Raw genomic sequence first — 60,948 nt, 5'->3', positions numbered from 1 at the left:
TGCTCTTTCCCAGTTATACAGCCATGCCATTTACACAAAGGATTAGATATGAGGGAAGAAAGGGAAAAGTAGTTTTGTCCCGTGATGAAGTAGGCAGGAAAGGCTCAACACCTCTGCCCATGAAGTCATGGTGGAGCTTTCACTCAGAAAACTACTGCTCAGCCCCCATATATCCCGCTCTCAGTCAGACAGTATTTTCCTAAATGAAGAACCGGATGGGAATCTACAGCCTTTATAGTGTTCAAAATCAGTTTAATAGTAACGGAGAAAGCAGGAGTTTGTTATGTAGATTCTCAAATCTATTCTCCCACACAAGGCATCAGTTTTTCTCAGAAACAAATACTCTGTGCTTTGGCGCAATCTATTTTATCAACCTATTTCATTTTGTTACAGTAATTTTAAGTCAGCATTTAAGAGTATGTAGCAGTATTAAGAGATGCTAAACTATGCATTTCTAATACATAAAAGTGGATAGTACCATTGTTAAATGACTAGTATTTATTAAAAATTAGGCTAATTTTATATAGTGTTCTGAAGAACAGCCAGAGGAAAAAACTGTTTTTGAATAAAGTGCAAGGCAATGAAACCATCTTATAATAAAGAGTAAGGCCTGGTTCAATAGGTAGTGAATCTGACCTGAGTGTTTTTCAAAACGGCTGTTTTACAAAGATAAACCATATCCATGCCAGTATTACATCAAAAATTACATCACAGTTGGTATAATTTAAACAGAACATAAACAAAACTGCATATTCAAGATAGTTTAATATGTATTTTCTGAATTAGAAATATCACTTTCCTAAATGAAAATTACTAGTGTAATGACTCATTTCCCCCATCACCGAATTACATTATTTACATATATAATACAGACTGATTGTAGCTCAAAACATTATTAAAATAAAATGTTTGATACAAAGGATCCTTTTCTCCATATCATAGCTTTAGAGGGTGTCCAAACCCCCAATGAAAAGTAATTTTCTACTAGCATTAAGCTATCTAAGTGCAAACAATCTTTTTATATAAAACCCTCTATGATTGCAGCATCCATCTTCCTGAATTACATTTGTGAAGCCAGAAAGTAATGACTTTAATTTCCCATGAGGCATTCTTGGTTAACCATTGCTGGTTAAAAAAAAATCAGTGCAAAAAACCCAACAGTGAAGTTCTAATTTATATAACAATTAAACTTACTTGGATTTAAGAAACATTTTATTTTACAGCTATCTATATGGATATAGACACATAATTAAATTACACTGAGAAGTATAAAGAAACTGGAAAAAAGTTGTACTATTTTTAATTGCAACACCAAAAGAAGTATTTTTAAGCAAAATTCTTCTTTGGGCAAACAGCCTAAAATATTAGCTGTAAAAAGAAGTCATTACATTATTATTTTTGTAAAACACTATGTGATTCACATAACTCCAAGTTTACACTCTGACTTTAAGAATTTGTGGTGCTCCCTGGCTGAACAGCAGCTCCTGGTTCCATTGTCATTACTTCTTGTTCAGTGTTCAAAGATTTGCTAGCAGGAGTGTGATGGCTATACTACAGTTCCACTTGGAGAATTGGCCTGGTTTTGGGATGGCATTAAACCCTGCAAACAAAGCAATTTATATTAATCCAGCAAGAGAACCCAGAATTTCTAAACAGTTATATATCTGTAGACTTTCAGTGAACTGTGGCATTTGCATATTCTGACTTCTGACTGGTAGATCACATTGTTTGGAAATCTTACATGAATAATTCCACTGTTTATTTGATAGCTTAGTTCAAAGCAATTTACAAGACACAGCACATAATTAGAGTTCCAGGTGTAGCAGCTGTAGTTTCTTGTAGCAAACCAAGGAATACTGTTGCAGCTTAAAAACAAAGTATCCTCCTATAGCATGATGAAGTAGGCTCTACTAGTCCATAAAAGCTTATGCCACAGGAAGTCTTTGTTTTTAAGATGGCCCAGGATTCTTAATCATGCTATCAGGATCAGATTTTAGAGTACGTCTTACAAAATTTATAAACTGTTTCTGAAGCGATTCTATTAAAAAAGCAAAAGGTATGTGAGCTAAAGTGCACATTTGCACCAGGAGTCCTTTACCAGGTCATTAGTCATACACAACAATTCCTTCCGGATTAGTGATGCTCTTTGCACCACAGAGTTCGCAAACACCAGGCACAAATATTCATGATCATCCCAGACAGATGCTTAATCATGACAGGCACCTGATGCTCCAAACACCCAAGTTGAAGTATCTTTTAGCCACCTATCTATTCCAATAAGAGGAGAAGATGCTCCAGACTTCTTTTTTGATGCAGAACTGCTGGCTGGGAAAGATCCTGCCCAGTTTTTTCAAATGACATAGTGGACCCTTCCCAACTCGCTGATCTACCCAGCCAACAGTTCCAGTGTTCCTATGTCATTCAGACATAGTCACTGCAGGGAAGCAACTCTTTAATAGGAAATTATTTCTCCTTTATTGAAACCAACAAATGAAGCACTAACAAGTAGCTCCACCCAAAGTGGATACAAAGTGCACTCAGTCACACATTTCCAATTAGAATTTTTAAACCGAGTTTTAAACAGAGGAAAATATGAAATCTCAATCCATCATCTCATTGTGTCTTCGTTTTACAGCTCACTAACAGTTTGTCACATCAGAAACTGATTACCAAAACTGACTTTAGAGATCCTGAGCAAAAGTCTGATTTTTGTATTATACTTTCACAGATCCACTTACAGCCACACCTAACTCAGGAATTATTAATTAAAAAAAAACCATTTTCCATCTTATGTATGAATAGGGGGAAATCCTTAATTGCCAATACTTAATTTGCAGACTTTTTTTGTACCTTAGTATTGATGAAGATTCAAGTTCAATTGTAATGTAGAATTTCGTCTTCAGAGTCTATAGGAGCTCTTTTGGGCTCTGGCCCAAATACAGAGAAAGTGCTAGGAAAGAAAATAATACTGCTAGCTCTTGAAACCAGGAGGTTATACAAGACCCCCTGCTTTGGAGAGGTCATTCCACCAGACCAGAACCTGCTCTGATATTTTCATCCCTTGTAGACTTCTAAACCAATTTTAGCGAAGTTGACATTTCTGCTATAGGCACTAAGATTTGCTCCACCAATGTCCCCACAGCTAACCACTGTTTTGGTAGACATTCACTTTTCAGAATATATTATACAGGGTTATGTGTGGCACAGTCTAGTGTACCAAGCACAGATCTTAAACTCCAGAGAGAAATGTGTAAAACTGCTGAACTCAAAATGGCAAAAAGAGTTAAGAAAACACCAACTCTGAAACAAAGGTACAGCATTAATTAGACAGAAAGGAAAAAGTAGGAAACAAATGTGAAGTCAGATCTGAGCCATGTGTAAACGTGATATGTCATGGCAGTAGCTTCCAGGAGTGGCCACCCCTATGTCAGATTGCATAGACAAAACAAATGCTAATGGTTATCCATTACCCAGCAGTGAAAAAACATGGGCTGTTATATAATTGATATCCATAAAGTCTCCATGTTCCTTGCATTCTATCATTCATGCCAATAATAAAAAAATCAACGTGGTTAGGCCACAGGTCCAGATGACCATTATCATCCAACATAATTTAACTGTTAACCAGATGCTCATAAGCAGAATCTGACAGCAGGATTCAACTTTACAGTATACAGAGGTAGGTAGTACTGCTGTGAACTGAATTGGTGAGGTTCACTTTTTGAGCACAGTTTCCATGGTTCATACCTCCACTTTTCATTTCTGTGCATTATCAAACTTCTTCACAGCCACCATTTATTCTAAATCTGTCACTGCTGGATGTGAGGGAGGAGAGAAATGGGAACTCGACCGCATTCCCAAGGCAGCTAGGCCTATGATCTCATATGACAGGACTGCATCTACATCCCATTGAAAAAATGCAGCACAAAGACACTGATATTTGGATATGAATGTGTGTTCAAACATACATACCCAATGCAAGACTGTGTTGGGGTGGGAGAATAGATGCTCTGTTGCACACAGTTCCTTGCAAAGTCATGAAAACTTGCCAGAGGGAAGGCTCATTTCACAAGAGGACAAATGCTGTGTAACGTCTCCACCATTTTGTTTCAGCACTAGTATACAGCCTCTGAAAAGCAAGCTCTGATAGGTACTCGTAGCCGGTCAAAGCTCTGCACCAATAGAAACTGAATTCTGTGACCGGTATAATTATATAAATTTATGTATGTTTGATGAATTTGCATAGGATGTTCTGCTTCTGCCAGCCACGAGAAACAGCAAGGAGCTTGAGGACACTGAAATCTGACCCATTAAAATGTTATTTACCCACTACTCTGGCTTCTTAAAACTTCTATGCCATGGACCCATTCAAAATCTTTGAAGCTATAAATACTAGAAGTGTGTTCTTTTAAAATAAAGCAATGAAAATGGAGACCAGCATATTCTAAACTTTGTATAAGGTAGGTATATATGTTCACATTAGCACAGAAAAAATTACAAACTTTGATACATAGACTCATACTGAAGTCCATTTGTCCAAGTACTCTGACTAACAGCAGCTTTTCTCAACTCTACTAGTTGAAATCCTTTAACTGGAGGTGCTTGTCTAGGATCTTCCAGGGCTGGCCCAAACACTAAGTAGAGTAAAACATCTGTCTTAAGTACCCGATTTTGAGTTTCATTAAAGGGCAGCAAGTTTTTTATTTCAATCTCTTTCTACTGCCAGGGAGAGGTGGCTTGAAGGGTTTTCTGCCTCAAGTGCCAAAATAACTTGGCTAGTATTATGTACTTTAAAAGGGGGAATTTGATGCTCCATTAAGGCAACAAAGTATCTCGAGTCAGCCCAATTTGCAACTGGGCTCTGGACTTTCGCTTGCAGAATACACACAGGCAGAATCATACATAACATTGCTAGGTCTATCTTTCGTGATGATTACTTTGTGTCTGTAGCCAGTGATACACCATTAGCCACAGTAATGAAGAATTATATATATATATATATATATATATATATATATATATATATATATATATATATATATATATATATACACACACACTTTAAAGGCAATATAACACTGCTTAATTCAGCAAGAGACAACAAATTTTAATGACGTTCTAATTGTCTTGCTTTTATCACTTGCCTGAAGGCTTTGGGATGGAGCTATCCACTTGATTCTTATGAACCTTACTTATATCAAATTGAAGCTAGGTTGAATAATTTTTACAGGCTTATCCAAACAGCATTTAGCTATAAATGCTAAATTCAAGCCACTCAGCCAAGTAGCGCAAATACTGTGTGCAGACTCATTTTTCCTTGACTATAGCAATTTAAGCTGTAGAACTCTTAAAAGACAGGGCTTTAAAATACTACTGTAGATCCAGTATTAGATAATTACCTAACACTGTTAAAGCTACAGGTCAGACGTTCTAGCTCTAAAGGACTAAAGAGTCTGAAAAAGATCACTGCTTGTAGGCCAGACATCCCCTGGGGGTGTGTGTGTAAAAGAGTTTGTTTTAAACCCACATAAGAATTACCAAAGTGGTGCCCTCCAGATGATGTTGGACTACAGCTCCCATCATCCCTAACCATTGGCTATGCTGGCTTGTGCTTATAGGAGTTGGAGTCCCAACAATATTTGGAGGACACCACACTGACTACCCCTGGATATATCATGAAGTAGCAATTCCCTTCACATGTTCAAGGTATATATTCTCCAAGTAGAATGTCACAGCAAGGTATGCTTCAGATCGCTAATTCAGCACAAACTGCTGCACCCACAACCACAATATTTACAGAGAGGAGCTGTTCTCAACTATGAAAGATCTCCAGCTTGCCCATTGGCTGAAATTAGGGATGCTCCATTTAAGAACTAATTGAAGCCAGAGTAGAAAATCTTCATATGCTGTTCCTGGGGAAAATCTATACAATGAAAGTTAAGTTAGATGCCAGGCTGGAAATGAAAATGATTTTGCTGTGACAAAGATTCCATCTAAAGTCAATAGCCATAAAACTCTTCAGGAGGGAGAACTTCAATTCCACCCTCCTTCATTCTGTGTGTTTTAATATGCACTTAACTCTGGTGAGCAACCCTAAAGAGCTTAATTAAGCATTAATGCAAGGCGTTGATAAATGAAAGAGCTCCTGTAGAATCCAAAAGGCATCAATTCTCCATTCCAATGGCTCTTTAATGGATTTATATAATCATCTTGCCCCCAAATTCCCTGTTATTTAAGCCAGAAAAAAACAATTTTACCAAACCTAAGTATATTCTCTCATTTGTACAGTTTAACAATCCAGAATGGTATCTATGACAATTTAAATGGACATGAATAATGAGAGATCAATATAACTAAAAACTCCAAGCTAACACTTGAAATTTGTATGAAATACTCAAGAGGTTGTACATCAGTCATTCAGGATCATTTATAAAAATGGCAGTTACAGAGGCAGCAGTTTCACAGTGGATATTTGTCCAGGAAGATGCTTCTTCCTGCATAGGAGAAGTCTCTGCTGTTGCAAATCAACATTATAACTTCAGGCATGAGAAGCACTATTGACAGTTATCTACATTTTACAGTTCAGTCACACTTTTTATTTAATGTCAGTATACAGAGGACAACCCCAGTAAATTATTCTGTAATGTCAAGTATTTAGTAGGGTTCTTCAGCTGAAACAGTGACATAAAATGCTAAAAAATAAGCAGTATGAAACAAACATGATTTTTTTAAAATTATAAATATAACAATACTTATTAAAGCTTCATTATTATTGCAACAATCAATTTATTTTAACAATTTGTTATGTTAGAAAGGCTCTTATGAAATTTATTCAAGTTGTCAAGAAATTAGATGGATGTTTATAAAGAAAATACATATGAACTTTACTGTTGATTTTTCACTATATCATTACAGTTTTGTACAGTCTCACCTAACGTGTCAATCTTAACAAATTCATGTGTACAGATTTCATAAATGCAGGAAAAAAGTCTTGCTTTTGAACTTTACACGTTAGCTGGTTTTCTTTAGGAACACAAGCAGGCCAGCAGTTATTCTAAATGCAAATTTAGTAGCTTTAACGTGGTAGGAGACAGACATATACAGTCCTTTCAAGTACATAACTGAGTTCCAAAAGATCAAGCATTTCTGAAAAGTCTTTAGTAAGATTCTTTCCCTCCTAATCCAGACACCCACAAAATGAGGCAACTCTTTCCTGGCTTCACAGAAGTAACTGGCCCATTCCTGACTAGGCACCTTCTTATCCTGATGTATAAGCCAACACCAATCCCGATAATTTTGCACAGCAATATTTCAAGGAATCCAACTCCCGTTTGCAGTGTGTCAACATGTTTCATTTTATACCATGGCAACCTCAAAATAAAAACTGATTTAGCGCTTCCCAGCCATCCCCAAATTCAAAATTATGTCAAATGATATAGAATAATACTTCCCAACAGCACTTTATACTTCAATTGTTACAAATGAAATGCCCTTTGCCAATGAGGATTTAGTAGTAAGAGTAACCTCTTCGCAAGCCCAAATAGTAGCACAAAGTGTCTGTTAAACAGCAATGACAGAACTCATTTAAAGATGGTGCTGTACTATAGCTCCTGTTTATTGTAAAACGGAAGGTTGTTCTATAATTTAAATTAAGATTTTTCCTGTACAATATAGTTCAAATAAATATTCTAAATTTCATGTGCATTTTGTTGTAAAGAGTGGTAACACATTTACTCTGCCAGGGTATATGCTGCCATTTCACTCAACTATTGTTTTGCAGTTGTCCGCTCCCTCTTACCATGAGTTTTCAGCATAAGTAGTGGCATGTTTCCCTGAAATAACCAGTAGTTGTAGATCAGGGATGGAGAAGCTGTGGCCCTCCATATGCTGCTGGACTGCAATTCCCTTCATCCCTGACCACTGACTATGCTGGGTGGGGCTGATGGGAGCTGTAGTTCAGTAACATCTGGAGGGCTGCAGGTTAGCCATTTGGGCTTGGCCTGCCACTGAAGCCAACACCTCTGACAGAAATCTGTGTGTGACAGTAGCCTTGCAAAAGAAATGCCAAAGCCTTCCTGCCATCTCTACCATACCATGTAATTGGGAAGGAAACGCCAAAGAGATAGATAAGCAGTTTAACTTTCCCAGTAGTACAACATATATATTTTTACAAAGTCATTACTGAGACATTTTGTTCCCTGTAAAGTAGGCAGCTGCCCCACAAAATAGTGCAGTTCTAAAATTTTGCTGTAGTATGCAGTGTGGGCTTGTCCCATATTTTGCACTGAACACTGTACTTTACATTTGAACTTGTGTTTAAGTAGTAGTATTTTAAAAGAGAAAGGATATGGGGAAGCTCAAGACATGTGTGAATGCTAAATAGAAGTCCTAATGCTTGTAGTGTATACCTTCTTGCTCCAACTTGGCAGTGTACCTATCTGTCCTATGGCAAGGGTTGCCAGTGTGGTGCCCTCCAAATGCTGGATGCCAGTTCCCATCAGCCCCACCCACCAAGACGAATGATGAAGGAGTTGTTCTCCAATGACATCTGCAAGGCACTACATTGGCTGCCTGACCTACGAGTTCCTGATACTCCAGTCAAGCCAAGTATCAGCCAGATCAAAGCTGCTTGCTCTGTTCTAAGGAGTGACTGTCTATTTCTGAGGCAGGCACCTTGTGGCCTTCTAGGTGTTGTTGGACTGCAACTCCCATCAATGCTAACCATGCTGGCTGAGGCTGATGGGAGTTGCAAGTCCAACAACACTTGGCAATGCCACAGATCGCCCACTCCTGGATATTCTAACTCTGTTCTTATGTAGAAAATACAATTTGCTACCCTGACTACACCAGCCTGGCAAAGACAAGTGGGAAAAGGTAAAAGATAGGATTGGCTCAGTAGCAGTGAAGTTTCAGGTTGAGTCTTCTGGCCCATTCTTTCCTCAAGTTGGAATTTTGTGACCCTTCTCTCCAACTGAGATCCTCTGCCAAAGGGTGGAAAACAAATTTAGCAGAGGAAAAAGGGCAATGGAAGTTGTATGTGAGGAGTCGCAAGGAAGATCAACACAGGAAGGTAGCAGCTTTAAACTCTTTAAAAGCTACAGAACTAAACTGCAGATAAGACAAAAAATAGGCAGTGCATAACCCAAGGGAAAGAAATATGTTACCATGAGTGTTTCTGAAGAGTTATTAAATAGGTATAAAGTTTGGTAAGTGCTTGCCTATAAACAAAAGGGATGCTTATTAACACCTTTCTGGAACAAAGACTTTCCTGGCCAGAGCCTTGTAAACATATCACCTAACTTGCTATTTAGGCCAGCTGAGTGAGCTCACTGACTGCAAAAATAAAGCATAATAATAATTTGAAACCCATTCTAAACAAACATATCCTAAACAATATGGCATTTACATCAGTGTGCGATATTAGTTTTCAAAGACCTAGTGAATAACATCAGCATGAAACTTACCTTTAATTAAAGATTTCCACATTGGCCAAATATAGAAATCCTAGCTTTTGGTACTGCATACTTATCTCTGAAATATTTGAAATGTGTTCCAAATCAAACTGTCACTGCATGCAACTTATGACCTGTACCTGTTAAACACAACTCCTTTACAGGACTTCAACTTAACAGAAATGCAAGCAGCCCAAATGCCAAAGTTAAATTACTTTGGAATTCATTAAATAGAGGGACATGGATAGCTACCAAGGACAGCACAGCAATGCGCATCTATAAAATTACCTTCAAAACTGTTTTGGCCCCTGCACAGAAATATAAACGTTTTCATGATTAGCATGGGAACAAGTATAGTTTTGTCTTTTATCCTTACAATCTGCCGCCCCCAAAAGCAATGCCATCTGTTTCCAGATTGCCTGTCCAAGATAAGGCATACAGGCAACATCACGTACCAGAATTTGTTTGATGAGATTTCACTTAAATGTTGTATTACATATTTTAGAGAAGCTGTGAAGCCTTACAGTCACAATAGGCTTTAATGTCTATTAAACGATCTCCTGCATTAAGTTTGTCAAAGTGATGCATTTCAGAAACTCTCAGCAACATCTTTCAAGCTGTTTAGGGCTCTCTTTCAAAGAGTTATCAAAAAAGCACCCAACAATAAACCTCCAAAAGACAACCAGCAACCATTTAGGGTCCCCTCGCTAGTTTATCATTGGCAAGGATCATGAGAACCCACATATGTGCTTAAAGCATTCCCATGCACACATTCCGACTTTGCTAGTTTTTGCTTCCAGCTCCAACCCCTCACTCTGTGTTGGATTCTGCACAGAAGAATTCTCAAACTGTTATGGGTACTTTTGGGGATGCAAGTCAACCAACTGCATGCACAAAAGCCATCTCCAGATTTTTTGGATCTTGGCAAATTGCTAATGAGTATTTGAAAGCAAACTAATTCTTATCAGCATAAGGTGCTAAAAATTAAATGGCCAATTTCAGTTTCTCAGCATGAAAGAAAACATAACTAGTGCCACATTTAAGCCTGGGGATTTAATGAAAAATGCATGAGTTCAAAATACCTTTCACATGAAACTACTGTAAAGTGACAAGGGGAAAAATGAGCATGGGATACATTCCACTAGGGATCTTTTTTTTTTAATGTGACCTTACACATATAAATATTTTGAGAAGATTGATATTAAACATCAGAATATTACAATGCATATTTAATACCAGTTTATTCAAATCTTAAATGGAAACACTACAAATTGTTCTTGAGATGATCACTGAAGGAGAATTAAAAGTTCAATACTATGTCTAGTTTTTGAAAAAAGTGAGAAAAGACCCTGCTTTATGGATTCCTATCAGAATAAGTATTTTAAATTCAATTGCCCAAAATGCATTTCATACTATACGAACCTACAGCTTACCCAAGCTGTGACCATGCTGAATTCCTGAATGCCCTTACAATTTTACCCTCACTAATTGATTTTTAGATTTGTCTGAATCATGTTGTACAAAAATAGCTTTTGAAAATATAGGGAAATTATCACTGACACTTTGGATACACAACACATCTCCAGCTGGAAGGCAACTGCATTTCAAAAGAACTTTACCTGGGCCAGACACTTCAAATCATTCAGAAATATGGCATGCAGTATCCAAAAGTATGGCTCTGAGGAAATAATCTTTTTTACATTAAGCATAAAGAAATTTTATATTCAACATTCAGTTATGTTTTGAGAAAAAGCTACCTATTCAAGTTCTACTTCTTTGATGCAGCATTAAGGATTAAAACTTACCACTTTACCAGGCCTTGCCCATGTGCAAATAAATCCCTCCTGACAAGCAGTGACTATACAGTCTTCAAGAAAAATTAACACAGTCAGTCTTTCGTGTGCTGTCTTTTTACAGATAAGAGGCTCTAACAAAGGAACATCTTCCATTCTGGGACACAGAGGTGTTCCCAAAGTTTTTGCTGGGTCTGTTTTGGTTTTAGTAACTAGGTTCAGTTTGTCACTGCTCTTACTAGATATATGTCCCATACTATGGTTTCTTTTGTGATCTTTTTCATGGTGTCTTTCCTTCCGGTCATGTAGTGATAAGGTTGCAAACTTACTAACACCAGAGGCAATGGCACCATCCATGACACTGCTTTTACTACCAGAATTGGAGACTGCAGAATGTGGAAGGCTATTTGACCGTGGAAGAGGAGGGGGCACAGAGTTCCCAGGTGTTGTGATGCTGTTTCCATTACTGCCTGGGTTAGTTCCTCCACTTCCTGCAGGTGGACTTGTGGCATTCATTACATTTGTGTGTGTCCTTGCTCTTGAGAGGGGTTGGTGTGGGAAGAGGATGTCTTCTGTTAGGTCCCATAAACATAGCTGTGTGTCCTGGCCCACTGAACCAAACCTATATGTTACACTTACTGGGCGACTGTCAGTAGAGTTCCTTTTTGATAACCTAGATTGCGTGCTATTTGCTCGATCTCTTCCAAAATGAAGAAGGTCTTGGAAATCCTCATCACTGCCACTAAATTCCATTGGATCACTTTCTTCTACACTAGTGGTATATGGATCAAAGGCCACAACACTGACCCAGGATTTGTGTCCGTGGCCTCTAGCTATCACTCGACAGTCCACAAAAGACCAGACAGTCACCAAGTCATCCTCTCCACCAGTTACAATGTATTTTCCATCTGGGCTCCAACAGGCACATAGCAGTCCTCCAAAGTAGCTTTTCATTGTACCGTGCAACTCCACTGAATCAAAGTTAAAAACACGAAGAAAGCCATCCTGGCTTACGCATGCCAAGAATTTCCCATCTGGGGAAAAGGCAAATTCATTTAGGGCACCCTCACCTACTGTCCATTTAAGCAAAGGGTTTCGTGTAGATTTGCTCTTGCATGTATGGACTGCAAAACTTTCTCCTTGTTTAAGTAGCTGATAGTGTGGGGTTGTGGTACCACAATTGTGTTCCACATTATACAAGTACATATTACCACTGGAATGAGCTACTAGGAAGAGACTTTCTGAACCGGGCACCCATTTTACACAAGTAACTCTGGACTTGTCTATTAGTCTCTGAAAAAAAGGAAAAAAGGTACACATCAGAGTCATCTCAGTCTTGATTTTTCATTTAATGAACTTATTAATTTTCTGCCACTTAGCATTTAAATACATGAAGTTACTCTACTTGCAGAAAATAAGCTTATGACTACTTCATTATTAAGCTACTGTTAAAAAGTGTGCTTTTCTTACCCCATATACAGTAAAAATACAATAGTCAACATGATTTGTGGTAAGCCTCCCTTAACAAAGTTCAACAAAACGAGAAAGTCAGGGTCAGGAAGCTCTGCATTCTGTGAAGAACTACTCACCTATTAAAAATCTGGCATGGAAAATTAAAATCAAGAACTTAAGACTCAATCACTGAATTCATCCTTGGAAAAGTAATCTAGCTTTAAGGATCCAGCAGAGAACTGGCAATATGGTGGAATAATAGGACCTCTTTAGGTATTATAGTTCTACTGTACTGAAGTCAAAATAGGAAGAAAACAGATGTTATTTAATTTAATGTTAATTTTAAATTTAATTTTATTGTATTTTTTATTTTTAGTTGTATTTTAATTTTGTTTTTAATATGTTTTATAATCTACACTTGCTTGTATTTTAATTGTGGTTTTATCTTGTTGTACACCGCCCTGAGAGCTTATTGCTATAGGGCGGTTTAGAAATGTAATTAATTAAATAAATAAATAAATATTTCAACAGAAAAAATGGTGAAAGTATGCTGAAATTTTAAAAGAAAATTACTTTGACAGATTGGATCTAGGATAGGGAAGAGAGATCCAGTATCTGGGCAAGTTAAAAGCTTTGAGCCATTTAACGAATACTGCATTGCTTTTGTCTAGAAGAAAATGTCTAGACATTCAAAGAGTTACAATTTATAGAAGAGATTTTGGAGTTGCTGATTCTACCTTCCATTTACTTCTGCTGAGCTTTTGTGAACAACCAATGTAATTTGGCCTGTGGGTTCATTATCCTTAAATGACAGTAAAAGGACTTCAGTGGATTTTATCATTCTGCTGCCCCATGCCAATCAAGCTTCACAGCAAAGAGGGGAGGAAAGAAATGACAGCTTATACCAGTTTCTTGTAACCAGCTATAGAACCAACTTCCCTCTCTGGAATACTATCAGTGGTGGCTTCAACTGGGACACAATGATACTTGTTTCACTAACAGAGTGATGTAAAGGCTTCACTGAGGGAAGACATGATCCCTGAGGACTATAAAAAAACTACACAGAATTGTGAAATGTGAAAATCCTATCCTAGAGTTCTTATCCTGTCTTATTTGATTTAGGACATCCCAACACAACAAATTGTAGCTAGAACATGCTGGATTCTATCCAGAGAAGAGCCCACAAAAGGAGGCTGGCAAGTGCTGATTCCCCTACCGTCAACAGCCCCAGAAAATCCTCTCCTGGGGTTTTGGGGTGGGGTCCTGCTGACTAGGGTGACATGGGGTGGCTAAAGGATCCATGAAAATCACGTGGAATCACTTTCCACAAGCAAGAAGGTTCCCCATCTCCCGCCTTTGGGGGGGGGGAGTGAGAGAAGGGAACCAGAAACTAACTTTATGTGATCTTCCTTACATTAGCATATTTTAAGATCCAAGCGTAATTTGGGGCAATTACTCCACCCTCAGAAGTCCCTCCCCCATATTTCCCATGCCGCATCAGTTCAAGACAATCCCCACAACCCTCTGGAGAGGCTTTCCTGATGGGCAGGTGGTGGCAAGGGGATGGGAAACTTTCCTTACATGAGCATCCTTAAGTTAACTTATTGTAGGACCCAAGTAGTAAATTCATAGTTAGAGACAGAGCGCTTTACAATTCTTATCTTGGTAAACTTTCATGAAAAAACCTTGCCTGGCCAAGGTCCATTCTATTCAACTGTACTATGATGGCAACCTTTTCAGGGATATGTTCCCCCATTCCCTCCCCCTCAAAGGCAACATTTTTCAGCCAGTGCCACTCAGGAAGGTTAACAGGTTTAGCTCATGAGGACAGTACAAACCACCACCACCACTGTATACTCAGAGATCCAATACTCAAGGATTCACCTTCTAGAATAATTCCATTGGGTTATAACTAAATTTAGACTTCCAGTTAATGTTTTTCTGCCATGGGCAGATGCTACAAATATACAAATTCTCATTTGCAACTGCTTGAATTTTTATAGCAAATGTCTGAAATATTTATGTGTGGAAAGAAGAAGAGTCCTTCTAGCGTCAGATTTTAGAGACTCACTTTGCAGTAGAATTTGTATTCATCAAAATTGCATCTTTTTCTAGAATTGCAACTACTTTAAGAATGACAAATTTCACACAATCAGATGCTATACTCAGCAAGTCAGAACTGAAAATGCTTCTTTCAAGTAGCACTAGATTTTCTGCTCCCAGGAACAAGGTGTTAAACTAAGTATAGCATATTCTGGAATAAAGCTTGTGCCTTTTAACTGCTCTCCTTTAAATAACACAGCATAGAGTTTATTTTCTTTTTACCAACCACTGCAATGAATGATACAATATACTTAAAACACGTTGCAGCACATTTTTGTCCATCTGTGAGTAGCTGATGATCCTGCCATTGATCCAGGAGAGCAGGGGAAGGAGTTTGGGCATAGTAGCTTTACATTTCTAATTACCACCCTTTTAGAATGGTTAATCAGCAATCCAAAAATCTTTTTCATAGTTCTAGGATCCCAAAACTGCCTTGGGCATACAAAGGCTATGTGTTTATTTTAGTCTCACTGCATTGTAAAAGACTTTAGAAATTGAAGGAATTTGCAAAGATGGCACAGGAATAAGCTGGTTTAACCCAAGAATCCACTGAGTTTAAGACCATGTGCTTGCCCAAACGAGCTCTTCTGGTTCTGGTCTCTGAGAACTTAAGATAACCGGTTGTATTCCACTAAGAAAATTATGCTCTGCAAATATGCAAGCTTCTAAGTGTGTCACAGTTAAGTGAAACAACTGTACAGTATATCAAATACACATTTTTGCCCCTTCACTTAACCACAGCATTCCTTTCAATAGTTAACAGAATATTTTTCTCTGCTTCTTTAGGAATTCCTTCGAACAGTCTCAGTGCAGATGAAGCACCTAATCCTATAAGAACAAGCTACTCCTCCCCTCTCATGCAGACATCCCCCACTCCCTTTCAGTTTTAGCTAGCTAAGATTAGTGCTGGATCTGCACCAACATTTTCACTAACTATAGTTTGCAAACCCCTCACTAACCATGGCTGCAAAACTGTGGTTTGGCAATGGGTTAAAAAAACTGATACAGATGGAATGCTAATATTATAATTATATATAATAAAATATTATCTATAACAATAGCATTTATATCCTGTCCTTACTTCCAAAGGAGCCCAGCCCTTTAGTCAGCCTTGGAAGTTGGAGGGAGGGGAACAGAGGAAAACACACAAATAAGAGCAGAGGAACATGTGAGTTCATGGGATAAGGATGGGGATAGTTAAACTTTTTTGGCCAACTTTTCAGGGGGCTGCATGCCAGCAATGCGTGTGCCTACCCCACATTCTCGCATGCATACCCTCTCTCAGCTTACCACTGCAGATCAGCTGAAAAGGGGGTTATCACCTCCTCTCTGCCCAAATTATCAGTCTGGTCATTGATCCAGGGGGGAAAAGAGGGCTCCACCTATCCCACCACTATATCTGCTTTAATTTTTTTCTTCATTTTTCATAACCACCAGTAAAATTCGTAGGGTCTAGGGAGCCAGATCAGCTCCCCAAACTGAAGATTAACCACCTCCGGATTAGCAGATGGCACAGATGTAATGCTACCCAAAGCTGTACTATTGTATACCATACAGTATTCCTGCCTTCCAACAATAAATGAATGATGAGAAATTCAAGGTGTAAGGAGGGGAAAAAACCCACCACATTGTCTTTCATAATACATACTGTGAAATAGTTCCTGACAGTATGTAACTTAAGAGTGTGTCCCCATATTCAAAGGTTTCTCCTGGTATTCATCCAAGGTAACCATTTCCAATTGGAAAAATTAACATGCATATGGAGAACAACATAAAATGCAATGTCTGCATGCACCACGATTAGGACATCCACTTACCTCCTCATTAAATAATTTGCTAGTTTCTTTTTTAATAGGATCTATAAGTTGCACCTGACCTGCAGAGAAGCCCACTAGTAGAGAAACACTTTCTGCCGTGGCTGTTAAATGATTGAAGTCATGACACGTAGGTTGTGTTCCTTTGTATATTCTTTTATCTATTGGTTTACTCAAGTCAGCAGCCTGCAAAAAGATTGAAAATAAGATTAGCAATGGATATAACTGTATTCTGGTATGCTCTACAATAGGGCTAGTATAATGTTTGTAGCAACACTGGTAACATCACAGAATTTAAAAATGAACTTTAAGCAGACCATTTAGAGATCATGTATTATAGGAATGGCAAATTCATGTACATTCAGGAGCCACTATTCTCCTGAGAGTCTTCAGGAAGCCAGAAAGTATTTGGTCACTCACAAACGAATCTCCTCACAAATGGTCATGGTCTATAATAAAAGGGATGGTATTATCTGGGCTTCCCAGTTAGAGAACACACTCACACAAAGCATTACATACTAGTATGTACATTATCATTACAAACAAAAATCAAAAAGTTGCAAGAGTGTTTCTATTCCTTAACAAAACAACAACTCCTTACAAGTAAGACAAAAAAACTCCTTACAAGCAGACAAAAAGTTTTACCACACATTGATTACACCTTGGTACAAGATCCAGATGACTTTTTACTGGCAGATAGCCATCCTTGTTTCATTGCATGAGGCAAAATGTTCTAAGAATCTGCAATACCTCTATATTAAGTGGTGTGCCCATAAGCTTCCCACTCCAAACTGAATGGAAGAAGTAAATTATCTAGATCCATTCCAGTCTGCTTTCCGGCCCAGTTTCAGCACAGAAATAGCCTTGGTGGCCCTGATTAATTACCTTTATTGTGAGAGAGACAGAGGCAATGCTACCCTGTTGGTTCTCCTTGATCTCTCAGCGGCTTTTGATACCATTGACCATGGTGTCCGTTGGGAGCGACGGAAGGAGGTGGGAATTGGAGGTACTGTATTGTAGTGGTTCAGCTCTTACCTGCTAGGCTGCTACGAGAAAGCAGTACTAGGAGATTGTTGCTTGGTTACAAGGCTTTGGGCTGCGGGGTCCTACAAGGGTTTATTCTGCCTCCTATACTATTTAACAACTATATAAAACCATTGGGAGCTGTCATCCAAGGATTTGGAGCATGGTGTCATCAGCATGCTGATGACACACAGCTCTGTCTCTCCATTCCATCTGAATCTGGAGAGGCTATGCAGGTGTTGGACAGAAGTGCTGTGGGTGGGCACCTGGTTGGCCACTGTGAGAACAGGATGCTGGACTAGATGGGCCACTGGCCTGATCCAGCAGGCTCTTCTTATGTTCTTATGTTCTTAATTCCTGTGTCCAAGAATAAGGCGTATCCAACCTGTTCTGGGAGGGGTTGTACTCCCCCTGAAGAAACAGGTTTGTAGTCTGGGAATATTCCTGGATTCCAACCTGTCACTAGAATCCCAAGCGGCTCTTGTGTCTAGAAGTGCTTGTGCACTGATTCACCAGCTACCTGGACAGGGATAGCCTGGCCTCAGTTGTCCATGCTCTCCGGTGACTTCCTATCTGGACTATTGTAATGTGCTGTACATGGGGCTGCCCTTAAAATGGTCCAGAGACTGCAGCTGGTACAGAATGTGGCTGCGAGACTGGTAAGCTGGCCAGCTCCAGGCGCTTTTGGATGAAACCAATTATCTGGATCCGTTTCAATCCGGTTTTAGGTCTGGTTTTGGCACTGAAACAGCCTTGGTCGCCCTGTATGATGACCTTTGTCGGGAGAGGGACAGGAGGAGTGTGACCCTGTTGGTTCTCCTTGATCTCTCAGTGGCGTTTGATACCATCGACCATGGTATCCTTCTGGGGAGGCTTGCGGAGTTGGGAGTTGGGGGCACTGCTTGGCAGTGGCTCCGCTCCTACTTAGTGGATCGTCGCCAGAAGGTAGTGCTTGGGGAACATTGCTCGACACCCTGGACTCTCCATTGTGGAGTCCCTCAGGGGTCGGTTCTGTCCCCCATGCTCTTTAACATCTACATGCAGCCTCTGGGTGCGGTCATCAGGAGTTTTGGAGTGCGTTGCCATCAGTACGCTGATGACACGCAGCTCTATTTCTCCTTTTCACCTTCTTCAGGTGAGGCTGTTGATGTGCTGAACCGTTGTCTGACCGCGATAATGGACTGGATGAGAGCTAATAAACTGAAACTCAATCCAGACAAGACTGAGACACTGTTGGTGAGCTCTTTCTCTGCTCAGATGGTGGATGCTCATCCTGTTCTAGATGGGGTTACACTCCCCTTGAAGGAACAGGTTCGTAGTTTGGGTGTCCTTTTTGATCCTTCCTTGTCGCTAGAGGCTCAAGTGGCCTTGGTGGCACGGAATGCGTTTTACCATCTTCGCTTAGTAGCCCAACTATGCCCCTATCTGGACAGTGACGATCTCGCCTCAGTTGTTCACGCTCTGGTAACTTCTAGATTGGATTACTGTAATGCGCTCTACGTAGGGCTGCCCTTGAAGACAGTTCGGAAACTTCAGCTAGTGCAAAACGCGGCAGCCAGGTTGCTGACGAGGACCAATCGGTCCGCGCATATAACACCTGTCCTGGCCCGTTTGCACTGGCTACCTATTTGTTTCCGAGCCAGATTCAAGGTATTGGTTTTGACCTATAAAGCCTTACACGGTGTGGGACTGCAATACCTTGTGGAACGCCTCTCCCGCTATGAACCTACCCGTCCACTTTGTTCAGTATCTAAGGCCCTCCTCCGGGTACCTAATCATCAAGATGCCCGGAGGATTATTACTAGATCTAGGGCCTTTTCTGTAGTGGCCCCCGAATTGTGGAACAGCTTACCAGAGGAGATATGCCTGGCGCCTACGGTACTTTCTTTCAGGTGCCAGGTTAAGACCTGGCTATGCTCCCAGGCATTTTAATGTTTAATGTTAACGTTTAATGTTTCATGTTTAATGTTCTTGTTTTAAAATCTTGCTGCTATTTGCTATTGATTTTATTGTAATATTGTATTTTAACCTGTACACCGCCCAGAGAGCTACTAGCTACGGGCGGTTTATAAATGAAATAAATAAATAAACAAGCAGGCAGGCAGGCAGGCAGGCAGGCAGGCAGGCAGGCAGGCAGGCAGGCAGGCAGGCAGGCAGGCAGGCAGGCAGGCAGGCAGGCAGGCAGGCAGGCAGGCAGGCAGGGCAGCCCCATGGGACCATGTGTCACTGGTCCTGAAAGCACTTCACTGGCTGCCAGTGAGCTACTGGGCCTAATTAAATGTGTTGGTACTAGCATATAAAGCCCTAAATTGCTTGGGACCCAAGTAACTAAAAGGGTGTCTTCCCCAGTATCAACAACCTTGGACCCTACAACTGACAAGCAAGGTCTTGTTGGTGCTGCCACTAAGCACTGCCCAGTTGGCATTAACCCCCTGACAGGTTTTTTCAGTGGAGGCTCCCCATTTGTGGAATGCCCTTCCCAGTGAGACATGTCTGTCTCCATCACTATTGACTTTCAGGAGGAATTTGAAAAATATTCTTGTTTATCCAGGCATTTGATGGCTAAAGGGCAACCAGAAGATCACTGATAAAATAATGCTTTTAACTGTATTTGAAAATATTTTTAACTGTGTTTTAGAGTGTTTTAAATTGTAAATGTGTTTTGGAATGTTTTTGTTTTTAGTATGCTTTTCCATTTCTTGTTAAATTATTTTGTTTATATTTGGCACCTTTGGCTACTTTGGGAGGAAGCTCAGGATATAAATTCAATAAATAATAATAATAATATACCAGCCAAAACAATAACTATTACTACTACTTTAAGAATTTTCATTCTTTCCTTTCCTTTTGTATTATGTCTTTTAGATTGTAAGCCTGAAAGCAGGGACTATCTTGTTTTTTATCTGTAAGCCATCTTCGGAGCCTTTTTGACTGAAGAGTGGGATAAAAATATACAGAGAGAAAAGAGAAAATGCGACATGAGTTTGCTATCTGCATCAAGCCTAAAATCTAGTTCAACCTTTTCTGTCCAACATGAAGATGGTTAAAGATTATAAGAGCAATGTTAATATGGATTACTCTAGCAAGACCAATAATGGAACTAATTAAATTATGTAAGGCATATTTTTCCATGTGACCCTAGTTATTAAGAGACTGCCACAGTCATACAGCTTTAATACTTGTAAGTGTAAATCAAATGGCTGAAAAGCAAATTAAATGCCTAAACCTATATAGAGCTAACTTGGACATCCTAGGGAACAATCCTAAGGTCCTGGGAAGAGCAGTGGGTGGCTGCCTGCTGGATGCCGCAGACTTACCACTTTGCAGTTAGAGGGAGACATCCTGAGACTGAAGACCTCCCCAGTGTGGTGATGGAAAGTTTTGCTGCCAATAGGGATCCAAACCAGATTTTAAATATACTGTATTCAGAACTTGATCACAAGTAGAAATTAAAGGCTTTGATATTAGGAGCAAGCAATTGGTAAATACATCTGAAGACTATCAGCACAATCGTAACTGTGCCTACTCAGAAGTCAGTTCTATTGCGTTCAACAGAAGAGCCAGTGCGGCAAGTGATTAGAGTGTTGGATTAGGATCTGGGAGACCAGGGTTCAAATCCCTACTTGGCCATAACGCTCACCGGGTGACCTTGGGCTAAACACTGCCTCTCAGCCTAACCTACTTCACAGGATTGTTGTGAGGATAAAATGGAGAGGGAGAGAACTATGTACACCACCTTGAGCTCCTTGGAAGAAAGGCTATATAAATATAAATGCAATAATAAATAAAAAGTAAAATATCCAATTGCTCTCCAGCAAGTGGGGTAGGACTGCAGACTTAAGCTTTGACTTGAGGCATAAAATAATCCAATGGACTAATTCTCCATCTACTTTATAGGAGAAAACTGAATACCAATTGACTCCAGATCAAACTGTATTTGGACCTATAGCAGCCCAAACATTTCTGCACATTTGCCTTTCCCTCCTCCAAATATGTGCATAGAGGTTTTATCCCTGCCACTAACCACTGGAAGCTCCACCCAGTTTGATTTTATTTTTATTGATTTTTTAAAAAGACAAAACACCAGTGCCGTGCCGATAGCAAGTGAAAAGAAAAAAAATACATCTGTAAATGTCAGAGGCACATCGAACCCGTGTGAGCAACTAACAGCCACCCCCACGGCAAGTACAGGTGAGAGCTATGCATAGAAGAAAATGAACAGAAATACAGAGGACGATGACGAAATACAGTCCAATAATTCAGTTACTGCATTGGAACATAGTGGAGTCAAAATGGAAGTAAAATGAATTAAAAGAATCTCTTACACATTCCATACATGTGTGTATTGAGATGAGGGGGTCAATGACAATGTTCTTTTTGATTTACAGTGGGGTCAGCGGTGAAGAAGTTGGCAATAGGCAATGATCCCACAGCTACTAGTGTTTAAGCAACACTGTGGGCTTGTTGTGCCTGTTGGGTGAGTCCCCTAAAGGGCAATGCCCCTAGTGGGATGGCATATAGAAATAAGTTTTCTACTTTTACTCATGTTTTAATCATGCTATCTAACATCATATAAATGAAATGATTGAGTGAGTGAGTGAGTTAGCATGAAAATAATGTTTCAAGTGCGGTATTCCCCAGGCCCCTTTTTAGATTGATGATATAATAATGATTTGCTAATTCTGGGTGATTTTTTTTTTTTTTTTTGCAAAAACTGAATTGTTCCACTACTTTTTGCCACCATTTCAGTTGCTTATCCTGGACATGCTAGACTCTCTAATTTTCAGTTTTTATTCTTCTATCATGCGAACTGGCAACCTGCTTTCATGCTTCCAAATAAATACCAGTTACACTATATGAACTATTTTTCACAATCCGAAGCAGATTTCCTCCTTGTTAGGGGGTTTGTCAGGTATCCAAAGGTGCTTTGTGCTTGTGGAAAGGCATTTCCCCTCACACAAGTTGCCTCCTCAAGTTACTCTCCTACTGCAGCCTCATCCCATGCTAGTTCCTCACACTCAATAAAGGACCCACTGCAGCGGAGAAAGCGGGACAAGAAAGCCCCACTGCATGAATGAAACACTACCGTGCTTTTCTGGATCCAGCCCTAGGGCTTAATAGCAAGATTAGATTTAGAAGCATTGGGATTAGAAGCACTGCGCATTTCATTATATCTAAATGCCTGAGATAAAGTTTTCAAAACCACTAAATTACAAAGATTACACCCTCTTTCCTGTTCCATACTACAGCACGAATAGATTTAGCTTTATGAAAATGGAAATGGACTGCCTTCGGGTCGATCCCGACTTATGGCAACCCTATGAATAGGATGTTCATGGTAAGTGGTATTCAGAGGGGGTCTACCATTGCCTCCCTCTGAGGCTAGTCCTCCCCAGCTGGCTAGGGCCTGCTGCTCAGCTTGCCACAGCTGCACAAGCCAGCCCCTTCCTGTCCACAACTGCCAGCTGGGGGGCAACTGGGCTCCTTGGGCCTATGCAGCTTGCCCATGGCTGCACAGGTGGCAGGGCATGTAACCCCTGAGCCACTTACTATGGGGGTGATCTTTAGCTGGCCCTTGACACCCAGGAGACATGAGCGGGGATTTGAATTCACAGACTCTGGACTCCCAGGCAGGCTCTCCTCCCCACTGTGCTATATCAACTATATCAGAGGCAAAATAAAAGTCCACTAAATGCAAGACACTATGCAAGTCAGGTAGGTGGCTAATCATTGGCCTGGGGGCCTCATCCAGCTCCCAAACAATTCCTCCCCGCCCCCCAGCTACTTTTTCACACAGCACATCGTTAAATTATAGAATTTGCTCTCACAGGAGGCAGTGATGGCCACCAACTGGGATGGCTTTCAAAGAGGATTAGACAAGTACATGATGGATAAGACTATCAGTGGCTACTAGCCATGATGACTATGCTCTTCCTCCACAGTCGGAGGCAGTATGGTTTTGAATACCAGTTGCTGGAAACCACAGGAGGAGAGAGTGCTATTGCACTTCTGCTTGCAGACTTCCTACAGGTATTTGCTTGGCCGCTGTGTGAACAAAGTGGTGGACTAGATGGGCCACTGGCCTGATCCAGCTGGCTGTTTTTATGTTCTTAATAAACCTACTCCTTAAGGGTAGTTCTGGACATGAGAACCATTCACCAGCCACTCCTCTGATTGTAGGATCCAGCTTGTTTATTGGCCCTCATCCAGCCCATTAGTGCTACCAGACACTAGACTAACACCTTCACAGCATCACCTGATTTCAAATGGTATGGAGAGAGAGAGAGAGAGCTGGGTGTCATCTGCATATTGGTGACACCACTTCCCAAATCCCCAGCAGCTTCATATAGACATTTAACAGCACATGGGACAAGGTGGAACCCTGAAGGACCTCACAGCACAATTGCCAATGGGGCAATTAGCAATTCCCCATGGTATCTCAATGATGCAGATCAGTTTTAAAAAATTAATGTCCAATATTTACAGAAGACAAAGCTCTATTATTAAGATATTCTTGGGGGTATTCATTTTGCTTATACCAACATCTACATACAACTTTTCCGCTACACAAGGGCCTGTCAAATTATTATTATTAATTGAATTTATACCGTGCCCTTCCCGAAGGAGCCCAGCATGGAAAACATAAATGAAACAATGTATCAAGAAAAATAAAAACATACTGAAAACAGTTAAAAACTTTCCAAAACACAGTTTTGTAGCGTACATCAATGTAGTGTATGTAAAAGGGCTATGCAGTGAATAGAAAAAAATCCTAATACATAAGTTAGACATATCAAGGGTTGTCACAATCTACTCTCTGTGCCCCAATTACCTAATTTTTAGGCTGGACTACTTCATCCACATTTACAAAGCCTCAGTTCAGTTCTCCTTTCAGGCTTCAGATTACACCCTCAAAACAAGCATCTTCTCCCTTACTGCATGCTTTATATTCTTCTTTGTGCTTATGTGTTCAAAGCAGAGATCAAATCAAAATTCTAGTGCTCCTTGAACACAGTTTCAAGCTGCTGAGTTCTGTTGCCTGCAGGACGACTTCAGATAAGTGGAGATGGAGATCACCACTATCATCCAAAACGCATTCATTCAATACACATATCATCACTGTCTATTATCTATTGTGTCAACTTCCATCTTTTGACTAAACTCTTCAGATGGCAGTTTAGCATTGGGCATCTTGCAATTGTGCTAGATGAATGCATAAAGATTTTCATTCTTGTGTTTGATGCAATATTTTGTTAAACAAAAAAGCTATTACAACAGATTTGTTTCTTCTCTGATGATTCACCCTGAAGTTGTCCTTACTTGACAAATCAGTAGAAAAACTTGACACTTCCAGGTCATACAGAATAGCAAATGCTTGGTAGTATGAACATAATCCAACAGCAAGTCATTGGCAGTGTTTGCACGTAATGCTAAACCATTTTAAGTGCTATGGGCACAAGCTGGAATGAGCCTAAACAAAGCCTTGGGCTCATGCACTCCCCTATCCTGTACAGCCAGGAGGACTCTGCCAGCATTTTGTTTCACTTTCCCCTCATTTGAGAGCTTGTCTTTGCATATGAAACAGTGATTGCAGTTCATTGCAAATCTGCTTAGTTTAACAAGTGAGCTTCATAACCCACTATCTGAAGCTCACTTATTCTGGAGCTAACCAGAGTGTGATCAACTGCAACAATTTGTTTATACGCATCAAGCCAAGATTGGGGGAAAGTAGAAGGAAGAACTGGCAAAATTCTCCTTCTAGTCAGATGGGGGAAAGAAAGAGAGAGAGAGGTCCAATGCTTCACTTGGGTGTGTTCCTGCTCATGTGCATAAAACTAAATCCTGGCCTGGATCTGGTCCACAACACCACTTCTAATGGCCTACCAGCCTTCTATTAAAGTAATAAAAAAAGGACTTTAAAACCAAGACAAGGGTGTGCCCTCCCCTACGCGTTGAGCCGGTGACAACTTGAGACAGCCCCATGGCCATCATGGAGGCCATGAAGTCCTGAGCTGGATCACAAGAGGCAGCCTTAGTACGGACATTGGAATCACCCAGGACTATTGTTCCGGGCTCCTCCAATACCACAGCTGAGATGGCCTCTGCCAGCTCAGTCAGAGAAGCTGCCAGGCAGTAGAGTGGATGGTACACCAGCAGCAACCCTAGATTACTGTCTCCTTGGCCCAACACCAGGTACAGGCCCTCACAGCCAGCTTCAAGACAGAGTGGTTTCCTGGTAACAGAGATGGATGTTCTGTAGATCACACCAACTCCTCCTCCTGGCCCTGCAGCCTGTGTTGGTGTTGCACCGAGTATCTAGGTGGGCAAAGCTGGGTCAGATCAACTACTTCCAGCTTACCCACCCAGGTCTCGGTAATACACACCAAATCGGCATCTTCATCCATGATCAAATCATGGATGAGTGTGGTCTTATTGTGTACCAATCTGGTGTTAAACAACAGCACACAAAGGCCAGTGGGCACAGCAGATGAGCAGCGAGGAACAAGGTGTAGGTAGCCTTACTTTTGTCTTCTATGGTGGTTCACCACTTCCCCACGGCTATACCTCCCTCTACCCATGAACACTGAAACTGGGATGGCATCATCCATGTTCCTCCTTACTAAGACCCCTCCTAAACACCTGATTACACATTATATATAGGTTTGTGTAAAGTAGCTTTACACAGATGATCAGGAGGAGAAGCAGGTAGTATGCCTTGTTTTTCCCTAGTTGCTGTTCCCTAATTCAAATCAGCACTACCACCAAGGAATTCCAAATGCAAGTTGGGGGGGGGGAGAGGGAATAGCAGAGGGGCATATTTGGATCATAAAAAGGGCCACTAGGGAAAAGAAAAAATTAATCAACCCCTCTCAGTACTTTTGATTTGATTTGATTTTTTAGGGTCCTACAGGAATGTTACACACATCTGCTCTTAAGCATCAGGATTTTTTTCAAGTGCAAACTTATAACCGTACCAATTAACAAGCACTATTACTGAATGAGGAAACTCCTTTCTTTCCATAAGGGTTGCAAACAGTGAGATCCTAGAGATCTTAGCACCTCTATTTAAAACTGAATGGCATTTTAGTATGTAAAATAAACTGTTCATAGGAAGTTGATATTACCCTATAATATGCACACCACATAAGTCAAGATCTTCGTTCATGTTTTACTTAAATGTAAATAAGTTAGACAAACTAAATGCCAACTATCTTGGGTTGCTATGGAGATATTCTAATGTGGTGATGATGGTTAATCACTGTGCATTCTCTTTATCCTAAATAGTTGTGTCAAATTTCAATTTGGTACTTTTGCCAAACTGCAGGGATGCTTTTGATCACGTGGAAACTGTCTAGTAAGAACAGGTGAGAATTATGGAATTATTCAATCATTTGATATTGCAGCATACAATAACACAAGAAAAATCCCACGGCCATCTCCGATACGGTACATTAAGGAATACATAAACGTCTTAATTTGCTTTAAGCCTTGGAACCCACATGTTTTATTGAAGTAAAATATGAGTAAGATTTAATTTACTGACACCACTTGAGTTCTAAAAATGAGAATCAGCTGGTTTATGCATGTTTTCTAACTTGATTGCCAGGGCCATAACAGATGAAGGACTATTTTAACTCTAAGGTAGTGCTAGGCATAAGCTCTGAGCTAGAGTTAAAAGAAAGTATGAATGAGCAAACTCATTCCTTTCCACAAGGGTTACCAACCTTTTTGGACCATGGACACATTTGCAAGCCAGATCAACTATCATAAGCACCGCAACCTCCACATCCTATTCTATTGACTACAACAGAATATTTTTGTCATGGCTAACTTCACAGTGAGGGGAGAGAAGCGGCCTCTGCAGAAATATGTTACCTGTGGACACCATATCAGTACTTCAAGGTAGTCTTTTGCAAACCAAAAAAGCTGTATGAACAGAAGCCCAGAACAGAGCCTTTTATATCTCACCTACTTTAGGGGTACATTGATTGATTGACTGCATTGCTATCCTACATTTCAATAAGTTCTCAGAAAGAGTAAAATACAATGAAAATACAACCTGAGCCTAAAATCGCAGGGTGGAGATAATGTCTATGTGAAAATAAAACAATTCTATTAATTGTGTTTATTATTTCAGTGGTTTCCAAATCTTTTCCCCCTATGGATCACTTGAATATTGCCAATGGTCTTGGCAGACCACTTAGTGATCTTTCTGCCTGTTGTAGCAACTGAAAAGCACTGTGATAGGTGCTGTATGATTTTTAATTGTATTCTTTTCTTTCTTTCTTGTATTGTATTTTATTGTATTACAATTTGCATTCCATAGAATTCAAAATGTAATACGTAAAATACAATATAAGACAGAAAAGCAGCAATACAAGTACAGTAAATAAATACAGGTACAATTAAAAATCAGTATGTTTATCTAATGTAGACATGCTGTGGACCACCTGAAAGAAGCTTGCAGACCACTGATGGTCCACGGACCACAGTTTGAGAACCTTTCTATTATTGTACACCATCCTGATATTTTATATGGCAGTATAAAATTTATTTAAATTAATTCTAAAAGCCTGAGAAAATAAAGAGGTCGTTGCTTAGTGCAAAAAGGGCATCAAGGACAGTGCCATGCAAGCCCCTCTGAGAAAAGCATTCTAGAGACTGAATGCCCCATCAGAAGAGAATCCACCAACACAACCTTATATGGCAGGCATACTTAAGAGAAGCACCTCTGAAGTATATTGCAGAGTCCAGATACAGTAGAGCCTCGCTTTCCAGCATTTTGCTTTTTGGCGCTTCGCTAATGCGTCGGTTTTGAATTGTATCCATGTTCCATATGTTCAGTGTTTGTTCTGTTTTTGCAGCAATTTTGCGGCATGATGCAAAGAGCTTGGAAAAGAGAGGTGCTGAGTGCACAAACTGATGGCGCCCGATGCCCTGAGCACATCGTCAGAGCTTGGAAACGTTCCTTTTTTAAACTACAGTTGGGCTGATGGGAGTTGTAGTTGAAACAAGGAACGTTTCCAAGCTCTGACAACTTGCTCAGCCGCTGAGTCCAAGAAGGGCATCCGGCGCCATTTTTTTGTCGAGGGAGGTGGCAGAGGACGAGCGCGCGCGAGAGTGAACAGGCAGGGGGGAGAGTGAGAGGGCAAGGGGGGACGAACGAGGGAGGCGTCGGAGGGTGAGCGAGTGTACGAGTGAACAGGCAGGGGGAGAGCGAGCGGGCAAGGGGGGATGAGCGAGGGAGGCGTCGGAGGGTGAGCGAGTGTACGAGTGAACAGGCAGGGGGAGAGTGAGTGGGCAAGGGGGGACGAGCAAGGGAGCCGGCAGAGGGCGAGTGAGCAGGCGCAGGCAGGCGGGCAGCTCCCTTCCTGTGATCCACAGCAGGGGAGCACTACTCCCCCACTATAACGAGGGCGAGGGAGTGAGCGGGGAGAGGGCGATGCACGGAAAAGCGGAACATCGATCAGCTGTTGTGGGGGGAGCTTCAGGGGCCAAATGCCGTCAGCTGGAGCTCCCTGCACTACAGCTGATCGATGTTCTGCTTTTCGGCGGGGGTCTGGTCCCTGCCGTATAAGTGGGGCCCTACTGTAGTGTAAGTACCCTACTCAATAACACTGGGCACAGAAATTGATCAGAAGACATTGCAACTGACAAAACCAGACCAGAGATGGGAAACTCAATCCACCCAAAGGGACGGATCCTGGGTTACTTTGATTGGGGGGGGGGTTGGCCCCACCCATGTGTCAATTACCTGATGCCGTGCTACAAAGAAAAATCCAAGGCAAGAAAGGCTTGACGTTACTCCCCATCAGATGATAAGCAGTGATTTCGAGGCCTGCTTTCTGCAGGGTTAGCTGCACTACCAAGTTCCCCATGAGGAGCTTTGTAGCAGAGTCGATCCAGCAGACTTGTTCTCACTGCCAATAACCTATTGGGGTTATAGCAAGCTTTCCTTGCCAGTGATAACAAGTGCCCTTTAAGTCTCCCAATTGTGCACTGGCAATCGCATCTCTACATGCCCTGACATCACATTTGCCATCAACTATGGGCCAAGCAGACATGGTTTTCGGAAAAATGACCTTGCAGACCAAGTTGGGACCCATGCCAATCTAATTAGGACCGTCAGCTGGAGATTCCTTTCCCCTGCACTAGATAGATCTTAATACAAAAATCATACTTTGCCCTCAAGGTATTTTGAAAGATGTTTTTACAGATACTACGCAGTGTGAATTTGGCTTCAGAATGCAGGACTAGATAGATGCTTTCATCCAGCAGGGCTGCTATCAATATATACCACCCCTTACTGTGCAAGTGAAACTTTTTTTAAAAGATCCAAGGAGAAGTCTAGGTAGAAGCTCTATATCATTTCAAGCAGGACAAATATAGGCTTTACTAACAATACCAGGGATAGTTTATGTTCATAATTGCTTGTGTATTTTAGTTCAATTTAAAGTAATCTGAAATACTTCTGTCTTGGTAGCAGTAAGACCTCTCTCCATGTCTTTATAACAACTGCTCCTTAATACACTGATTTTTCATAGAACACTAGCAGGGAGGAGGAAGTTAAAAACAAATTCAAAATTTAAATATCCCTAGCTCGTCTCTGAAGTCAACATTTCCATCTTCTACCAGATAATAAAACATTTATTTAGTACCAGTAGTACAACAGCCTTGCAGCCAGTAATTGGTGAAACTCATTGCTCATCTGCTCTCTTTCACACACATAAACGGCATATAAGAGTGGGTAGTTAACAGCTCCAATTATAGATCTTCTATGCTGCATGACTGTAATGAGCTCTGTATGGCAAGTAATAAGCTCTGCATGGTTTGGAGAAGGTGAGGTGGTGGAATAACCCCTCCCCCCCCAATCCACTAAGTTGAAGGGAAGAAAAATGAACAGTTGGAAATTTAAAGCAGAGTAGCTTAAGCAGTGAGCTTCACATAGAAATAGTGAGAAGTAAAAGAAATAGCACAGCAGGGTTACAGACCACCTTACATCTAAAGATCAAGAAATCTCAAGAGAACATGATGTGTCACCTTGCAAAGTTTACCAAGCATTTAAAACACTCACGCGCTATCTTTAAAAAGTTCCAACCACCAAAGTTTTGTATAGCGTATGTTTTCACCACTGGGAACATGAGGGAACAAGTCCACGGCAATACCAACTGTCATCTACACCTCTTGATTTTCAATAACCATGTATCTCTGCACTGGGAAAATGATGGATCATAATATGCTTCCAAGTTAGAACCAGAAACCATGGTTAGTGGCAACCACTGATTGCCCAATTCTGATGCCTGGATAAACTGTGGCTAACAGAAAACAGGAAGTGGAGGGTAGAAGGGGAGAATAAAGGAGTGACCCTGTAAGTCCCTAGTAGGTTACTGACAACCCATGGAATGGGTGTAATAATGGGACTGTGCATCAATAGTCCCTTCCTTCCAACTATAATGCAATTGCCCCTCACTCCACCTTCAAACACTAAACTTGCACCTCTCCCTCCTTTCCTGGCACCATTGGTGCCAAGTATACAACCTTACACACACATGCACCTCAGCACTAAGTAGTTCTCAGTATACAGTATAAACTACCGCCATAATCTCCTGCCCCTCCCATTCCACTTCTTCCAGATGAACTAGTTGGAGCACTGGGTGGTGTCTGAAAGGAAGGTAGCAGCAAAGTGGTGGTAAGGGAAAGAAAGAAGATAGCAGGTGTACAAACAAGTAGACAGAAGAAGGAAGATGATGGCAGTTCTACAAGAATTAGCAGAGTCCCAGCAGATGGAAAGCCTCAGCCTCAGTGGCAATCAAAGCATCAAGGTAAACAGCTAAGCAGACAAGCAAGCACCTGCACAAGTTTTGCAATAAGACCAGTAAGCTAGGGCAATCAATCTTCCCCCATTTTTTCATCTTACAAATCCCTACTTCTCAGGAGAAGAAGTCCATAAACAAAAAATTTGAAGGCAAAATGTCAACATGGATGTGGAGGCTATCCAGTGTATTGCACAGAGGACCACATGTACAACTATCTTCTGCTGCTCAAAATAGTGCTACAAAATGCTTTAACGCCCCTGATATGGAAATTTTCCCATATGGATTGAGGAAGAGCACCAAGTCTAAAAAGATCACTACTCTGCTTGCTTCCACACACTTGTCTCAAATTTCTCTCGCCTCTCAGGTGTTTTTCTACCAAGGCTGGGGAGGGGAAAGGACTGGAAGGACAAAACATATTGTTAGACCCAATTTTAAAAGGCCCCAGTAATTACTGAGCAATTTAGTTTCGGTAGCCCTCCTAAAATGGTTTCTGCTCTGGACTTCTTCCTTCCCTAGAGTCCAACTGAAACAATTAAAAGATGCGCCCTAGCAGCATAACAAATGTGAATGCAATTAGCCTCGTTTGTTTCATAATCATACAACTCGTTAAACTGGTTTAGTAACATTTGGAAGTTTGGCTTTGACATTAAGAGCCAGCAGAAGAGAATTCACATTTCCTCAATGTGGGTGGGTGGTAGGAGGGAAATCAGTCCCAGTGCCAATGAATGGCCGGCTGGGCGCTGGCTGAGGGCCCCTGCGGCTGAGAGGGACCCCTGCTGCTGGGACTGGGTGGATGTAGCTCCAGCTCCATACTAGCTGCAAATCAATGCTTGCATGGATCCCAGAGCAGGTGTCACCCTCCCAGGCAACACCCGCTTCGCAGACTGGTTGCGCCACTTACTGCGTCATACTGCTGCCACCAGGGGCTTAAATAGGCCCTGCCACATCAGTGCGTTAGTGAACTGCTGTGTGCATGCTTGCCATCACCCAAGATGGTGGCAGGGCATTAATACACTAACACATTGATGTGGCCAGGCCTATTTAAGCCCCCAGTGATGGTAGTGCCACCACTGCCTTTTGAGGCCCGCTGAGGTATGGTGCCAGCCCTGGGGGGAATGAATGCTGAGATTTTCGAGCAATTGACAGCCACCCCTGCTAGAAGACAACTTGGTGTTGTGGTGCTTTCCCTCCTGGGAGTTTGCTCTCTTTAACCTTCCACTTCCCACTCCCTCATCCGCATGTCTACTAGCAGTGGTGAGAGACAGGGCATTTTCCATTTATAAATATGCTTTCATAAGAATACATTAGTAGCATCATAATGAATAGATGCAATATAATTGGGCAGTTTCAGAGTTACAAACAGTTTTTTTCTGGTAATCATAGCCCTCTTCTCATGTCCTGTCTGCAGATGGAGGGGAGCGAGATTGAGGCTGCTGATCTTGTCCCTGCTCCCCATACACTCATGGCCCCTGCCCCCACAACCTCTGTACATAAAGCGGAAAGTGAGAACAAGTTGTAAGTACATTGGGTCTATACTCATGACTGATAATCCTGGCCATGACCCCCCATCACACATACAGTTTGTATGCATGTAGAGCCGATTCACCACTTCTTTTGAACATGCAGAAGCAGAAAGCAGAACCAGCAAGCGCAATCCACCCTCCAATCAAATCTTTCCATTCAATATCCTTCAGCTGCTGGGAAAATGCTATTATACAGCATTTACAATTATCATAGCATCCTTTTAAAGTTTTTTACTACAAGTCAAATAAGCTGTGTGCTCAATAAGATCCTAATTTAGAGGATTGGACAATCTTCTGGAAAGCCCACATGACTGACCAGTAGGTAAGAGCGCAGGCAGCATGATGGTTTGAGCGAGGTAGGAAACCAGGAGTGAGATCTCCAAATAGCTGAAGAAAGAAGCCACTCTATTCCTTTCCTTTGCATCAGTGCCTGAGACTTCAGTACTTTTCATCTTCCTCTTATCCTCCCCTCCTATACAAACCTTCCTGGCCTATCTGGTTAGAGTAGGTCCTTCACGTTTCCAAATGCTACACTTTCCAGGAAATAATACCATATTAACGCCTCCTTGCCACTGATGCCAGTCTTTTATCTCCTATAGTCCATCTTAGAAAAATAAAATAACTCAAACCAGGCAAAAGAATAGTAGTTGACAGGGGTAAAAGGAGAGTTTCTAATCAAATAATATCCTTTTGTCTCAATCAACGGATTCTACAACAGAGAAACTATTTGTATATAGACACTATGTGTAAGGTTCTCATTAAGTATACCCATGAAATAGGAGGTTGGTGAAAGGAACACTTATTCATAAATATTGTTTAGCTTCTTATATAATCTTTATCACATTCGTGTCCGTGATGACAACAGATAAAGTAGGTAATTGCTCCCTGTTTTGATCAAGTGGACTCTTTGAACTCTAAATTATACTCATTCTACAGAAACAGTTATGGTCAAGGAATGTGTTATATACATTTATATCCCAAGGTGGTGTACTCCACCTTCTTCATTTTATCCTCACAACAGCCCATTGGCTAATAACACTGACAGGCAGGAGCAGCCAGGCTGCCTCATTCCACAGAAATCACTCAGAAGGACACTTGCACATTGTGCTCCATAACTTTCTAGGACAGCTAGAGGCTTACTTTAAAAAAAAAAAAAAAAAAGCAAGCTCAGATTCTGTGCTACCTGCTGGGGGCACCACTGAAGGCTTTGCAGGTGCCATGTCACCCAAGTGACAGGATGGTGACCCCTGACCTAAACATTCAATTTATAAATACAGTCAATCTAAAAATGCATAAAATCTACATCTTACCCTAAGATTTAGTTCACTTTACACACTGAATTACATAACACCATTTACCAAACAGCTTCTCTAAAAATTTATTTTAAAATAACTGTTAGGTTAATATTTAATTGTTCCCATATTTTTCTTACTAGATCAAATTTATTAGTTTTTCATAAGTTGTTGTCCAGAAACCTAGCAGATTTTTTTCATACGTTTGCCTCTTGTCTCAAGCCAACCAGGAAGAATGAGATACAACAGTAACACACAGTGCTACAATAACTCTAGAAATAGGAAACTAGGTTTTCCATGTGTTCACAACACGCTGCCTACAAATTTAGCACTTTCCTGTTCTGGTTAACAATGTGAAATTCATCAGCTATCAACTTTGATTTGTGTAGCCAATACTTCTTCTCAACTCAAGGACACCCTCACCACAGTGAGAAACTCATTTAGTGCCACACACACAGATGCCTCCAGGAACTGCAGTACCAGACAGTCTTCTAGTTATTCTTGAAAATGTAATTAAGATGTCTCCTGCACTCCGATTATGTGTCTTGAAATCCCTGCTCTCAGTAATCCTATAAAAAGCATATAGGAAAGGTCTTGTTTTTCTACTCCTCTCCATATAGTGATATGAACTTGCTTTCTGCATCTATTCTTTACACTTTAAAATGGAATACTGAATATTTGCTTTCTGCTAATTTGAACAGATCCTCTGTCAGCAACACCTACCCACCTTTTTCTGTATTTGCCCCTCAGTTCTTGGCTTCTTGCTGCGGGGTGGGGGCAGTATCTAGAGATGTACAGGTTTGGGATGTAGAGAGGGGGTCATTTGGAAGAATTATTCTCTTCTCTCCTCAGAATGAGTTGGGGGGAAACATTGGGAACTGTGCAATTTGGAATCCATTAAAATAAGCCCTCTCTACACTACGCATTTTCTAAACAAGCAGGATACAGGGTTAAACAACTTGCTTGAAACAAACAGAAGTGCAGTACTTGCAGCAGTCATTTGCCCTGAACCCAGGCAAGTAACCCTTTCTTCTGGACAAATACTTTACCACATCAACAGACTAAAGTTCTCCTAGAGAACAAAGGTATTCTGACTACCAGGGATACACTGGCACTATTATTATTTTATTGTTTATTATATTTGTTGGCTGCTTCTCTCACCAAGATGACTCAAAGCAGCTTCCATTAAATAACATAATCAAGAAAACTCTGATAATTAAAAACCAGTTAAACACCATCAATACAAATAAACACAAATGAAGGGTAGGTATACAAGTCCTGCCCCACTAGAAGAGGTCATGAATAGACAAGACCCCACTCAACAAGGGTGAAAGGCTTGGGTAAAAAGAAAGGTCTTTGACTGGCATCTAAAGATGGATAAAGATAGCGCCAAGCGTGGCTCCCTGGGGAGAGCATTCCACAGCTGAGGAGCCACAACTGAAAAGGGCCTCTCTTCTGTTGCCACCCTCCAAACCACCCATGGAGGGGGCACAAGAAGAAGGGCCTCTGATGACAATCGAAGGGTCTGAGTTCCTTCATATGAGGAGAGATAGTCCTTGAGGTATTGGGGTCCTGAGCCGCACAAGGATTTATAGGTCAAAATCTTTGAACTGAGCCTGGAAACAAATCGGTAGCCAGTGCAGTCATGCCAGAATTGGTATTATAAGTTCAGACTGACTCATCCGAGTCAACAATCTGGCTGTCGAATTCTGCACCAGCTGCAGTTTCCAAATCATCTTCAAAGGCAGCCCACGAATAATGCACTGCAGTAGTCTGACCTAGAGATGTTCAGAGCGTAGACAACAGCCTGTGCCTGTCCACGCTGTCCCTGTACCACATGCAGAAGCTGTTGGAAGGCACTCTGCACCTCCAAGGCCACTTTAGCCTCAAGGGATAGTAATGGATCCAGGAGTACCCTTAAGCTACAAACCAAGACACCGACCTAGTACATCCTGCAATGAGCATACTCCCACTGCTGGTAGAACTCTGTTGGCAGAGTAGCCAAGATGAGCAGCAGAAGGAGAGGAGTAAGCTTGGCCCAATTTCTATGAGCGCAAAAGAGGTGGTGTAAGTCAAAGCCACTGAAAATGAGAGGCCAAAATGCAGTACTCCTCCCCACCACCCCACTCTGCCTACACTGCTGTGACAGAGTATAGACTCTGACTAAGCTGCATCTAATTACAGCACACCAAAGCCAGTATACAAACCCCTGCACAAAGGAAGCTCTTTATTTAGATGACAGAGCACACAGCATGGGGCTATCTTACTTGGGTTTCACAACATCTCCACAACGGGGAACTTTGGCAATGGGAACTATCATGGAAGGGCACATTGCACAAAGAGAAGGCACACTGCATGAACAGCCTCAGAACAAATACAGGAAGAGCTCATTGCCAACACTGGCCTTCTCAGAACCCTTATTCTGCCTCAGGACTCAACACACAGGTTATACTCCACTGCCATAGGAGGGTATGCAAAGCCAACACACCCCACACAGGGCAACAAAGAGAAGGTAAAGGTACCATGCCTCAAAGTACAATTGCTGAAAAAGCCCCCCACATCTTCCCCGCCATGCTTCAATACTGAACTGCGTAGCAGACAAGCTCAAGTTCATGAGAGCCAGACATCTGAGAGCCAGGTGCTCTGTTCCAGCCACTGCTGGCCATAGGTGCACAAGCCCATTTTCCTTATAGGGTCAAGGCCTAGCCACAGCTACCTTGTGTACATACCCAGTTTTTTCTCTCCAGCACACAAAGTCTTGCTTCACCTTCCCTAGAAGGGAGGGGTAACTATTGTCTCAGTCATTACTCACCCTCCCCTCAAGAAGGCAAGGACACTGGAAGAGCTTCTACAGGGCAGTATTATCATTTGCGCACCAACGCTTACTAAGTCTGTCCAGTGACTGTGTTGCAGCTGGTGATCGTTGTTCATCACTGTCTCCATGGTTCTCCACAGACAGCCTTCCAGGAAAGGATGAACAGTACAGAACAGAGAGCTTGCTTGGGACGAGAAGGTATGACTCTAACCCAGGCTGCCTTGGGGCATGGGCTCAAGTTCTGCCATACTCATCTGAGGAAAAGGACCCTTCTGCCAGAGAAGGAAAAAAGCGCTAGGCAAGCAACAAGGGAAGCCACAACTGCACCCTTGGAGGAGCACATGCTGGTAAGCTGCATAGTGTACAACCCTAACTGCTTGTGAGGGTAAGGTCCCCCTGCCCTGAAAATAAATAAAACTTTCTCTCCCCCCTCACCGCACCCAAAGAAATTTTCCTTTCATCCCCTCCCCTTTTCTTTCAAAGAAAAGCCAAAGGTTACAGATCAGCTCTTCTTGTGATTGTCCATTTCTACTAATAAAAACTCCTTTCCTTTGTGTGTATTTTATGTACTTTGGTGTCAGGAAATCCTTCTCCTCTCTTTTATCAGAAACAACTTACGAGAGAAGCTGCTTCGCTCCTACAGCACTGTAAATTGTAAACTATTTCACTGTCTACATAAACTACACACAGAACATGACTGGATGTACATAAATATAATATGTTTATTATAAATGTTTATCATTAAAAAACCCTATACAGTAATAGAAGTTGCCATTCCACACTGATTTAGCACTTAGCAATGTTCTTCTCTTCCTCTTCTCTCAGCTTTGGCAATTTCACTCACTATTGCTGCCCAACTTTTTCTTTCTTGATGCTACAAAGCAATACCCACCCATTCTCCACTTTACATGCCAGAATTCCCTGCTGAAACCAATGTCGGCTTGGGGAAGTTTCGTCCTCCATTCTCAGGTTGCTCTGTGCCCCAAACCCACACTTAAAAGACATGGAAACAAGCCGTGGGCCATTATGAGGTATAAACAACCTCTGGAGTTGAAGAGCAAAGATTTGTTAGCAACAATATGTACAAGTTTAACTCTTCAGTAAAATTCATCTCCTGACTTCAAGACAGTACAGGTGTTTGGGAGAAGGAACTGATGTGTGTGAATGGCTTGGCTGTTTATAGAAAAGGCAGTATCTCAAAGTGCTATTCTCAGCCATTTCCATTCTTGTTCTCCTTCAAAATTATTGGTGTCATCCAACTGGAGACTAGCATAGCCCCTTCGGTCATTTGCACCAGAGTAGTGAATCAAAGCAGCAAATATACCACCCCACCTTGCAACCCACTCTAGGCAGCAATCTTTTTCCTTGCCTGCCATTTTTAATTTTGCTTTCTCATATATCCATCTGAGCTTTGCAACTTCTGAACGCTGCAAGAATGACTCCTGCATATGAATGTCTGGATTCACTATGCTTCTTGCTTCCAAAGGTTTCTCAGGAGCCTTGAGCAGAGTATGCAATAGCTATGACTGAACCTAGTCAGTGAGATGCAAACCTGTGTCATCACAGTGAGTTACAGGGTGGTCTCAAAGATTTCTAGTGGAGAAAAAATTCACCTTCCTCTTATACATGCTTGTTGCCACCAACTGCAACTACAAAATTATTAGCAACATGTTTATTGTAGGAACATCCATCCTTTGTTTGGAGAGGTAGTTAAAGGAACAGTGCACTGATTCCTTAAACAAGAAAGGGATGAAGCTGAATTAATGAGTGTTTTCTTGGAATATGGGTTCCCAATTTGTGCAGGACTTTTGGACAGTTGCCTCATGATGATAACTGATCCAGGAAAGGTAAACAGTTCTACAACCATAGCTACAGTATGGCCATCAAAACTTTATTTTGTCATGATATCTAAAATGGGCTGTTACTGCTTAATGCAATGAAAACAGTGCCAGTGAGACTATTTTTCAGAAACTTTTCTCATTCTGTTCCTGTGAAGATATCATAGATTTAGAGAATGAAAATCAATCCTTCTGCACCATAACAAATAAATGGAACTGTAGCCCGTTTTTAGGCAGGGAGTTATCAGCCATAATGAAGTATTCAGCGTGTCCTTCGCCTTAATAACTGCAGCATGGGTGTGAGCACTAGAACTGGCTGTGCATAGAGCTTAGCACGTCTCAGAAGCAGAGATATTTCTTCACTGCATCCTCCCTTCCTCACCTGCTCACATGTCCACCCACACAAGGGCAGGTCTCACCTCTGCCAGAGACTTTGACTCCGGAGAAAAGCTCTCTTAGCGTGCAGAGTTTAAACCGCTGCTGGCACCATCAGCTATAGTCAATACAGCTGCTGTGCCAATCTCTGGGGCCTTCCCCAAAGATACAAGGTGTAAGTACACACACCCTTCCACCCACAATAGCCTCCTATAGTTTGGGCCAAATACAAGGATGCATATCCTTTCATCCATTTCCCCAATAGCAGCATGTATATGTGTACACACACACACACCTTGCAACACATATGCACAAACAATACCCTGAAAGGATATGGTCACATGTACTCTCCTCTGCATTTGGCTACAGTGTTTTAAGCCAAGCAGAATGACAAGAGTTTGGTTTCAGTCTCAAAAGAGGGACAGGGGTGAATCATGGGTCAATTCTGGAAAGAGAAGGTACAGGGATTGCCAGAAATGGAGCAGAGAGGTCGTTGCTCTTCTATAGAAAGAGTGAAGAGAATAAGAGAAGCAATCAAAGGGGCCGTCCAGGGCCTGCTCCTGCCAGACTGTCCCCCAACCCCACACTCACCTCAGAGCCAACTGCATCAACTGCCCTGGGGGAAGAAGCTTAAGATGCCAGCTCCTGCTTCTGTTTTTTTTTTTATGAGCATGTGGCTCTTTGGTGTAAAGTGGCTCTGTTTGCCGTTTTACTTACTATATTATGTAGTAGATTTATATTCTGCTATTTAACTAGAATCTTCAAGGTGGCTAAGCAAGTGATGTTTTACCAAAGCTTGACATTTCACCAGTCTAGTTCAGATATCATGGCCAAGTCATGGTTCAGAACCTGTGAGGTTCCTCCTCCCTTTCCCACCTTGCTGCAACATCCAATCCAGGCAAACTATGGTTACAGCTATCAAGAAACTACCTCAAAACTTTTTGGACCCATGGCTTGCAATTACAATTCACCCAATACAGATGTAATAGCAAAACTATAGTTTGAACTAGCCAAGAAAAGGAAGATACTATAATCTCATGGACATTCAGGCACCAAATCACACCTCGGTCATTATGTTCTAACCAAGCTACAACAGCTGGAAAATAATACAGCAGATTATAACTGAAATAAAAATTATATGAAGCCACCAAAATCCAACATGTTTCTTTTCAATGGAATAATGTTTTATTTCAAGCTGGTAGACAACTGCATAGGAAACAACAGAGGTTTGTCTCCTTGCAAAATGACCACTATAAATTTAGTGATTATGGTACCAAAATGTAGTAATTTTTCTGAATGAATATGCAGTCATGTGTGTGAAGGGCACTCATTCATATGTGGTACAACTACAAAGGTACCGTTTCCATGGTTCAGGGAAGGTTGACAATTCTGTACTGGAACTGTTGACTCAGATACAACAATTCATTAAAAAACTGAAACCTTCAGTTTAAATCTACAATATTTGTACGGCTGCATATATTCTTAGAGACTCACAAAAATTAAAAGAATACAGTATTAAATATACAGTACAAAATAATAAAAGCATATCAAGTGCATGTCCAGTACTACCATCAAATGTATTAGAGAGACCCTAAGCTGGAGTTATGAACTACACTTTGCTAATTCTCCACTTCTTGGTGCCCCTAAGCCTAGAATATTTACTTAAGTGGTTCATTAAATTTGTGTTATATCCTTGTTTGTTTATACAAGCCCCAGCTGTACGCAGCCGCATGGCCTGACTTGCTCTGCAATTTAATACCATTGAAAAATTGCAAAAAATATACAAGGTACATTATCAGCAGCCAAACTCAAGGAAATAATTTTTCTAATTGTACTTCAACACTTAGCTTAAAAAAATGAAACAACTCTCATTCAGAGAGAAAGTATTTTCCCCATGTATCTTTAGTTTGCTTAGCATTTCACTTACAGGCCACAGATTTGGCCTATTAAAGATAAACAGATTTTTCCTTTACATCTCAATCTTCCAGCTACCTATGATGACTGGAGAGTTCCAATAATTTAAAGTAAGATAACCAGCCCATGAAGTTATAACAATATATTATTGGTTGTTTGCCTTCGAGCTTCTTATATATGTCCACGTCACTGTCAGGTTTTCTAGTTTCAGATTCTCAAAACCCCTCACTCTTCTCTACTGAATTGACACTTTCAGGATCCAGAAGTTTAGTTTTTATTTTTCCACATGCAACAACTTTCAGAAGCAGACCATTTATACAACATACCCAAACACATAAGCACTCCACTATTTGCACTTCTTTCACATGGCAGGGTGTGCATGTATTTTGTATTAAGCCATGTATACATTAAGATTAATGTATACATTGTCTTACATTAAGCTAAGTACAAGCAATAAAAGGAGAACTGGCCCAAACATAAGTGTAGGTTACATAAAAGTTCCAGGAACTACAGTGCTCACCATTGCATTAGATGGGTTTTTAAAAACACAAACCAAATAGGTTCTTCCTCATCCCAAAGTTATGACCAAGCAATTATTTCAACTTTCTATACCTTGCTTTTCAACTGGAATTTTCAAAGCAGCATGCAATTATTTAAAAAAACAAAATATGGCAGAGAATGGGGCAAATTAAAACCACAGCCAGGTAGAATCAGGTTATCTAATTTTACCAAAAGACACATGTGGATGAGGGGAGTAAACTCCCTCCTCCTCATGGTCCATTGCCATCAGTATTTCTTGCAGCATAGCTCACTTTCCATATTGGAGTTGGGGGCAGGGAGAAGAGTTCAGGCAATGGACCACAGAGAGCTATTGTTCAGTTCACCTCACTCACATCTCCTTTTGATGTTTAGACACCACCTCCCCAATTCTATATGTTAGTAGGATAAACACACGAAGAACACTTGCAGCAGCCGCTGTCATATCCAGTTTAGCCCCCAGGTAAAGCAACAGCTTTTCTTAGACAACTGCTTTTGATCAGTAAATATATATTATACCAGCAGAGATCTTTGTACAAGTGAAGAGGTTGCACATAATCCAGGTGGTCTTACAAGGCAAAGGGGTAGCAACAATTAAGGATCAAGACCAAAGTTCAGGTGTCCAAGATTCAGTAACAAGGCTTCCAAGATTGCACAGGAGCTGTGAAATTGTTTCAATAAGGTTCCCTCCCTACCTGCCAAGCTTTTAAGCAAAGAGAGATTGTCCAGCTACATGCAAGAATCCCTGGCCTGAAGGCGGGCACTCCTCCTAGGAGAAAAAGTCTCTTCTTTTGATGCATCACCTTTCCCTAGGAGACATCACCAGACAAGCCTCCCCCTCTGAGCTCTCATGTCTGACACAACATGCGGCACCTGAGTTCTCCTCATCCTCCACAGTCTCTAACAGCCCTCTGCAGGGAAGAGGCAGCCTCTGGGACTTCTGCCTCATGAGGATGGTGTGCCAAAACAAAAAAAAAATTAAAAGCAACACCAGAAACATAAAAACATTTAAAAGCAATACAAACAGATTTTTACATGCCCTACACCTAGGGCTGGAGGCCCAAATGAAGAAGCCCGATAGGCTTAATTAGGTCCATGGGTCAGAGGTTCCCCACCTCTGGTTTACATGGACAGTGAAGTCATTTAGTCAAAACAAATTCTCTAACAAGTTCTAACAGAAAAGGAGAAAACTGTGGAAGTCAAAGAGACTGTGTATTTCTGTTTATCACAATAACTAGTCTGGAATTCGGGGGGCCTCAAAATGTCAAGCTACTAATGATTGGCCATCTGCCTCAAAATCAAGAGCAAGCATCTTACCAGGCAACTCTTTACTTCAGTTATCCTGTATGCAAGAAACCAAGATGTAGAACACCAAGACAATTAATCTTTGTCATGCCGCAGTGCAGGTCAAAAAGCTCATATGATTAAGCCATGAATGTTGTTAACCTTCCCACTTTATTGGCATTGCATTAAAAATTAATATTTGTCAAACCACAAAGCAATCCGTTCTGGGAATGTCCATCTTTTTTCAAAAAAGCAAGCTTTTCTAGAAGCCATCCAGTAATTCAGTGGTGGGCCAAAGGTAGACAGATTGCAGTCCATAGGTGAACCAGCCAATTTCTAGTAGCACCTAGTGGTTGTTGGTTTTTTTGCAATAAATAAAATGTACATTCCCAGAGTTGGAAAAATAGAAACCTCAACTGCTCCTGCCCCCAGCCTTATTTATGACACCTACTTTGGACACCTTGGTACACAGTACTCAGAAATAAAGTCATACGGTTGGCTTTAAAAAAAATCACTACCACCTATGTTGTTGGGCACATCCAGCTCCAAATGCAAAAAAAAAAAGAAAAGAAAAGGCAAGAGTAATAGAAGCATGGCATTTCCATAAATACTTCCAGAGTAGCAGCCATGTTAATCTGTTGCAACAAAATTAGTGTTGTGGTACCTTCAAAACTAACAAGTATATTCTGGCGTACGCTTTCTTGGACCATGGCTTCTTTTTTGCATCTTGTTTCTCTCTGACCTCTCCATTCCCCCTGAACTATGTGTATATCTGCCAATTAAGGATTATAATTCATACATCTGGTTCCTTCTCAAACTGGTGGGAGATGACGAGTGGGGTACTGCAGGGATCAGTCCTGGGCCCATTGCTCCTCAATATTAATGACTTGGATGGGGAGGCACAGGGAATGCTTATCAAATTTGCAGATGATACAAAATTGGGAGGGATAGCTAATACCCTGGAAGACAGAAACAAAATTGAAAGTGATCTTAATAGGCTGGAGAAAACAAAATGAAATTTAACAAGGATAAGTGCAAAGCTACACCTAAGAAAAAGAAACCAAGTGCACCGTTGTAAGGTGGGGAAAACTTGGCTCAGCAATATTACATGTGAGAAGGATCTTAGAATTGCTGTTGATCACAAGCTGAATATGAGCCAACAGTGTGATGTAGCTGCAAAAAAGGCAAATGCTATTTTAGGCTGCATTAACAAAACTATAGTTTTCAAATAATGTGAAGTACTAGTTCCCCTCCATTCAGCACTGGTTAGGCCTTATCTTGAATACTGCGTCAGGTTCTGGACGCCACACTTTAAGAAGGATGCTGACAAACTGGAACAGGTTCAGAGGAGGGCAACAACGATGATCAGGGGACCGGAAGCAAAGCCCTATGAGGAGAGATTGAAAGAACTGAGGATGTTTAGCTTTGAGAAGAGTTAGGGGAGATATGATATCACTTTTCAAGTACTTGAAAGGCTGTCACACAAAAGAGGACCAGGTTCTCTTTCCATCATCCCAGAGTGCAGGACACAGAATAATGTGCTCATGGTACAGGAAGCCACATTTCAGCTGAACATCAGGAAAGACTTTCTAACAGTTAAAGCAGTATGACAATGGAACCAATTACCTTGGGAGGTGGTGAGCTGTCCAACACTTGAGTCATTCAAGAAGCAACAGGATAGCCACCTATCAGATATGCTTTAATTTAGATTCCTGCAGTGAGCAAGGGGTTGGACTCGATGGCCTTATAGGCTCCTTCCAACTCTACTATTCTATGACTCTATGATCTGATAAAATGGACTCTGGTCCACAACTGCTTTTAACATAATACATGCATTAGTTTTTAAGGTGCCACAAGACTTGTTTTCCTACAAATGTGTATCACTGCAGTTGCTATGACAGAATAGGTTAGATGTTCAAATGCTGCGTAAGGACAAAACACAATCAATTTCTTGCTTAAAATGTGCAAATTCAAGAGTCCGTATTTATCAGCAGATTGTCTTGACAGACTAGAACATTATGGACAGATTCCCCAGTAAGCAGACATCTTTCAACAGGTCTGTAATACTTAAATTTCCTGTATCTCATTCTGTCTGGCTACCTCTAACAAGCTTGTGAAAACATTCTACATTTAAGCAAAGTCATGTGTTCTTTGCAAGATACTATAAGGCCAACACAAAACAATAAAGCATTTCTTCCAGACGAATCAGTTTTAAGACCAACGCACACAAAAGATCACACTTATACTGATTGATGTAAAGTAATAAGAACACAATTCAGTAACCTACATGGATTACAAGATCTACTTCAGATATCCATTTAAATTGAAGGAAAATCTACCTTTTAAAGCACTACACAAATAAAGAGAAGTTCAAGGTATAAGTAATCTACCTAAGGTGTTCTTTACAATGCAGGGGTGCTCAAAAGTAACCCCTCCTATTAAGTTTAAGTGTACTTCAAGGTAAGTGGGTACAGGACTACACTGCAGCTTTTCTCAACCTCTGGGTCCCCAGATGTGCTGGACTAACAATTCCCATCATTCCTGACCGCTGGCCATGCTGGCTGGGGCTGATGGGAGTTGTAGCTCAATAACACCTAGGACCCAAAGATTGAGAAAGGCTGGACTAGAGCTTTAATATGTACCCTAAAATACCCATATTTCCTACGGGACGCTATCAATGTGTAAAGCGTGTTTGTCACTAACAATTACAAACAAGCTATGACAAGAACAAAACAAGCCACTACACTAAAGAGAAGAGCAGAACTGGAACTGGAAAGAAGATGGCCTCCTGCAACACCAGAGAGCAGCCACGCGGCTCCTCAGCTTCTTGCTGCTATCAGCACACAGAGAAGTGAAGCAAGCCATAACATTGCAGAGGCGGTGGCAGAACCAGTGACAACACCTCCCTTCCCAGGGTGGTTGTGGTGGGGCCATGGTGAACACCCGAAAGAGCTCGCAGTGTCTCCCGGTAAAGCGGCGGTGGCGGCAGTCCCTGGGCCCAGCAGCCATTTCATCTCATCCAGGATCCATTTGTCTAGGACTAGTGCCCAGGCAGTGGTGGCAACAGTGGGGTGGGATGAGGAGTCGACCTGGGCAGTCGTGATTGGGGGCTGGTCGGTGTAGACGATGACTGGAAAGGGCAGTGCATTGGGGCAACTGGAATATGACCGTGCATGCCACGCCCTGGATGGAGAAACAGAGACATCTCACCACAGAAGCCCAAGGAGCTGTCGATGGGTGCTAAATTCCCATCACCTGTCTGGTTTATCAGAGATCAGAGTATCAGCTGCAAATACATTCTTCCTGAGGCCCATGCAAGGAATTCCAGTGTCTGAATTTTTTGCACTTGGGTCCTTTGTTGCCTTTTTTCTTTGTACAGAAAATTACGTTTATCACAATCTGCTTTAGACTATTAAGCAACTTGTAATAAACATAGTTTGCTACTGAAAGAGGGAAATGGAAAAATCCCACTGGATGCAAATACATAGGTATTTGCATTATAAATATTTTAAACTGTAAGCTCTTATGTTGGGACTCATGTTGTTCTGTACACAATTTGTGTCCATGCACACAAATTACACTCCATAAATATTAGTAATAAATGATATAAAACATTAAAAATAACAGTATCCCAGCCACAGCGGCTGGAAAACTGAGAGGGTGGTGATGTGTAAAGACATGAGATTTTAGTCTACATTTGGAATTTTAAGACTAGAATTAGGTTTAGGGGAATGATCTGTATAACACAATGAGATTTCAAAAACGGGCAGTTCGGCAAGATCATGGGGATATGGGGATCCCATTAATGAGAACTGGCCTTAAAATTACAAACAGGAAGACAAACACAATTTCAAAGACTGGCGCTACAGTTTTAACAAGAATTCAAACCAATATTTTTTTAGTATAGTTTTTTTTTATTTCTACATTTATATCTCACCTTTTTTTACAAGGAGCTCAAGAGTGTGTACATAGTTCTCGCCCTCCTCATTTCATCATCACGACAACACTGTGAAGTAGGTTAGACTGAGAGATAGTGACAAGACCAAGATCACCCAGTGAGGTACATGACTGAGTAGAGATGTGAACCTGGGTTTCCAAGTCCTAGTCCAGCATTCTAACCACTATACAGGTTTTCTGGAAATTTTTCAGTTTGCATTGGAACATGTTCTGATGCCTTGAGAGTGATCCAATTTAGCATGTTAATTTTACTTCTATTTAGTAAACAAAGTTTTAAAAGTACCTCATGTTAATTCTTGTCTTAATATGCAAGTAATTGACCTGAAATATTTATAGGAGAAAATTGAAGCAAACTTAATGTGTCTTAACCTTTGTATTATGTAGACATTATTTATTGGAATACTTGTAACATTTAACGACAATAGCAAGTATTGCCATTACATTTTTTTAAAAGAAAAACAAAGATACTGAAAATTGCCAGCATGTTTTTATTCTGTTGGACCCACCTCTCAAAAATAAATCAATGACATACGTGTATTCTCTCTCATACTTGCTAGGAATACCAATCTGAAAAACATTAATTACAACTTGGAAACTGCCAAGCTTGCCTAATATTGTATTTGCAGTTGGAATCCATTCATTTTTAAGAATAAACTTCTGAAACAGGTAATTTTTAATGAAAAAATAAAGCACTGGAAAAATTTCCAAAAAATATAAATGTTTTTGAAAAATCTCTACCCGGCATCTCTAGTTTAGTACTTGAACTTTGACTGGAGTAGTTTGCATTCTAACTAAAAAGTTAAATTTTCAAAAAATTAAATTAATGTTAACTTTTCTTACATAGATTTCTTCAGGAAAAAACAGAGTCCTATAAGTTTCTTTGAAAAGATATCCATTGTATTCAGTTATCACCAAAGGTAGCAAATAGAGATGTGAAGGCTTGGAAAAAACTGGACAATTTTGAAGAAGAGAAAACAGTTCCCCCCCCCAATGTTTCTAGGGGCTTTTAGCCCTTCACATGTCTACTAGCAAACAACTTCTCTCAAATGAAAAGCCTCTTTCAAATACTATTCTATACAGCAAAACACTACAACAAAAAACTTAAATATTCTCAACATATAGTTCTGAGTACCATCATTTAAAATATGCCTTTTAATTCAAGGAGTTTAAAAAACTGTATGAGTCTCCAGCCAACCTGGTATGTTAAAGTATTGCTTGACTTTTACATTGCCTTTCAAAATCTTTGCAGCTTGACCTGTAAGATACTGTATGTTTCTCAACTGACCTGTCAGTCATTTAATTTAAAATTATTCTTTTCATTGAAAAGGAGATTCTGAACTGCTTCAGCATGGCAAAATTATACTTTCATGTTGTACTACAAGATGACATTTCAAGATCTGTGTCATACTTCCACAATGCCCATCTACCCCACCCCTTCCTCAGTTTTGTACAGTTGTGATTGTTGATGCCACAGGCATTTAGTGACATGCAGACTGGGCTGTACTCAAGATTAGTTCCCATGAGTGGCACTTGGTTGTAAACGAGAGAAGGGATGCTGGGCCAATAATACCAGCTCTACTGAGAAAGCAGCCTCCTTCTCCATCAACTGTCACCTGGCAGCAGCCATCAGGCTGCAGCAGAGAAAGAAAGAGAAGGGATGCAGGGCCACTCCATCAGAGCAGCTGAGGGACCAGCAACTTTTGGCTTCTCCTCTGCTTGAATTTTTCCACGCCAGAACAGCCAAAAGAACTTGTACCTGAGTTTGCTTATTTCCTATTCCCTCCCAATCCATGTTACTTTTGTGTTCGGTCTTATAATCTAAAAAGGCACAAGACAAGGGATGTTTTTTGAGTGATCTACAAGTCACTCTGAGAGCCTGTTTTGTCTGAAGAGGGACAAATATTCCATTTAAAAAACCCACATTTGAATATTGACCAGACAGTTTAGGAAAGATGAACAAATACTTTCATTAAATATGAAAGCAAAGAGAGTCACACAAAAGACAGAAGGCTATAAAGTTCAAGCAAGTAACGTTTGGTAATAACTTTATCAAGCTATGAAAGAAAGCCCCAAACCTTAGTTTTTCATTAACATACCTTCTTTATAAACAAGTTCCAACAATATATTCTCCATTTGAACTGGGCAGCTTACAGAGATATAGAGCACAGACGTACATATATAGGATTTGGGCTTTAGTTCCTGTAAGGTAGCCTTCGTCAACTTGGTGCCCTCCAGTTGTTTTGGATTTCAACTCCCAGAAGCCCCACCCAGCATGCACATGTTCATTAAAATTGTAATAAGGGTATCATACAATTTAGTCAGACATCCAAGTCAGATAAAAAAGTAAACTTTCAAAACTATGTAAGTATACTAAACAGTGATTACATATTATTTACAGTGATTACATATTATTTAAAATCAGGATAAAGGCCGGGAATGTTTCAACCATTTTCTGTCAGGCTCCCTATAATTATCTATTTTGCCACCATGAGAACAAGATACTGAACTAGATGGGCCCTTTAGCCTGATCCAGCAGGCTGTTCTTATAAGGGCCATTTCTATTATATTATCTCATATAAGCACTTATACATACATTAAACCCACAAGAATCCTCATACTTTGATAATGTTTTCTAACCATAACAAGTTTGCTTCCCACAATCAAAAGATTGCTGTAACTTCTCAGTTGCAACCAAAACTTGAAAAATACTTCACCTCTAAAAAAGTTGCCACCATGAGAACAAGATAGTTTACTACATCATGAGAGTAGCAGACAGGAAAACACAGGTGAACAAATCGACACTTCATTTGTCATATAAACTGAGAACTAGGAGGATTCCTATTTATCACCTTTCTGTTGAAGTGTAAATAAGGAATTTATGTGACGGGAAAACCAAAATAATGAGAACCATTTTAGCCAACAATATTTTTAAATACATAAGTAAATCAACAGAACAAGCGCTCGATCCCCTTTATCTTTTCCCCTCAAGAGTATTAACAACCAACTTTTTAAAAGGTCCATTTTTCAACCAACACATACTCCCAGAAGGACCATTAGTGCTTCCTGTCAGCGTCGAGTACACTAAAGCTTTCCGAGGCAAAGGTCTATCTACCCATTTCTTTGGCTTATTTAAAAAGTGCACTCCCATAACAGTCGAATTCTGAAAAACCAGCATTACTGAGCCCAGCAAGAATAATTTCGTCCGCCCCAAACCATATACAAGTTATCTCCAACCCATCTCCCACCCCCAAGAAAGCTACAAGGCGAGGAAACGTGTTGTTGACAACTGCTGTGTGGCAGAGGCGGTGACACCAGCCAGGCAGCCTCTTCCCAAGGGTGAGCCCAGACAAGAGGGCCAGGCGCCCCCTCTTGCCCCCCAACGGTCAATCTCGAGCACTCCTCAGCCCCCTACTTTTCTCAAAACGGCCGGCAGCCCCGGCCAAACAGCAGCCATCCCCTTCTCGGCGCATTACCTTGCGGACCCCCTTGTAAATATAGAAGTACAGCTCCCGGCCCACATTGAAGCAGAGCCGGTCGCCGTTGCCACTCTGGTCGTTGACGTTGACGAAGGAGACGCGGACGGGGTTGGAGCCCTGCGAATTGAAGGGCACCCTGTTGGGCCGGCTGTACTCCGAGTGGCTCAGCAGCTTGTACAGCCCCTCGCGGGTGGTAAACTGGGTCTTAATCTCGTTCATCTCCTTCCCTCCTCCCTCCGCCGCCATCTTGGAAAGGAGCATTCATCCTGCCCCAATGCCCGGATGTAAGGCCAGCGCGCAGGCGCATCAAAAAAAGGGGAAACCGCTTCTCCTGCCCGAAAGCAAAAGAAGGGAAGCCCATGAAACGCTCACGCCGTGGAGTGGGAGGTGCCAAGACCTTCTCCTGTTTACCGCGGCGCTTCGCCTGCGTCAGCGCTGTCTGGCGCGATGGTGTTTGGAGGGGCGGGGCAAAGGCTCAAGTAGGAAGGGGGGGACAAGAGGGAGGAGCCTCCTGTGTGAAGGGGAAGAATGAGCGAGGAGCATGCGCAGAAGAAAGAAATGCTTCCTTGTGGGTGTGTCGTTATGGGCGTTGGTAGGGCAGAAGGCGTGCAAGGGTACAGGGAAGGGGCAAAGCACTCTGTACATGCTAGTAATTACTTAGGGTATACGTACCTTTACGCCTTTTATTTCTGAACTGGGTGATAGCATTTTTATTCCACCCTTCCTGCAATGTATATGGGGTTTTTTTCTCTCTCTCCACCCTTCTTAATCCTCACAGGAACAAGGTGCTTCCTTTATATATCCAGAAGTGTTCTCTGGTTTCTACAGAACCAGTGGTGACTGGTGCTCATTGGCACTGGTGAGGGGGAATACAGGGAGCCCAACAATAGGTGCAGCCAGAGCCAATGACAGGCAGAGGTAACTAATGCTGGTGTTGACCCCATTCTCATCCTCTGCTGAGTTCTACAAGGGGCAACGGTGAGAGTAAGGAGGAGGAAGCTGATAGGCAGAGTTTGACCCTGGATTGGTTGTAAGTAAGAAAGCAGGTAGGTGGGAGCTGGCTGAGGGCATATGCAGGCTAGTGGGGCAGAGCCCCATCTGCCCTAATGAAGCAACCTCCTCTGTATGGAACACTCTGCTGCTGCTTGGGCTACCTCCAGAAGCAAGAAGAAAGGACACTGACCCCATCCACCAGATAAAAGAACAAGAGCCAACAACTATGTATTCAAACAAAAAAACGCCAGCAAGAGACAATCAGCCTGGCCCAAACTGGATATAAGTGCTTGTAGTTCAGCATCTTGTTCTGACCTTGAAGTACTGATCTCCCTTCTTTATATTTCCTCCACTCTCCTTCCCTTATGGATTTAGTCTTTTTGGTTTGTAAGCCTGATGTCAGGCCCAGTTGTTTTTTTCTTTTTTTTTGTTTATGTGATCTCCGGGAAAAAGTAATCTGGAGAGTGGGATAAAATTATCGTAAATAAATATTGTCCCAAGATTGGATGGTGCTTCCCCTTTGAATTTTTCCAAGTCTGAACAGTGGTGACTATTTAAATTATGATACCTTGCAGCAGATTGTTCAACCTCTTTTGCTGACTTGTGATTTCTGAAATGGGTACAAAGGTCTGTGGTTGTTTTTCCAACATACTGCCTGTGGCATCCCAAGGTTTTTGCATTCATATATTACGTGGCTGGACTTATATCCTGTTCAGGTCTAGCCAGTCATTGCAGATATTTCAGTGCATTTGCAACAACAATGAAAATTACTTCAGAAGAACCAATTCCAAAAGAGCCTCAGAATAGCCGTCAGCAAACCTGCTTTCATTGCTTTCCCCCAACCTTCAAACCAATGCAAATTATTTCTGAGAGCTGAGCAGAAACTGAATTAAATCACTGAGAGTTCAGTTGTGATATCATCCATACTTATCTCAGGGAAACTGTCACTTTCAAGACTTAGTATATGAAGCAGAATATCACCTGCATAGCTGCAAGTCCAGCTATGGAACAAAGGTGGAATGCAAGTGTCCTGAATGCCACATGTGGTATGTTAGGGGGGGAAAACTAAAGAACTCTGTCTGTACTTCCTTTAAAAATTACAAATAAGGCTCTATACGGCCTAGGTCCAGGCTATTTGTCAGACCGTATCTCCCCATATGAGCCTGCCCGGGTGTTGAGATCCTCAGGAGGGGCCCTTCTCTCAGTCCCAACACCTTCGCAAGTGCGATTGGTGGGGACGCGAGATAGGGCCTTCTTGGTGGCTGCCCCCAGGTTCTGGAACTCTCTTCCTAGGGAAGCACGAATGGCCCCTTCCTTGCTATCCTTCCGTCGGCAGGCAAAGACTTTTTTATTCCGACAGCCTTTTGGACTAGAAGATGTTTAAGATAGGGCCTCATAAGATCTGTTGTATTGTTCTATGGTCCTATTCTTAAAGTTTTAAATTGTCTTAGTATTTTAAGTGTATGTTTTATGGTTTTAATGTTACGAATAGTTTAATTCTATTTTAATTGTATATTTTTGTATGTTTTTTACCTATGTGTAGTTTTTATTTGTAAGCTGCCCTGAGTTCCAGTTTTGGAAAAAGGGTGGGGTAAAAATAAATATTGAAATTGAGTCTTAATCCCACTTACCTGGGAGCAGAGCTTGGAAAAGTTACTTTTTTAAAACTACAACTCCCATCATCCTCAGCCAGCATGGCCATTGGATTGGGCTGATGGGAGTTGTAGTTCAAAAAAAGCAACTTTTCCAAGCTCTGCCTGGGAGTTAGCCCCCACTGAATTCAATAGGATTCACTTCTGAAGAGATATGGTTAGGATTGTGCTGTCAGAATTCATGACAAAAAGTGCTTGAACAACTTAATGATGTTTCAGTTTAGATAACCAGAACCTTTAAGACTTCAAAATATTTCCAGTAAGAAAACTGTGCAAATGTGGCATATGAGAAAGTAAGAGAGATGTTCTGTATATATAAGCCAAACACCTCAATACTCTAAAGTCTGGAGGAAAAACAAACCTCTGCCTATATTTAACTCATTTTTTAAAAAAAAGAAAAAGAAAAATCTCTCGTATAGCAGAGATGGTCTGGGGTCATGCAAGGACTCATAGAGAGGCTCAGCAGCCTTCTCCCAAGACAATTATTACTTATTTTAAGGATGTTTACCTTGGTGTTCAGCAGAAAAGGTTCCCAGAGCAACTTACATTAGATTAGAATCACCTCACTGCTGTGATTCATGCTCTGGTAATCTCACTGCTGCATTGTAATGCATTATATGTGGAGTTCCCCTTAAAGTTGACCCAGGTGCAGAATTTAGCTGCAGAATTTTGACTGGTAGAACCAGGACGGTCTGTATTGCATCTATTCTGAAAGAATTACATTGGCTGTCTATTTGCTGTGAGCCCAGTTAAAAGAAGATAGTGATACAAAGGAGTTTCAAACAGATGGCAATGTTAAACCGCTGAATTACAATATATCAGGAAGTTCAATGCTGTCACTTGTGGATTGAATTAGCACAATGGAATGTTATCACAATACATATGATAATTGGCTTACCAGTGCCAGGACACCTGCGTTATCAACACAACTGTTTTTTGTGAATTGTTATGTGCCTTCAAGTCAATTATGACTTATGGCGACACTCTGAAGCGGTGACCTCCAATAGCATCTGTCATGAACCACCCAGGAATACCATGGTCTGAATGATCCTGACTTTTGTGTTCAGTGATACATCTTGGCATCTGAGGACCTTTTCTAGTTCTCTCACAGCTACCCTCCCCAGGCCTAGCCGCCTTCTGATTTCTTGACTATTGTCTCCATTTTGGTTAATGACTGTGCCAAGGTATTGATAATCCGTGACAAGTACAATGTCCTCATCAACTTTTTGTTATGTGCCTTCAAGTAGACTACGACTTATGGCGACCCTATAAATCAGCGACCTCCAAGAGCATCTGTCACGAACCACCCTGTTCAGATCTTGTAAGCTCAGGTCTGTGGCTTCCTTGATGGAATCAATCCATCTCTTGTTTGGCCTTCCTCTTCTACTCCCTTCTGTTTTTCCCAGCATTATTATCATTTCTAATGAATCATGTCTTCTCATTATGTGTCCAAAGTATGATAACCTCAGTTTCATCATTTTAGCTTCTAGTGATAGTTCTGGTTTAATTTGTTCTAACACCCAATTATTTGTCTTTTTCTCAGTCCATGGTATCTGCAAAGCTCTCCTCCAACACCACATTTCAAATGAGTTGATTTTTCTCTTATCCGCTTTTTTCACTGTCCAATTTTCACATCCGTACATAGAGATTGGGAATACTGTGGTCTGAATGATCCTGACTTTTGTGTTCAGTGATACATCTTGGCATTTGAGGACCTTTTCTAGTTCTCTCACAGCTGCCCTCCCCAGTCCTAGCCTTCTTCTGATTTCTTGACTATTGTCTCCATTTTGGTTAATGACTGTGCCAAGGTATTGATAATCCTTGACAAGTTCAATGTCCTCATTGTCGACTGTAAAGTTACATAAATGTTCTGTTCTCATTATGTTAGTCTTTTTGACATTCAGCTGTAGTCCTGCTTTTGTGCTTTCCTCTTTAACTTTCATCAGCATTCGTTTCACATCATTACTGGTTTCTGCTAATAGTATGGTATCGTCTGCATACCTTCAATTATTAATATTTCTCCCTCCAATTTTCACACCTCCTTCATCTTGGTCCAATCCCACTTTCCGTATGATATGTTCTGCGTATAGATTAAATAAATAGGGTGATAAAATACACCCCTGTCTCACACCCTTTTCTATTGGGAACCAATCGGTGTCTCCATATTCTGTCCTTACAGTAGCCTCTTGTGCAGAGTATAGGTTCCACATCAGGACAATCAAATGCTGTGGCACCCCCATTTCTTTTAAAGCATTCCATAGTTTTTCATGATCTATGTAGTCAAAGGCTTTGCTGTAGTCTATAAAGCACAGGGTGATTTTCTTCTGAAATTCCTTGCTCTGTTCCATTATCCAACGTATGTTTGCGATATGATCTCTGGTGCCTCTTCCCTTTCTAAATCCAGCTTGGACGTCTGGCATTTCTCGCTCCATATACAGTAAAAGCCTTTGTTGTAGAATCTTGAGCATTATTTTACTTGCATGGGATATTAAGGCAATCGTTCGATAATTACTGCATTCCCTGGGATCCCTTTTATTTGGAATTGGGATGTATATGGAACGCTTCCAGTCTGTGGGCCATTGTTTAGTTTTCCATATTTCTTGACAGATTTTTGTCAAAATTTGGACAGATTCAGTCTCAGTAGCTTGTAGCAACTCTATTGGTATGCCATCTATTCCTGGTGATTTGTTTCTTCCATGTATTTTAAGAGCATCTTTCATCTCGCATTCTAAATTTCTGGTTCTTCATCAAATGGTTCCTCCATGGATGAATCTGTCATCCTGGCATCTCTTTTATAGAGTTCTTCAGTGCATTGCTTCCATCTTCCTTTTATTACATCTTGGTCAGTGAGTGTGTTCCCCTGTTGATTATTCAACATCCCTACTCTTGGTTTAAATTTCCCTTTAATTTCTCTAAAATTTTGGAATAGGGCTCTTGTTCTACGCTTTTTGTTGTCTTCTATTTCTGTTCAATAACTATTGTAATAGTTCTCTTTGTCCCTACATACTAGCCGCTGTATCATTGCATTTAGGGTTCTAACTGTGTTTCTATCTCCTTTTGCTTTCCTTCTCTCTTGAACCCTTTTAAGAGTTTCTTCAGTCATCCATTGAGGTCTTTCTCTCTTTTTAACTAGAGGTATTGTCTTTTTGCATTCTTCCCTGATCATGTCTCTTGCTTCGCTCCATAGTTCTTCTGGTTCTCTGTCAACTAAGTTTAAAGCCTCAGATCTGTTCTTTATCTGATCTTTATCAAATGTTATTTAAATTGTATTTTGGCATTATGATTATTTTGTTCTTTAGCTTTACTCTGATTTTCAATATTACCAGTTCATGATCTGTACCGGAGTCTGCTCCTGGTCTTGTTTTTGCAGAAAGTATGGAACTTCTCCATCTTCTGCTACCAATTATATAATCAATTTGATTCCTATATTGACCATTTGGTGATGTCCACATGTACAGTCGTCTTTTCGGTTGCTCAAAAATGTGTTCACAAGAAACAAATTATTGGCTTCACAGAATTCAGTATGTCTTTCTTCTGCTTCATGTCTGTCTCCTAAACCCCATTTCCCCACAATCCTTAGTTCTTCTCTGTTTCCTTCTTTTGCATTCCAGTCCCCCATGATTATCAGCACATCTTGTTTTGGTGTGTGATCAATTTCTTCCTGGACTTCTGCATAAAATCTCTCCAATTCTCTTCTTCTGTGTTTGCCATTGGCGCATAGACTTGGATGGTGGTTATTTCCTATTTAATCTCATTGATATCACTCACTCAGACCTTGCATTGTAGCAAAAACAATTAGGAGCTACATCACTTCTCACTATTAAAGCAACCCCATGTCTTCTTAATGTCTCATTTCCTACATAAAATATTTTGTAGTTGCCTGACTAAAATGTCCCATTCCTGACCATTTTAATTCATTCACACCAAGTATTGTAATGTTGATGCATTCCATTTCTTGCTTGACAATTTCTAACTTTTCCTGGTTCATGCTTCTTGCATTCCATGTTCCTATTGTGTGCATCGTACAACTCCAGACTCTCCTTTTGCATCTGTGCGCATCAGCCTCTGGGCTTCCTTTCGGCTTTAACTCTTTGTCACAGCGCTACTTGTACTTGTCCTTTGTTCTTCCCCAGTAGCTCGGTGAGTGCCTTCTGACCTGGGGGTCTCATCTTCCAGCACTATCTTGTGTTGCATTTTGGATACTCTGTTCATAAGGTTTTCATGGTAAGATGTATTCAGAGGTGGTTTACCATTGCCTTCCTCTGAGTTTGGATGCATCTTAGTCTGGTGTCTCAGCTTTGACCATTCTGCCTTGGGTGCCCCTGCTAGAAGTCTAGCCTATTGGTCTAGACTCCTGACGGCATTGCTCTCAGCTTCTTCAACACTCTCAAACCCCCTCACCACGTTAAGGTGTGCATCCTAGAGGGGTTTTTTTGTGAATGCCCACTATTAATAATGTAATTGTCACCATCTGTAGTTTTCTGCATTTAATTTTGTTCTGTCCACACTTTTCAGTTCTCTATTTCCAACTTGGTGTATGTAAATAGGTGCAACTCAGGATAACACTTCTTGTATCTCATGAAGTGGACTGTAGTCTACGAAGCTTATGCCATCATGACTTTGTTCGTCTTTAAGGTACCACAATTCTGTTTGTGCTGCAAGAGACTAATATGGCTACACCTCTGGAATCTATTTATTTATTAGATTTATATCCCACCCTTCCTCCCAGTAGGAGCTCAAGGTGGCAAACAAAAGCACTAAAAACACTCAAACATACTTTAAAATATATAACAACAAAACATCCTCAAAAACATATTAAAATAAAACCTCTTTTAAAATGTCTTTTAAAAAAAGCTTCCAAAACATTTTTTTTTTTAAAAAGCCCTGAAAACTTTAAAAAGCAATTTCAACACAGATGCAGACTGAGATAAGGTCTCTACATAAAAGGTTTGTTGAAAGAGGAAAGTCTTCAGTAGGCACCAAAAAGATAACAGAGATGGTGCCTGTCTAATATTTAAGGGGAGGGAATTCCAAAGGGTAGGTGCCACTGCACTTAAAGGTCCACTTCCTATGTTGTGCGGAACGGACCTCCAGATAAGATGGTATCTGCAGGAGGCCCCCACCTGGAGAGCGTAGTGATCGACTGGGTATATAAGGGATAAGAGGGTCTTTCAGGTATTCTGGTCCCAAGCTGTATAGGGCTTTGTACACCAAAACCAGAGCCTTGAACTTAGCCCGGTAGCTAATAGGTAGCCAGTGGAATTCTTTCAGCAGTGGGGTAACATGTTGGGGATACCCTACCCCAGTGAGCAGTCTCGCCGCCTCATTTTGCACCAGCTGCAGCTTCCGGACCAACGTCAAGGGCAGTCCCACATGGAGTGCATTACAATAATCCAGCCTGTGCATGGACAACAATGGTTAGGGTATCCCGGTACAGAAATGGCTGCACCTGTCTTACCAGCCAGAGCTGGTAAAAGGCACTCCTAGCCACTGAGGTCACCTGGGCCTCAAGTGATGAAGATGAATCCAGGAGCACCCGCAGACTACAGACCTGCTCTTTCAGAGGGAGTACGACCCCATCCAAAGCAGGCAACTGACCAATTATTCAAACTCAGGAACCAGCATCCCACAGCATCTCCATCTTGCTAGGATTCAGACTCAGTTTATTGGCCCTCATCCAGCCCACCACCAAATCCAGGCACTAGGCCAGGGCTTGCACAGCCTCTCCTGATTCAGATGTTACAGAGAAATAGAACTGGGTATCACCAGTGTACTGCTGACACCTCACCCCAAATCTGATGACCACTCCCAAGGGTTATCTTGGAAGACAATCATACTCGGCCACGAGTGATCGTCAATGCAAGATGGCAAACAGCAATGGGGCACAAGATGGTACCCTGTGGCACCCCACAGCACAACTGTCGGGGCCAAAAGACGATTGGCCAATTCTATTTTCTGAATGCGACCCTGGAGATAGGATCAGAACCATTGTAACACAGTGCCTCTGATACCCATCTCTCCGGTTGGCTCAGAAGGATACCATGGTCAATGGTATCAAAAGATGCCAAGAGATCAGATAAGAATAACAGGGTCGCACTCTCCCCATCCTTCTCCCAATAAAGGTCATTCTTCAGGGTAACCAAGGCCCATCCAGTCCTTTAACCAGGTCTGAACCTAGACTGGAATAGGTCAAGATAATCTGCTTCATCCAAGAGTACTTGCAATTGCTATGCCACAACCCTCTTGATCACCTTTCCTAAAAAGTGTGTATTTGCAACCGGGTGGTAGTTGTCACAAACCAATTAGTACAACTGGACTGTAACCTATTCACTAGTAACTTCCAGGCTGGATTACTCTAATGCGCTCTATGTGGGGCTGCCCTTGAGCTAGTCTGTAAGTTGCAGCTGGGGCAAATGCAGTGGTGCAACTGCTCACTGTACAGGATGTTGCCAACATGTTACCCTACTGCTGAAAGAACTGGTCACTGCACTTTGCAGGTCTGGGTTTCCTGCATATAACATCAGGATTTCTGTTCAGCACAACATAGGAAGCAGACCTTTAGTGTTATGGTGCCCACTCTTTGGAATTCCCTCCCCTTAAATATTAGTCAGGCACCATCTGTGTTATCTTTTTAGCACCTACTGAAGACCACCTTCTTTCAACATGCCTTTTAAGTAGAGACCTTATCTCAGTCTGTATCAGTGTTAGACTTGCTTTTTAAGATGCTTTAAAATATTTTTAATATGTTTTTAAGATGTTTTGTTTTTGAGACGTTTTAAGATGTTTTTAGTGTTTTCCCTCCTTTGTTTGCTGCCCTGGGCTCCTTCCGGGAGGAAGGGCAGCACAGAAGTTTAATAATAAATAAAAACGTCACCCTGTCATTCAGTTGACACAGTTTGAATTGATGATGCAAGAACAGACAGGTAACTCAAAAGGGCCGTTTCCAAAATTATACAGGCTTTGGCTAGCAGCAGGTCAGGGTTCAGCTGATTGTTTGAAAAAGGGTGGGTGAGGGTGATTAGTTGGAGGAAATAGAAGAGCCTATTTAGAATGATATGTGGAATAAATACTGAGCGTTTCAGAGCAAAGTGCGATAAAAAATAACTCACAGGTGGTATATAACCTTATTGGAAACTATGTTATATGGGCAAATACCTCCAGCATTGCGCTGGAGAGGGTGCAGAGAAACAGGAACATCATGGTTGGATTTGATGACCTTATAGGCCCCTTCCAACTCTTATTATCATCATATGTGGTGGCTTGACAAAGAGCTTAGAGATGACCTGAAAACAAAAACATACAGGAAGTGGAAGGAAGGCCATGCTACAAAGGAAGAGTACAGATAGGTATCACGGAATTGCAGGGATGGAGTCAGCAAGACTAAAGCTGAGAATGAGCTGAGGTTAGTGATGGGTGCTAAAAGAATTCTGAAGGAAGTACATCCATAGTAAAAGACAGAGAAAAGAAATGGTGGTACAGCTACTCAATGAGGATGGCAAAATGATAACAGATGACAAAGAAAAGGCAGAAGTGCTCAATTCCTACTTTGGTACAGTCTTCTTCCAAAAGAAGGTCAATGATCCACCTGGGAAACATGAAGTTGAAGGGGCAGGACTGCAGCTTAAGATAGACAAATAATCAAGGAATATGTGATCAAGTTCAAATGTGAAGGGTCTGATGGAACTGCATCTTAGAGTACTGAAGGAACTGGCTGAAGAACTCTCAGAACCACTGTTCATTATCTTTGCGAAATCGTGGAGGACGGGTGAAGTGTCGGATGATGCAAGGAGGGCTAATGTTGTCCCTATCTTCAAAAAGGGCAAAATGGAGGAGCCTGG

General features: G+C 41.2%; 1 protein-coding gene across 2 annotated transcripts; it reads right to left on the bottom strand.

The window, feature by feature from the left end:
- Positions 1-243: 243 nt before the first annotated feature.
- WDR20 (WD repeat domain 20) lies at positions 244-50,930 on the bottom strand. 2 transcript variants are annotated; one of them, XM_061612178.1, is made up of 5 exons: positions 50,463-50,930; positions 16,618-16,800; positions 11,258-12,538; positions 2,851-2,950; positions 244-1,600 (listed from the first exon to the last, which is right to left on the bottom strand). In XM_061612178.1, exons 1-4 carry the CDS (start codon positions 50,724-50,726, stop codon positions 2,900-2,902), a joined length of 1,779 nt encoding a protein of 592 aa, XP_061468162.1. In that variant the 5' UTR covers positions 50,727-50,930; the 3' UTR covers positions 244-1,600; positions 2,851-2,899. The 2 variants fall into 2 exon arrangements, with proteins under 2 accessions (XP_061468162.1, XP_061468161.1); XM_061612177.1 differs by lacking the exon at positions 2,851-2,950 and having other exon boundaries at positions 247-1,600.
- Positions 50,931-60,948: the final 10,018 nt, after the last annotated feature.

The sequence above is a fragment of the Rhineura floridana genome, chromosome 2 (assembly GCF_030035675.1).
Source record: "Rhineura floridana isolate rRhiFlo1 chromosome 2, rRhiFlo1.hap2, whole genome shotgun sequence".
In the NCBI taxonomy this organism is placed as follows: domain Eukaryota; kingdom Metazoa; phylum Chordata; class Lepidosauria; order Squamata; family Rhineuridae; genus Rhineura; species Rhineura floridana.
The sequence above is the reverse complement of the archived record's forward strand: the minus strand, read 5'-3'. Positions and strand labels throughout refer to the sequence as shown.

Excerpts from the sequence above, each read along its gene's own strand:
- WDR20 (XM_061612177.1), bottom strand. The coding sequence starts at position 50,726 with ATGCTCCTTTCCAAGATGGCGGCGGAGGGAGGAGGGAAGGAGATGAAC. Across the intron at positions 16,801-50,462 it reads TTTACAAGGGGGTCCGCAAG|GCTGCTGACTTGAGTAAACC; the intron begins GTAATGCGCCGA and ends ATCTTTTTGCAG. Across the intron at positions 12,539-16,617 it reads GCAAATTATTTAATGAGGAG|AGACTAATAGACAAGTCCAG; the intron begins GTAAGTGGATGT and ends CCTTTTTTTCAG.